Source organism: Hipposideros armiger, unplaced genomic scaffold, assembly GCF_001890085.2.
Source record: "Hipposideros armiger isolate ML-2016 unplaced genomic scaffold, ASM189008v1 scaffold_154, whole genome shotgun sequence".
Classification (NCBI taxonomy): domain Eukaryota; kingdom Metazoa; phylum Chordata; class Mammalia; order Chiroptera; family Hipposideridae; genus Hipposideros; species Hipposideros armiger.
The window spans coordinates 2154046-2226134 of record NW_017731504.1 but is presented as its reverse complement, the minus strand read 5'-3'; the positions used below and the strand labels follow the sequence as shown (position 1 = coordinate 2226134).

Sequence of the window (72089 nt, the reverse complement as noted above, 5' to 3'; positions counted from 1 at the left end):
ATTGTATGTATGTACCACTTCCTCTTTATCCATCCTTCCATCAGCAGACACCCAAGCTGCCTCCACATCTTAGCGATTGTAAACAATTCTGCAATGAACATGTGTATGCCCATGTCCCCTCAATGTAGTGTTTGTGGTTTCTTTGAATAAATACCCAGAAGTAAATTACTGGGTTCTTTATTGTCTCTTGCTATAGCCTTTGTTTTAATGCCTATTTTGTCTGGTATAAGTATTGCTACTCCAGATTTTTTTTTGTTTTTCTCATTTCCAATTTCATGTGTGTCTTTCAATCTGAAGTGAGTGTTTTGTAAGGGTTTTGTTTTCTTATCCATTCAGCTCTTCTATGCCTTTTGATTGGATAATTTAATCGATTTACATTGAAAGTAGTTGTTGATATGTAGTTACTGCCATTTTATTATTCATAGTTTTTATCTTATTTTTGCTTTTTTCATCTTAAAGAAGTACCTCTAAGATTTCTTGTAATACTTGTTTTGTGGTGATAAATGTCTTTTGCTTTTTCTTGTCTGGGAAGCTCTTTCTCTGTCCTTTCATTCTAAACGATAGCTTTGCTGGGTAGAGTAATCTTGGTTGTAGGTCCTTGCTTTTCATCACATTGAATATTTCATGCCAATTCCTTCTGGCCTGAAAAGTTTCTTTTGAGAAATCAGCTGATAATTTTATGGGAGCTTCCTTATAATTTACTAGTTGCCTTTCTCTTGCTGCTGCTTTTAGTATTCTTTCTTTGTCTTTAACATTTGCCATTTCAATTATTCATCCCAGCAGGCTCTGGTGCCTGTTGAGACTGCCCTTTGGGTTTGCCACTTGTAGCACTTTGCTGTGGTTGGTGGGTGATGCTCTGCTGTGGTCTGAAGCCAACTTTTAAGTATGTTGGTTATGGGGCCCCTTGGGTGAAGCTCTGGTGTGGGCCCAGGTCACCCTCTGCCTGTAGCCAGCTGGAAACTACCTGATAGAAACTACAAAGTGATCCACAATTGTTTGCTCCCTGTGCTAAATCTGGAGGCACATGAAAAAGGCCATGCCACAAACCGAGGACATCTGCCTCCAGTACTAGGCCTGGGGTAGCTCTGCAAAAAGCCAGGACACCCCAAGGCCTGTTGCCACCTGCTGGCTTCCTTAAAATTCAGCCACTGATAAAGCCTTGTGTGTTATGCAAGTTGGGTGAGGCAGGGTCTCAGGGAGTCATTAGAGTGAGAAGAGTTATGGTCACCAGGTTATTGTAGATTCTGGTTTGGTGCCAGTGCTGAGTCTGGAGTGACAGCAAAAGTCTCAGAGGCTAGTCGCCACCTGCCTGGGGCCTACAGGCCTTGATAGTTTTCCAAGAAAGAGTGCTTGTAAGAAGGTACCTCCAGAATTCGGAAAGTTGGGTAAGTCAGGATCCCAGCAGAGTTCACCACACCAGTGAGATTCAAATTTGGCCTGTTGGGGAGGGCTCAACACAGGGAAGATGGCTCCCACCTGCTGGCTGCATGGGGAGGAGAACCACACACAGGGAAAATGGTGACTGTCTTCCAGCCTTTGCCTCAAAGTCACACACCTCAGTCTGCTCCCCATTTGCCTCAGACATCCCCCCACCCCTTCCTGAATCACCATCCCTCTATCAGAGCCCAGAGTACCTGAGAGTGGGTAAGTCTGTGTGCGGTCCCTTTAAGAGGATGTGTGGGTTTTCTGCAGCCTTCTGTTTCACCCAGATGGTTGGAATCCCCACTGTTTTTCACAGCCAGATGTTGTGGGGGCTTGTCTTTCCAGCACCAGTACTCCAGGCTGGGGAGCCTGTTGTGAAACTGGGATCCCTTGCTCCTCCAGGGGGAACCTCCATGGTAGAGATATTACCTGTGATTCTTAACCACCACACAGAGGTTTGGGGCCAGCCTTTTAGCATCTCTGTTCCTGTTACTAGTCTTGAGGTGACCTTTTCTTTATATTCTTAGCTATACAACTTGTGTTCAGCTAGACTTTAGATAGTTCTTCAGGTTGATTGTTCTATAATTTAGTTGTAATTTTATTGTGTTTGTGAAAGGAAGAAGGCACAGTGTTTATCTACTGTGCCATCTTGGATCTCTTCCTATTACTACATTTTTCAATACAAGGCTTTCTCATGGAAATTTAGTGGAGGTTGAAGTCCAGATGTGAGCAAATTCTGGTCAGCTCATTAGGAAAATGGGTTGTTGGGAACAAAAAATATAAATATACTAGTTGTTTGTCATTAGAACATAGACCATAAAATAATATCTACTTCATAGTTTTGCTGAGGGTATTGCTAAGAAGGAGATGAGCATGAAATTTAGGTACAAAAGAATTTAGATTAATGCATGGTTTGGTGAGCTAGGAAAAAAAAGAGGCCGGAAAAGCAGAACCATATTCTTTCCCTCAAGTATCCAGCTCTTAACATCATATCTCCCTGAAGTCATATATCTTCTCATGCTTTCCTCTGCATCTTAGTATCCTGGGCCCAGTCAAAGGAAACAGTCCTAGACTACATATGAAGTCATGTTACTTTAATGAACTGGATATTTATTTAATTAAATGTATTCCTCCTTCAGGTGATAAGCTTTAAGAAGGGCCTACTGTCCAGTGACTTTTTTTTTAATTTTGCAGTTTAAAAAAAATTAATCAGAATTCCATGTGTTTTCCCCATAATGGTTTTATTTATTTTTATTTTTAAAAAAGATTTTATTGGGGACTTGGGGGAGGGGAACAGTGTTGGGCAATTGGGGAAGGGGAACAGACAAGTTGCTGTCCTTTTGTTCTTCAGTCTAGTTGTGGAGGATGTCGCTTCACTGGCCCTTGTTGGTATTATCATTGCGCTCTTCTTGGGTGATGCAGATAGGTCGCCGGGCCCTGGACAACCACTCATGGCGGCTGCCAGCAACTCACGGTAGCTTACAGCAGCCCACTGCACCTCCACTGCAGCCTACGCCATCGCCGGGGTCTCACAGCAACCCAGCTCCAGGTTGAGCTGTTGTTCACCATCTTAGCTGTAGAGGGCGTAGCGTCACTGGCCCTAATGTGGGATCTGAACCAGGGCCCTTCTGTTCAGACCTGGCATCCCAAGCCAACTCTTAACCAATGCGCCACTCAGCCACCCCCCATAATGGTTTTACAGTAAAATTTCAAGAAAGGGGTTTCATGACAAGTAAAGTCTAGTATGTGAAGAACCTCAAAAACGTTCATTAATTTCTGAGACTGTCCCTCTAGTTTTCCACAGGGTAGTGGCCCAACCAGAATTATAACCATCTAACATGAATCTAGATGCTCCAACATATTTTCTGTTTTCCCCTAAAATTCCTTGATACTTTGATGAAGGTACTATTTTAAAAAGAGAGAAGGATGAAAGGGAAGATGTTAAAGGGTCTAATAAATTTTACCTTATAAAAAACACTTTTAAAAAGCTTACTAAGATCTGTATATAGAGATTTGAATATATAGTAGTAAGATGGCCTGATTCTTTGGTCCAAAATATCGATAAAGAAAAGATGAAAAATGGGTAGATAGATTAGTGGCAGCTGGTCCAGGATGAGAATAAGTGCTAACACGATTTCTCTTCTTTCTTTTCAAGTCAGTGGCAAGTGACCAGCTGCCCTTTCAATTTAGCCTTAGTTCTTTCTGTTATAAAGAACATTCCACCTCATGAAGTGTCTACTGACACAACACTGCTGTTTAAAGCAGCAGAGTAGGCCATGAGTGCAGAAGATAGTTTAGGTGGGGCAATATTTCCTTCATGTCTTTTGCCAAAATGTGTTGGTATAAATGTAATGGGGAACTAAATGAAAGAAATATGTTTTGTTTAAAATTAATTATATGGCTGAGAGTCAAAAGAAGAGGCCTAAAGAAAAGGTTTGTGAATTAAAGAAAGAATATGAGTGCCAGAGAGAGGCTGCTTGCTCTGTTCTCACTAACTTGCCCCTATTTATATTAGAATAACCTTTAAAAATGAAAATGAAATACAGAAAAGTCCTGACATTTAAAACCAAGCTAGGGTCTTATGCTTGCTGAAGAAGTCTAAATCATTAAAACTGTGTGGACAGGGAATCACTTTTTCAATACTCAGACTTTGTTTCTGGGAACAGCTGTAGGTATGCAGAATTGAACATTCAAATTAAACCCAGGGAATAACAAATTTTATCAGTAGGATGACTGACAACATTGAGATACATATTTAGGGATGCAGAATTGCTCAGTGGAGAGAGCACTGACCTAAGACCCAGATCTGGATTCTTGTGACCTTTGAGAAGCCACTTTACCCCTCTAAGTCTTGGTTCCTTCAGTTGTTAAGGGAGGGGACAAATCTCTTAAGTCCTTTCCACTTCTAGTATTCTATTATTTTGTGAGACCTTCACAATACAAGAAATGGCACCCCAGTACCTCAAAAAGATTATTTGCTTGGAAACAAAATTTAAGGAAAAAATTGCATTTGACACAAATTGCATGAAGCCCAGAATTTTTAAGACTTTTGTGGTGAATAGGGTTCAAGTTACTACCTATGGACTCTATGTCTCCTGTGGTTCAGTTTTGTCCTACCCCTCATATTGAGTTGCTCTTCACCATGTATAGAATGGTAGGCAAGTGATCAGCTGCCTATATGATTTTAATGCATGGCCAGGTATGCAAACCACAGGTATGCACATGGACCCCTTCCCCATGGTTGCCAAGAGAAGACGAGAATCCATCCACACATTATCTTCTAGCATTGAACTTTTAAGTTCCCTGGAGCCATGGAGTCATGCATACTTCTATTATAAGACAAAGCAAAAAGATCACAGTCTTGCATACATGCAGACTAATTTATTTCTTTTTAAAAATTTTTATTAAATTAATTGGGGTGATATTGGTTAGTAAAATTATACAGGTTTCAAGTGTACATTTCTATAATACATCATCTGTATATTGCATTGTGTGTTCACCACCCAGAGTCCATTCACCTTCAATCACCATATATTTGACACCCATTACCCTCTTCTACCACCCCCTCCCTCCTTACCTTCTGGTAACCACTGAACTGTTATCTGTGTTTATGAGTTTTTGATTCCTTATTTGTCTTATTTTTTTGTTGTTTTCAGTTTTATATGCTACATATGAGTAAAGTTATATGGTTCTTGACTTTTTCTATCTGACTTATTTCACTCAGCATGATAATCTCAAGATCCATCTACTTTGTTGCAAATGGCAGTCTTTCACCTTTTCTTATGCCTGAATATTATTCCATCACACATATGTACCACATATTTTTTATCTAATCATCTATCGAAGAATGCTTCAGTTATTTCCATGTCTTGGCCACCATGAATAAGGTTGCAATGAACATAGGGGTGCATATATTTTTACAGATAAATGTTTTCAGATCTTGGGTGTAGATAGCCAGAAGAGGGATTGCTGGGTCATATGGTAATTCTGTTCTTAGTTTTTTGAGGAACCTCCATACTGTTTTTCATAGTGGCTGTACCAATTTAAATTCCCACCAGGAATGTCTGAGGGTTCCTTTCTCTCCAACACGTGTTATTACTTGTCTTGTTGATAATAGCCATTCTGACAGGTGTGAGGTGGTATCTCATTGTGGTTTTGATTTGCATCTCCCTAATAGCTAGTGAAGCTGAGCATTTTTTTATACATCTGTTCGCTGTTTATATGTCTTCTTGGGAGAAGTGTCTGTTTAGGTCCTCTGACCATTTTTTAACTGGACTGTTTTGTTGCTGTTGAGTTGTATGAACTCTTCATATATTTTTGATATTAGCTCCTTATCAGAGGTGTTGTTTGCAAATATATTCTTCCATTTGGTGGGTTGCCTCTTTGTTTCATTGATGGTTTATTTTGCTGTGCAGAAACTTTTTAGTTTGATATAGTCCCATTCATTTGTTTTTTCTTTTACTTCCCTTGTCTTTGAGGTAAGTAAACTATAGTATGCTTACATTAGTTAGAGATTGGTTTCTGGTGCACATAATAGATAATTCAACTTAGAATGCCTTGACCATATAGATTTGTTTTTTTCTCATACTGCAGATTTTGGAGGTAGTTTGCTCAGGGCTGGTGCAGCAGACTCACAATATTATCATCATACCAGGTTCCTCTTGTCTTTCTGTTCTTCTGTCCTTAAGCCTTGCTCCCATCTACTTGGTCTCAAGGAGGTTCCTAACACCTCTCCTTCGGCACCTTAACTTTGTTCTGCAAGGAACAGGGATGAGGAGGGAATATGCATGGCAGCCAAGTCAGCAACATTTGAAGAGCTCTTCTAGAAGCCTCACATAGTGACTTCCACTTCCCTATGTTGGTCAGCACTATGTCACATATCACCCTAGCTACACGGGAACCTGAAAAATGTAACATTTTATCTGGGCATATTGTCACCAGAAATAAAATCAGGAGAAAGGAAGAAGGGTAGAATAGATAGGCAAATAGCAATCTTTTCAACAGTACTCCATAAATGAAATATTGTTAGGGAGCTGCTAGGTCCAATAGAATCAACAATAGATAGACATCCAAGTCATATTGATGAATGAAAAAGTTATCAATCAAAAAAAGAAAGAAAAAAGAAAAAGTTATCATCAAAACCTTTGGTATAATGCCGTAAACACACTCACATACATGAAACAGACACAGAGAAAATGGTAAACTGATACACAGGAAACGGTCTGGAAGGATACACACCCAAATCTTAAGAATGATTAATTGTGGGGGTGGGGGGTGGGAGTCTCTAGTGTTATTTATAATTCTAGATATGGTTGACATGAAGATGTTGGCTAGATCTGTCTACAAGGAAGGGCTTGTGGCCCTAGCTGCTTAGAGTGTTAGCAGCAGACAACCTCCAACTGTCAGCACTTGCTGGAATTGCTTCAGCGGCACAGAGCTGCCTCATTCAAGGTCACACCCATGGTGGTAAAAGTGAGTGGCTCATATTTAGTAACTGATCAGAGGTGATCTATAAAAGCCCAACCGTTTCAGACCAATAATGAGCACTGAGGCAGTTCAGCCTGCGTGGGAGCTGACCTCTCTCTCTTAGCTTTCTTCCCTTCCCGTCAGCAGGTGTTATTGTTAAAGGTCCTCTGTAATAAATATTCTGCACACTAAATGCCCTATCTCAGACTCTGCTTTCCAAAGCACCCAGCTGGCAGTGGTGTTTTTGTTATATCGTGATGTGTACATCCCTGAAAAGCCACCTGTTCTGCAAAATTGCACATAAAAAATAACCAGGCTTATGGAAAAATAGGGGAAACTATTTAAAACCAATGCAACTCTTATCAGTAGAGCACCGATAAAACCAAGAAAAATTGTAATAAAAATACTAACCAGTTAAATCTCCAACTGCAGTCAATAACAGATCACGGTAGCAATAAACGCTGACTCAATGCGTATGAGAATGAGCCGCCTTAACAGCATTTGATTCCAGTAGAGGCAAGCCTCATCAGAATTAAAAAGAAGGGGTAGCCTTCATCAATACTTTTTTTTTAACCAAGGGGAAAATATGTCCTTCACAGTTTTACCAGATAGCTTAGAGGTTTGGAGGCTGAAGCAGTTCAGCCATCTCTTGGACTAAAGGAAGGCATCCCTGCAAGTTTCAGGGTTTTGTTTTTTTTTTCTGTTAAGGCCTTCAAATATTGCTACAGTTTTCTTTATAATTGTAAGAAATACTGCCCTGATTACTTTAAAAAAGTAATAAGGTGGAAAATTTCATGTAGAAATCAATGTGGCTTCTGTGTTATAGTGACATCAATCCCTGATTCTCACTACAAATACAACACTGGAAAGAGGTGTGTCAGATTTTCAAAAAGGAGACTATTTACATATTGCCTCTATTAAAAATGTTAAAATGTGTCTAAATGAAGGAGGAATGCTGGGGAAAGGGAAAGTAAGTATAAGAATGATATTTGGTACTTAATTCCTATAATTAGAATTGCTCTTCCCTGTCCATTTATTGTTATGTGTAGGTATACTAATCTGCTATCAACTGAGATAATCTGATGCACTGTTCTTATATTCTCAGTTTGTTGGTGAAAAACTGTGTACCAGGCAGAGCGAGGACATCGTTCTATTGGGCTTCCAAACATTGCTCCAACATCCCATGCTACAGAACATGATTAGAGGCCATTTGGTCCCTTAGAAATAACCTCGATATAAAGTCAAAAGACTTGGATTCTAGTCCTAGGTCTGTCCCCTACAATGTGACCTCCAGGGTGAAGTAAAGAACAAATATGAAATTAGCAAGGTTGATGAATGCAACTTTTTGTGGCCCTCTGGCCACCAATCAGCCTGCACTGTAAACCTCACCAAATAGCTTCCAATTTTAACTTCTATGGTTTATCCCCATCCCTCTTTCCCTACCACTTAACTGTAAGAAAATAAATATTAAAAATAGTAGAAGTATGCACCATGGGCCAACCAGATGTGAACAAAGAGATGTGTATACCTGCTTTGGTAATGTGTTTTCATTGAAATGGTTCTGACAGCCGGGCTCAGAGGCAGGGGACAGCTTGCCAATGTTCTTTGACTTAAAGTGACTACAGTTAATTTTTAAAAGCATCACATTTAGGCTGTTCTAGTCTAGTGAGCAGTTCATTAGGTTTGAGATGCCTCTGAGAATTGGGCTATGACTTTGGTGGAAGCTTTGTAGAAAACAAACAACATCCTTGCTGAGTCTTGACACCTCCATGATATTTACCAGGAGAATTCTAGAATTTTTAAGTTGATTTGGCTCAGTGTTTTTTTTTGTCACTGACATCTATATATGTATATTTAAAATTTATATTGCTCTCGGATAAGTAATTTTATCTCTCCTAAGGGAAAGATTTTTTTTTTTTTTAAGCTGAGCCATCCTGCTACCTGTTGGCAGCTCAGCAGCTGCTCAGCTCGGGCTGGACTCGAACTGCTGTTGCTCAGAGCTCAATCTCTTGAGCGAGCTCTTAACCAACTGAACCACTTGGCCGGCCCCTAAGGGAAAGAGATTTTTATTTTAGATTATAAACAAAGTCCTGAATTAGCACTACCTGTCTCATATTGATAAGTGTCACAAAAAGTGAATCTACATGAAAAGCCACTATTTCTTGTTACAAATTCTGGGGAGTATGTGTGTGTATATCATATCTATATCTACATCTATATCTGCAATCTGTATCTATCTATCATCTAAATCTCTATAGATATATGACTCTTTAGTCCACGTAGTCAGTAATGTAGTGAATGTAATGTTATTTTTCTATAACTGAACTTAAACCCTATTTTATGATTACCATTGTTCTGGGCAATGAATATGTAATCTCAATTTAGGAATTCTTTTCCATTCTCTTTCCCCTGTGTAGGGAACTTATTGAGTACCAGTGTATAGAAGGATGGGATATGGTATGTGCTGCCATATATCCAGTTGACGTCTATAGTAATCAGTGCTAATCATCAAAATACATTTACAATATCTAAAAATCAAAATAGTACAGGCATGGATGGTCAAAATGGATGTTTGTAGTAACCAATTCATACAGTGGACAGCACATACTGATGATCTTGTCCTTTTGGTCTTCAACTGTTGGTTCACCCACACTACAGCTACATTTTTTTGTCCCCACAAGAAAACCTCTTCAAGTGTTTGCGCCATATCCAAGTGTTTCCCAGAAGCAATAGCTACATTATACTGTTCCTGTTTCACTTGGAGCCATGGAAACTGTGTCTTCTCTACTGCTCCTTTAGGACATGGGGGAAATTATAGACTTTTCCTCTTCCTGGATTCTACTCAAGAATTGGGGTGGGGTTGGTATCGGAGGGCTGCTCTGCTCTCCCGGCCTCCCTGCAGATGTCTTGTTCTGTTCACCAATGTATTGACCCAGAGGCAGGACCCCACACCATCACGTACATTGGAAAGTTGTCCTTTTGGAACCAGTGTTTGTGTAGCTCTCCTGCCAGCTAAGTATCTGCTCAAGATTCCTGATTTTTGATTAGCAGTGGGCAACCAGCTCTTGATCAAATGCCTTCTCTCCTGATGAAAGAATTTCAAGCCCAGTGTTACATGATTGAGGGAGGTGATATGTTGGTCATTGGAATTCAGGTCATTAATATGAGGCTCTATAAGGCTCTACACTGACTCTGTCCACATCTTCAGCCTCAGCTCACACTGCATTTCCCTTGTACTTTCTTCACATGGGACACTTTGTTCTTTCAATTTCTCATCGCCATGCTTCCTATTGACATAGGGCCTCAGCTCTGCTGTGCCCATTCTAAGAAAAGACTTCTTCTCCTATTCACCCAGTATCCCCCTCCTTCAGATTTTAGCTCAAATATGTATTTGGGAAATGCCCCCAAGTTCCCCAATAAGATCCTTTATTTCTCTTTTTTTCGGTGTCACTGATTTACACTTCTTTGTATGAGTATTTTACCTATTCTATTCTTATGGTTTATTATCAGTCCTCCACAGAGCAGTAGAGCTGGCAAATAGTAAGCACTGTTTAATAGTGTTTGAATGAATGAACAAAAAGGTCCTCTCTGTATGTTAAGCTGTATACCTGAGCCCACTTACTCAGCATGTCTTGCCCCACTCTCTCCTACCTCTTATCTCTACATGTTTGCTTTTCTTCTTTAATTGCACTGCTTGCTTCCAGCAAGCACTAGAATAAAATAGATGGATGAATGTGCGTAGGGTTTTTTGTTTTTTTTTCCTGAAGGCCGTGGTGATGATTTTTCAATGGAGTCACAGAATCTGCAGGGAAATAGTGTTTCCAGGGTTTGAGTCAATGATTGCAAAGAGGGGTGGCCAACCCGCCCCCCTCCCCCAAACAAACCAAACCAAACCAAAACAAACAAAACAAAGCAAAACCACCAGGAACAATTTTTTGTCAAATGTCACTTATGCTACTTTGTAATATTTATATTGGGTTGTCAGAAAAGTCATGATGCATTTTTGCAATGAAAAACAGAAAAAATATGTCATGATTTTTCTGACAACCCAATAGTATATTATCATTAATTCTACCAGTTAATGGCAAAAATGGTAGGGTGCTCTCAAAAAAAGTTTATAATAACAAACTCTGCTTTTGTTTATATTTTCTATCTAAAGTGTAACACATCTTCATAATAGATGTTATACAAATCCTTTAACTTACAATTTCCCTTCAGATATAGCCCACTAGACTACATAAAACATTACTGAAATATATGTTCACTTTCCATGGAAATCAGATATGTTAATTTAACCATTTAACACAGGCTTTAACAAATTCTTATTAAGTTTATATGATTGGTGATGTTTCCTCAGTATAATTTCTTTTCAACCACATTTAAAAATCCTATTAAGAGTGAATATTCAGGGAATATTTATCCTGATCATTTTCCTCTTTAGAAAGGTATTATTAGACCTTCTGTTGGTACAATTTTAAATAATAATCTTGTTATATTGGTAACAAAACAAAACAAAAGACGTTAAGCCTGAAAAATGATGGCAATTTGAATATGAACAGCTTGCTATCTAGCCAATCCAAACTGCATTTCCAACAGACATAATTACAACTAGTAAAGCTAAGGAGTAATATGTACATTGACAGAAAGATGAAAAAAACGTTTACTTGAAAGTGAACAAAAATAAATGAGGCAGATTATTTATGATGCAGACATTTTGTTTATGATAACATAATCAATATTACCAAAAGTTTACATACAAGTATGGATATGGAAAACTATCTGCAAATAATTTAATTACACAAAATGAACTGAAAAGGCATAAAATCACCACCTGAAGAGTTGGCCACTTTAATCTTTTTTCAATACTGTTCATTGGAGGAAAAGTGGTTTGGTTTATATTTTTGATGAGCAGAAAATATATCAAACATTATATAAAGAAGATATTATAGTTCAAGAAGGATACTATTGAAAGCAAAACAATGTAACTTCAAAATATTATTTCTGTTAATTGGATTTTTCCTGAAGTGATCTGTAAATGTAGTTTGTGGTCTAAGCATGAATTTTGATGGACTAAATGTTTGCATCCTTTGTTTTTTTTAATCTGTTGTCCAATTTGTTATGAGATGGGTTTTGACAGGTGATTAAGCAAGGTTAAGACCATAAGTAAGAGTGGTTTTGTTGACAGGGGACAATGGGAAGGTTGGAGGGGACACTGATAACAAAGGTAGTTGTGTAAAAAACACAATTCCTACAGAAAAATACTAAATTGCTATTGTTTGTCCCTGTTTGCTCCCAGATTTCCTGTTTTGAAAAAATGTAAAATTTGTGCATTAGCAGTGCATGTCCAACATAATGAACATATTACAGGTAGTTCAGTGACCTCTCTGTGTAAAATAATTTGTGCCTATACAAATGAAAATAAGTAGCTCTCTACACTGCCCTCTGTTCTAATTAAAGTTAGGAAATGTATTATTTTTCTACAACGAGCAAAATTGTCCATTAAAACACACATATTCTGCTTATTTTCTGTTTTGAAAATTATTGAGTATTTTCGACTGTACTCTTTTAGGCAGAAATGCATTTCAACAGAGCTAGTGTGGTGATAGCTAGTATACTTTACATACTGACTAAACAGCAATTTAAAATGCTAAGGTCATATCAAGTGAGAAAAAATGGAATGTGTGACTTGTAGCTCAAAGGAAAGAAGTTCCTAATTAAATCTAAATCATATGAACTAGGGTACAAAGTTATTTTGCACAATTGCATTATTTTCAACTGAGTGGATACCAAGGGTTTTTTTTTTTTTAATTTTGTTTCACTTTTTAACCACTCCTAACATGAATAGGAGGCAGTAGCAGCAGATACCACCCCAGGTAAAGCTAGATACCCCTTAAACTTATGAACTGAAATGAAATGGAAAATATGCATCCATATCTATCTAATCATAGCCCCCATTGAGCCTACTGCCTAGTGAAATATATAGGCAGAAAGATAAGTCTATGAGGCTCTGGGTTGCTAAGACAGTGGAACTGATTAAGTGGGCAGAGATAGTCATTCATTAATTTATTATTTAATTTATAAAATATCTACTGTGGGCCTTTTATCAGCCAGACTCTGAGATAGAGACTAAGGAGACAAACTTAACAAAACCAGACGTGGACCATGTCCACTTGGAATTTACAGGCCAGCAGGAATTATTAACCAAGTAAATTACATTATGAATATAAAAGTGCAAATCTTGACAAGCACTATAAAAGAGAGCAAGACCAGTTCACCTCAGGATTTTACAAACAATGGTAATTCAAGTACTAGTTCAGTGGACATGAAAGATATTGGTGAATTTCAGAACATATTTTGAGATCTTGGAAAGGGTACATGCATTGCCTTTCCTTATTTATGTGAAGGCCGTGTGGTTGAATTGCTGCCAAAGCACAAGGAGGTGGAATTGTGTAGATTTGCTATTATCTGGAAGAAAATAAGAGTTTTTGGAAAGAAAAAAAAATTTAATTTTCTTTTTAACTAATTATAATTAATTACTAATGTTTCGCACAGTACAACTCAAAATTTGGAATCAGATTGGATACCACCGCTTTGCTTTTCCATTTTGATTTTCACATAGCACTTGGTCTTTGGTAATTAAACTTTGTATTTTGAGATAATTGTAGATTCACATGTAATTGTAACAGAGATTCTGTGTATACCATTTACCCAGTTTTCCCAGTGGTAACATCTTGCAAAACTATAGTACAATATCATGACCAGACATTGACATTGATACATACAGCCAAACTACAGAATATTTGCACCACCGCGGATCCCTGTCTTGTCTTTGATAGCCCCACCCACTTCCCATGTGCCTGCATCCCTTCCTTAATTCCTGGCAACTACTAACCTGTTTTCCATTTCTGTCATTTTGCCATTTAAGAATATTATATAAGTAAAATCATACAATATATAACGTTTTGGAACTGGCTTTTTAAACTGTGTATAATCTTCTGAAGATTGAGGTTGTTGCATGTATCAATAGTTGGTTCCTTTTTATCCCTAAGTATTCCATTAATATGTATGTACCACGGTTTGCTTCTCTATTCACCCACTGAAGGCATCGGTTGTTCCCAGTTTTTGGTGATTGTGAATAAAGCTGCTAGCTATAAACATTCATTTACAGGTCTGAGATAAATGCCCAGGAGCGATTGCTGAGTTAGTATATATTGTAATTTCATATTTAGGTTTTGAAAGAATTTCTGGAAAAAAAAAAGAATTTCTGTACTGTTTTCCAGAGTAGCTATACCACCAGCAATGTGTGAGTGATCCAATTTTTCCACATCCTCATCAGCATTTGGTAGTGTCACTTTTTTATTTTAGCCATTCTGATAGGTATGTAATGATATCCAATGATAGTTTTAATTTGCATTTCTCTAATGGCTAATGATTGAACGTATCTTCATGTGCTTTTTGGCCATCTACATATCTTGTTTAGTGAAATGTCTTTAATCATTTTTCAATTGGATTTATTTGCGGGGTGGGGGGGGACTGTATTGGTAGGAGGAGATTGGGATAACTTTTCTAAAATAATTTCTTTTATTTTTCAATTACAGTTGCCATACAATATTATATTAGTTTCAGGTGTACAACATAGTGATTAAACATTTGTATAACCTATGAAGTGATCACCCTAATAAATCTAGTACTCATTTGACACCATACATAGTAATTACAATATTACTGATTATATTCCTTATGCTATACTTTTTACATCCCCATGACCAATCTGTATTTCTTAAATTCTTCCTTTTTGTCACCCATACCCCAATCCCCACTCCCATCTGGCAATCATCAAATGTTCTCTGTATCTATGAGTTTGCTTCTGTTTTGTTTGTTAACTTTTTAAAATTCCACATATAAGTGAAATCATATGGTATCTGTCTTTCTCTGTCTGACTTATTTCACTTAGTATAATACCCTCTAGGTCCATCTATATGGTTGCAGATGGTGAGATTTCATTCTTTTTTATTGCTGAATAATATTCCATTGTATGTATGTACCACTATTTCTTTATTCATTCATCTATTGATAGACACTGGATTTTTTTTTTGGAGAGTTCTTTATATCTGCTAGATACTAGTTTCTTTTTTTTGTCAGATATATGTTTTGGAAATACTTTCTCCCTGTCTTTAGCTTATCTTCTCATTCGTTTACAGGATCTTTCAGAAACCAAAGTTTTTAATTTTTTGAAATCTAATTTATCAATTTTTCCTTTTATGAATAGTGATTTTGATGTCATTTAATAACTTTTTGACTAACCATAGATCCCAAAGATTTTCTGTTTTTTTCTAAATGTTTTATAGCTTTATATGTTAATTTAAGTCTGTGATCTATTTTGAGTTAATACTTATATAAGATATGAGACAGGTCAAGGTTCACTTTTTTTGCCTGCAGATGTATAATTGCTCTAACATCTTTAGTTGAAAAGGCTCTCTTTGCTTTATTGCTTTTTCAACTTTGTCAAAGATCAGTCAGGAATATTTGTGTGAGTCTATTTCTTGGTTCCCTATTCTGTTCCATTGATATATTCTGTCCATCTTTCTTCCAGTACCACACAATTTTGATTAATGTAGCTATATATTGTCTTGAAATTGGGTAGACTAATCATACTCACTTTATTCATCCTTTTCAAAATTGTTTTAGCTATATCTATGAGTAGTTACATTGTTCTTCCATATACATTTTAGAATAAACTTGTCTATACCTAAAATAAAAATTTTCAGGGGTCTTGATTTCCCTCCTGAATATAGATGCAAAAATCTCAGTAAAATATTAGCAAATAGAAATCAGCAATATATTATTATAAAAGAATTATAAGCCATGGCCAAGTGTGGTTTATTCTATGTTAGTTCAATATTCAAAGAATCAATCAACATAACCCACTATGTTAACAGACTAAAGAATAAAAATCACATGGTTTTATCAATTAATTCAGAGAAGATATTTGACAAAATTCAATACCCATTTATGGTATGGATGTTTTGTTTTTATCCTGTTCAGGGTTCAGTCAGCTTCTTGAATTAATAGGTTTTTGTCTTTGCCAAATTTAAAACATTTCTAGCCATTGTTTCTTTCTTTTTTTTTTTTTTAAAGATTTTTATTGGGGAATTGGGGAAGGGGAACAGTGTTGGGAAATCAGGGAAGGGGAACAGACAAGTTGTGGTCCTTTTGTTCTTCAGTCTAGTTGTGGAGGACGTTGCTTCACTGGCTCAAGTTGACACCATCATTGCGCTCTTCTCGGGCGAGGCAGATCAGTCGCCGGCTTCTGGACCGCCGCTCACAGCTGGCTACACACGGTAGCCCATGGCAACCCACTGCAGCAGGGGCTGCAGCCTACACCATCACTGGCGACTCACGGCAGCCCAGCTCCAGGTTGAGCTGTTGTTCAGCATCTTAGCTGTGGATGGCAGTGTCACTGGCCCTCATATGTGGGATCCAAACTGGGGCACTCTGACATCCCAAGCCAGCTCTTAACCAACGCGCCACTTGGCCAGCCCTAGCCATTGTTTCTTGTAGTACTTTTTCAGCTCTGACCTGTCCCTCTCTTACTTTGGAACCGACAATAATGTTAGTGCCAATTTCTTGCTGTAATCATACAGATCTCTGATGCTCTGTTCACTTTTTTTCAGTCTATTTTCTTTCTTTTGTTTAAAAATTACTAGGTAATTTCTATCATTCAATCTTCCAGTTCACTTTCCTCTCTTCCTTCTCCTATCTTATACATTTGGTTATTGAGCCCATCCACTGAGGTTTCATACTGAGGTTTGTATTTTTCCGTTCTAAAATTTCGCTTTGTTTTTCTTTATAGCTTCCGGTTTTTTTCATGGAGCTCTCTATATTTTTATTTGTTTTAAGCACAATTATAATTTCTCATTGACACGTTTATTATGGCTCCTTTTAAAAATTGTTTCAGTTCATTCTAACATTTCTGTTATCCCAATGTTGGCATCAATTGATTGTCTTATTTCATTCCCTTGAGATCACCCTGGCTCTTGGTATGATGATGACATTTTATTGAAACCTGAACATTACAGTATATGTTATGATACTCCAGAGTCTCATATTTCAACCTTCTGTTTTAACTGGTTTTCTCTCTCAGTGCCCTGGCAATGGAAGGTGGGGGGTGGGGTGGGCACTGCCTGTTTATTACTAAGTGCAGGTACAAATCTAGGTTCTCCACTCAGCTTCCATTTATGCATGCAGGTTGGTGAGGAGTCCTGGTCACTGCTGGGTTGGGTGAGCTTTGGCTCCCCAAGGTTTCACCACTGACACTAGGGTGAGAGTGGTCTCATTACTGTTGGGGCAATGCTGAATGTCCTTACTCTCCTCTAGGCCTCCTCTGACACTGTCGAGTGGTGAGCGGAAGCTGTGCCTCATCACTGGGTGAGACGTGGAAGTCCAAGTTCCCCATGTGATCTCCAATGACATGGTGGGGTGAAGGGATGACCTCATTACCATATGGAGTAGTAGGAGGAATAACACTCCTGGCTCCCTACTTGGCCTTTTTTGACACCACTCTGGCAGGGGTTTTATGGTGCTTCCTACAGCCTCGTGAGTGTGGAAGTCTAGACTTCTCATTCAGCCTTTGTTTACATGAGTGGAGGCGGAGCCACAGTTTTCTCTATGCTGTTTGACTGAAGTTGAGCAGTTATTATCCAAAAGTTTACTGTCTTGCTAGGCTGACCCTTTTGTGGTCATTTGGCTAGGGACAGTAAGCTTTCTGTCAGAACTTGTTGGCATTTTGGGGTTGTTGGCTTCTTTATTCCAAGTGTGGAACATATGAGTTAAAAAGAAAACACAGGGAACTCACTACTTTGTTATTTCCTGGGACTCTAGGTCCCTAGTCATTTTGCTTCTTCTCTCCACCTTTCAAGTCTTCTTATGTTTGTCTTATATATAATGCCCAGGCACTTTAGCTGTACTTATGGGGGAGGAGGCAAAAGTATGTCGACATCTTCCTGGAAGCAGAAGCCAGTCAATAATTTTTTTTTGATTACTGCATTTTTATTCAACAAATGCCCTCTTCTTGAGTTCAGTAAATAAGAGTCTAACTAACTCAGAAAGGAACATGGACACACTCAAAATATACACCCAGAATCCAAACACTTTTCACGTTCATTACGGCTACCATTGTGGTCCATGCCACCACCACTTCCCTTCTGAATTATTGACGTAATCTCGTGATTACTTCCTCCCTTGGTCCACTACTATCTATATTCAATAAAATAGCCAGAGAGACTCTGTTAAAACATTAGCCTGATTTTTTTTGCTCAATATCTTTCAAAAGCCCCTCATCAACAAAGCCAAAACTCATACAATGGCTTACGAGGCTCTACGCACCTTGCACCCCCCTTACTCTTTTGATCTCATTTCCCCCCACTCTCCCCTCTTTCACTCTGATGCAGCCATAGTGGCCTCCAAGCCACTATGTTAGGCACATTTCCACTTGCTCTTCCCTTTGTCTGGAGCATTCTTGCCCCAGATATCCTCATGGATAGCTCTTTAACTTCCTGTGGGTCTTTACTCAAATGTTACCTTCTCAGGCTTTCCCTATTATGTTTAGAACTGAAACTATGCATTACTCCCTCTACCTTCCCCAGAACTCCCTTCTTGCTTTATTTTCTCCATAGTAATTTCACTTCTAATATACCAGACAATTTACTAATTGGTTTTATTTTCTGCCTTCCCATTGAAATATAAGCACCATGAGGGACATGGTGTCTTGTCTGCTATTTCATTGCTGTGTTGTCAACATCAAGAACAGTGCCTGGCATGTTCTAAGTGTTCAGTAAATATCTGTTGAATGAATAAATGACCTACATATCTAAGCTTCATTGAGACAGAATACTCTTCATGATACAGCAATAGCTCTGGTAATCTCATTGAGAGCAGCTCTGGTGACACAAGGTGAAGTCTAGTAGATAGTCCTTTTGATGCATTTATACAGGACCCTCTGTTCTAATGTTATGCCACTATATTTTTTAGATATTCTTTCTCCATCTGCTTCTTTTTGCCTTTCCCATTCTAGACCTACTACCTATTATATAGTTTTCTCAATAATCTCTAGCCTAAAAACATAGGTCTAGTGAGTGTTATCATGCCTTGGCTTGGCACAATCCTTATAACAGATCACATTATAGGCTAGCAGCCGGAGTAACCTTGGGTCAGCCATGGGTCAAGTGCTATAGTTTATGACTACCTCTGTTGGACAAATCGCTAGGGCAGTTCTCTCAGAAGCAACAAGTAGACAAGGCAGGGGCTCAGAGAGGAGTAGATTCTTCTCTAATATGTTACATAACTGTAGATTTGTAAAAATTTTTATAGATTTAGGAATAAAATCTTCAAATTCTACCTTTGTCTGTTATATCTGTAAACAAGCTACTCAGCCCACATCTTAGAAAAGTGGAAACAAAATTATGACTCAGCATTTATCAAAAGGATCCCTGACCTTTTTGACATTCTCTCCAAGAGAGAATTTAGATCTCTCTCCTCGAACAACTTAAGAATCTATACAATAAATAGCAAAATGTTGGATTTAACTCAAGCTTTATTTTTGGAGTAAAATTGAACTCCAATACAGAACAAGTGAAAAAACTTACCTCTTGGGTTTATGCGCTGTCAGAAAAGTGACAAAATCCTTTGCTTTGCAGCTTATCCTGGAGGGTCCTCACAAAATGTTTGGGAGTCCTCGGGGGTGGGAGGGATCCTGTATCCCAGATCTTAGTCTCCACTACGGTGCTTCTCTGAGCTCTCTCAGAAGTACGCAAAAGCCAAGGAGAAATGTCAGAATAAATTGCTGCCGAGCAGAACAGGTCAGAGAGAGAGCAGTTTGGAATCGGTGAAGATTTTGGATTTTGGGTAGGAAGTTTTTTTGCCCAACACAGGGCATAAGACAACAATAGGGCATAAGACAACAATAGGGCATAATTAAGCTCATTGTATAATCTCTGTCTTTTTATATAACATGATAAATATATTATAAACAAACTATTCCATGACAAGTAGCTGTTTGTTATCATGTTGTTTTGATGGGCATTTCCCCCCCATATACTTAGAGATGAAAGGAAAAAGCTATTATGAATAAATAATGATAAAATTATCACAGCTCAAAGAACCAGTGAAATGATTTAGTATATTTAATTTTGAAGGAATAGGACAAATTTCAACACAGCCTTTTCTTTTTACTTTCTTTCAGAATCAAGTCTTTTTCCTTATTGAACACAAGGTATTGATTATTAAGCAAACATGTATTTACTTTCTATTGAATACCTCCAAAAGTAGAGCCAGAGTTTGCTTTTTGTTGGTGACACATAAGCAGGTGCTATTAAGCAAAATGCACACACAGATAGCTCAGCCTTTTCTGTTCTCCTACCTTAGGAAATTTTCCTTTATAATTGAGTAAGCTTTTAATTCCCTTGATTAGAGTGCGACATTACCCAAATTGAAAGGAGTTAAATAGTAGCATGTCTGAGCTAGATGAATTATCTGCTGATGAGAATAGAATGACAAGCGATTGCCATGTTTTTTTTTTAATCTATAATTTGCTCAATTCTCCTTACTTGTGTAATTATCCTGGATATAACATGAGGCCAATAAAATTTTCAAAACAGAACTTTGTATCATTTTAGTACAGCTTACATTGATAAACAGCAACCAAATAAAATAATCAGGACACAACGATGTCAACATTTAAAAAGTCAGTTTTATTATATTGCTTTGTTAATAGTATTTAGTTCACTTACTGTTAGAGCCATCTGAGGCATGGCGAATCTGGGGCAATCATTAAACAAAAGCCCTGAAAGAGATCGTGCTCCACATTTTTGTCTTTCCCCGTTCCCTCTGGCTCTAACAACACTGCAAGGCTATCATTTCCTGAGAAATGAAACACCAAGTTGCCTACTAGATAGAATGAGAGAAGATTGGCACCTCTGCCGACCTCTGCTAATGAAGGGCTGTAGGCTTCTTAGACATAATTCAGTGATGCTGAGTAGATGGTACGGCTGAGAATGTGTGATTCATCCTTCATTGTAATCCCAGTGCCCAGAACGGTGCCTACCACACTGCAGGCACACAATTAAATTCTGGTAAAAGTTAATACATGTAGGAATGAATTATATTTCTCATTCTACCTAATAATACTCAGTCTTCTTTTCTGACATCTTTTCTCCATCAAGAAAACCTTACTTTATATCAATTCTCTAGAGTAAAATTAGAGGACTAGATAACAGGCCAGTGGTAAGAAAGTATATGGTATGATTTATTTCTGCAAGAGAAGTCCTACTCATTTGTGTTGATGTTTCTGAGTACGTTAGATGGTCTTTGCAGTCAATAACTGGTAACTACATGATCCTGCATAAAATACAATCCTCTCTCACTAGGAAGTTTCTTATTTTCACACTGCAAAGGAGGGCTGGTCTTCAATAAGAGCATGTAAAATCAATCAATTATTGAAAACGTTATTGAATCATTGTAGTGTAGAAACTGTGGATTTCCTCTACAACATTGTGGGACAGAAACAGTTATGTACCTTTATTTGTGTAAACCAAATTAATTCTGGCTTCATGTCTTCACTTGTCAAGGTTGTGTGAAATTCCATTCTGAGTGTTTTTGGAGTTCCATCCACCTCTTTAGAGGGGTCTTTCATATTCATACCCATACAATTATATGTACATCCTTATTCTTCCACCCTTGATTTTCTTACACAAAAAGTAGCATACATTATACACTACTATACACCATATTTTACAAAAACTTTTAACATATCTCCTGAGACCTTTCCACATCAATGTACAGAGCATGCTCTCATTCTTATGGTCTCATAATATTCCATTGAGTGGCTGTACCAGAGTTCATTTAACAAGATTCCTATTATTTTCAAAATTTCACTATTGCAAATAATAATAATAATAATAATAATAATAATAATAATAAATGCTGCAATATATGCTGTGTATAAAATTCATTTCATGTATACTAAAATATCTACAGAATATTCCTTTAACAATGGGAGTGCTATGTCAAAAAGCAATTGAATTTGAATATTTTGTAATATTGCCCAGTTACCCTCCATTGTGTTCTATATTACACCCTTTCTCAGCAGTGTAGCAGTGCCTGCCTTCAGTAAGAGATTGTAAACTAGTGAGTCAGCTTCTTTAACAATTATAGAACCTTTTAGTTTTTTCGGTTTTTTCTTGAGTTAGTTTTGGTAATTTCTATTTTTCTATGAATTTATGCATTTTGTCTAAATGTCTACATGTTTGTATATATTTGTTCTTATCATCTGTATTTAAATACTTCCTGTATTTGCAGATGTGACCCCTTTTTCATTCTTAATATTGTTGACTAACTGCTTCTCTTGATTCTCAATCTCTCTATCTAGACAGAGTTCCTCAACCTTGACATTTTGAGTCAGATGATTCCTTGTTGTGGGGGCTGTCCTGTGCATTGTAGTGTGTTTAGAAGCATCTCTGGCCTCTGCCTACTACATACCCCTATCACTTCCCACTTCAGTTTGTATTTCCAATCACAGTATGTCTCCAGACATTGTCAAATGTCCCCAAGGAAAGTTTGGGGAGAGGGGAGCAAAATTGCTCAGTTGAGAATCACTGACCTTCAAGTTTGGCAGTATCGGGCCTTTTTGAAGAATAAACTTTGGCTTTGTTAATTCTATTTTTAATTTTTCTATTTAATTAATCGCTGCTTTTACCTTTGTTAATTTTTCTGTATTTACACTCACCAATGTTTATTTTTCAACTTTTTATGATTGATATTTAATGTTTCGGTTTTTACATTTTTAAAAAAATATAAGCATTTTAAGGCTCCTCTACAATTCCTTCAGAGTATCACTGAACTACAATCCGTGAGTAGATGGAATTATAATTTGGTTTTAACTTTCAATTTTAACTTGAATTATTTCTTCTTTTATCCATGGGTTATTTAAAAATATGTTTTTATAATTTCTAAATTTATGAATTTTTAAACTTATTTTTTAAGTGACTTTTAACTTAATTGTAAAAAAATGTGTTTGTAATTTTGATCCGTTGATGCATATTAAGACTTACTCATATTTATGTCTTTGAGTGTGGTCAATAATTTTCATAAATGTTCCATATATTGTTGAAAAGAATGTCCAGTTGCTAAATGCAGTCTTCAATACAAGTCCATCGTCCCAGTTTTCAAATGTTTTCATATCATGTCTTACTGGAGTAAATGAATGAGGATAATTGAGGTCAGGTGAGAAATATCTGTAAAGGCTCAAGACACCCAGCCCACTATCAGATTTCTCTTGGATGCAGGAAATTAGGATCTGGGCCAACTTGAAACTCTTTCATATACAACACTTTGCCAGAGCATAGCAGCTTATGTAAGTTTTGCATTGGGTCAACACTACATTTTCCAAATCTTCCAAATCCTTATTAAATTATAAATCTACTAATTAAAGAGAAAGTTGTGTTTTATATCTCTTATTTTTATATTCTGTCTTTGTAGTTCTGTAAATTTTGGCTCTATATATGGTATTAGGTACATGCAAATTAGAATTGTTATATATTCCTAGTAAATGTTAACTTTATTTATTGTAGTTAATAAACTGTAATTATCTCTAGTATTGCTTTCTGTTTTCATATTTATTTTATTTTGCCTAACATTAATATAACTATGTCAGCTTTATTTTATATAATTTGCTTTATATATATATGCTATATATATATATATATATATATATATATATACACACACACAATTTTATATATATAATTTTAAAAAATCATTTTTTGTTACTTTGTATCCTTATGTCTTAGATATATTACTTGTAGGAAGCATATGGGTGAATTAGCTCTCCATTTTCACAATATTTGTGAACTATTCTTCCTAATAAGTTAGTGGACTCAATTTCCTTGTTAAAACAAGAAAAGTTGCAGTCATAGATTTTAATTTTTCCTTCATGCCTGTCAGAAAAGAGGAAAAGGCCAGTGATTCTTTTCTGATATGACCTACTAATCTGTCAAGTATTTATATTGGTTAAAAACACTGAGATATCAGTTACTGTATTTCCCCATGTATAAGATGTTCCCATGTATAAGATGCAACATAATTTTGGGGCCCAAAATTTGAAAAAAAATGTATTACATAAAGTTATTGAACTCAAGTTTTATTCATCATAAAATTCATACAACTCCTCTTAACTGTCAAAACTCCCAACCATTATCTTGTCCTCATCTGTGTCTGATGACGAATCACTGTCTTCATATATTGCTTTGTCCTCGGTTCCATCTATGGCATTTGAAATCTACAACCACTGTATAAGATGCACCCAGTTTTTAGACCCCAAATTTGTCAAAAAAAGGTGTGCCTTATACATGGGGAAATACGGGATATTACCAAGCCAAGTAAGATAACCAATCAAAATTTAAGATTCTTTGGTTTTGTTACAGGGCATGGCAACAATTTCTAAACTCTTCAAAGACTTACAAGAATCTTTTCTTCAAATGATAGTTCCAAGGACAAATTTATATTAATAGAACAGTACACGTTGGTAACAGTTATGAATATTCATACAAATCCCCTTGTTGCAGAGGAAACAAGATTGATATTCCTGAGAATGTTCTCAGTTTAATACCTTATCAAATCAGACTGTTTGAATATGTTTTATGATGCAGAAAGCTCTATCTCTGTAACTTCGGGAAAGAGGGGACATCTCTTCATCTCTTTTACTCCCTTTGTTAATTGTGAAGACTTGTATTTCTTTTTTTTTTTTAAGGTGAGGCTCTGCTAACTCCTTTACTTGGCATAAAAAGTAAGAAGCAGGCCTAAGACCTCATTTTTCTTTGCAGAAATGGAATAAGGGATGAATAGGATTTACAATTAACAATGAAAGAAGATGCATGTAGCATTAATCTTCCACATTCTGATTTTGCAAATGAGGAACGTGTTATTCCTCATTGAATGCAAAGAATGCAAGAATGGTGAAGTTGACAAAAAAGATGTCAAAAGACACAGGCAAGTGTATTTCTTTTTTAAGGTAATCAGAGATTTAGAAAATAATAGAGCTGGGAACATTGAGGCACTCTTGGCTTGTGGAACAAATTTCCTTACTCTCTTAAATTCTCTACAAGAGGCTGCAGACATGCCTGTTGGTTAGATCTGACCATTCCTCTTCCCCATTCCTTTCCTCTAACCTGTATCAGAGTTGAACTCCGCAGGCCACTTGATTTACATCTTTGTTAGAACCTTGTCTTCCAGGACCTGCTAGGTTGAGTGAATTTGGTCAGACTGATATCAACTTGGTAATTAAAAACACAGCAAGTGATATTGTTCTTAACATTTTGATAGTAAGATTTAGAGAGTGGGTGAATTATAAGTAACCAAGGGATTAATTAGTGGTCTTTTAAAAACAGGTTGTTTAATATTTCTTTAAAATATCTGTCAATGTCTCACCAAATATTTTCTTTTAAGTGATCTCCTTAAGGAACAATTTTATTCTTTTGATTGTGTTTCCTCAGTACTTATGAATATAACCAATAACTGTATGCAAATTTAGCTTTTTAGTCATATATAAAATATTCTAAATTTTAATGGCGAGGAAACAAGTGTATGCATTCGGGAGGAATTTCAATATTTATCTTCCTGAAAACTGGCTTTTTATTATTATTTTTTTGTCTCTAAAAATATTCTTAGTGTTATGGAGCAGATTCAGTCCATAAAAAAAAATACCAATGGCTCTCACTGCCAACTCCACCTCACCCGAAATGATACTATTTTAGCACTCCTTATTACCTCTTAAAGAAAAGTTAACTAACAAATGAAACCAAGATATTTGTGAATACATTAACTACATTAGGTCCACTTGGAAGTCAAGGCAAACTCAAAATAATACTGACTTAATCAAAATACAAATTTCTCTCTCACATTAAAATGCTTGAGATAGTTGGTTCAAGGTTGGATAATATTCTATGTGTTAGGGACTTTGGTCCCTCTTATTTTGTTTCTCTGCTGTCCTCAGCCCATGGCTTCCATCCTGTGATCTAATATGGCTGCTCGAATTTAGACATCATATCTTTATTCCAGCTAAAAGGAATGAAACCAAAGAAGGCCACACCAAACTTTTTCAGGGAGAACATTGTTACAGCAGCTATACATCCAGCATCAATTGCACTGGACAAAGTTAAACAAACAAGGAAGGCTTTATTTGAAGCTATTATAATAGAAGAAGGAGACTGAACTTCATGGAAACAAAGGACTAAAAAGGTTTTAAGAGCTGAGGTTGGCATAGTTTTAGGCCACTTGTGTTTGCTAGTTGGCCTTACCCAAAGGAAAAGCAAACTCTCTCCTATCTCCACGAAAGGAGGTCGTTTTACTACTTGGAGCAAGAAGCCCACTGAAGTTAAGCTTCTAACCTCCCAAGGAGACTGGGAAATAGTGGAACTGTCTTCCTTTGATGTTTACATTTCAAAGACATGGTTCCCAGGTTCTTGAGAGAGACATTCCTGGACCATCAAACTGCTAAGAGACTTTTAAGAAAATTTATATAAATTTCAAAGGGGAAAGAGAAATGCTTTGCAACTACATGCATTTTAAATAAATAGGAAAAGGGAGGTCAGAGGTCTATAGTCAGAAAGAAATCTGTCTAAAGTTTGTCAAGCTGAGAACATTAAGGCCCAGAGGTCTCCAGTTAAAAATTAAGATTCTATACTAAGGAAGGATTAGAGAATGGAAATTGGAGACAACTGGTAATTTGCCCCAGTTGGCTTAGATTTTTGTCTCTCTCAGTTCTTGAAGAAAGACTACAGAAACTCAGTATTGTTTAATTCAGAAATTAATTTTTCTATAGGTAGACTCTCAGGCACTACTAGTTCTTGTGTGGCAAAGATTTTATGAGTACGGGAGAACCTTCCAGTGTTCTAAATATTAATTCTGTAAAGCTGACTTGGATTTGTAAAGTAGAACGTTTGTTAACTGATGTTCATTTATGTAAGTCACTCTACCTTCTATACACATATTGACTTCTGGCCACAGCACAAAAAACACTCAGGCTGGTAGACTACTCTCTTCTATAATCTGCTGAATTTCTTCCTCCAGGGTTGTTTGCTTCCCAAGGGCCAGGGATGTTTGTCTCTAAACTTGATGGTAGTAGTGATACTTGTTATTATAATTATAAGATAATTAATTGTTATGTGCCCTAATGAAATATAGATATAGACAGAACTTTTTCTATAGTAATTAAGTTCTATGCTTTTCAAGGATCAATAAATGTGACTCTCTTGAAATCAGCTGCCAATCTAGATAATTTAGATAGGGGAGCAGTTCTGCAGTTAGATTTTATAACAAATGTTTCTGCGTTCTTATTTTACTTTAAAGAAATTAAATGGGGCTATAGACAGTGATTTATAAACAGTGAAATTTATACAAGAATGATGGCTTGGAAGTCTCATCATAGACCTACTCAAGAAAAGACCTTGGGCCTACATCAAATTGTTAATGAATAAGTGTTTATACATTTTAAGTTAAAGCGTTTATGGTACTTTAAAAAAATTGTTTCTCACTTGAACCAGCATTTTAAATTAATCTACCCACTACTGTCTCGATCAATTTAAATGAAAACAAAACAAAACCTCTACTAACTCTCAAGCTTTATGATGGGTACTGACATGGAAAGAGTTATTCATTACGTCAGAGGTGGCCAAGAACACCACTGATTTAACTCTTATTTTATTCTCTTTCCATTTTGGTTTATAATAACAAATATTTCTCTAATTTTTTAAAAAGTACCTCATTTATGAGGTACTTTCATCTCCAATGGACAAAATTAGACAAATTTGGGCATAAAATTAGGTTTTAGTTTTAACATTGGGATTTTTTTAAAAGTTAGTTTTGGGTTTTATCTTTTGTGGGGAGTGAATATGACTTTAGCATTCAAAGTCACTGAAGTGATAACCTGATTTTTCCCACTAAATTTGGGATAGAAGACTGATAAAGAAAAATTTAGATAATTTAAAGCAAGTGGAATTAATAAAATAATTCCCTGTAAAAACATTTTAACATAAGCATTTTGTGGTAGATGTAAGTTTTAATGTTCATTGAAAACAAAAGACTGTCCTTCAAGTGAACTTATGTTTGGATTCTTCCTAAACTAGAAGGGCTTCTAGTGTGTGAAAGCTATCATGAATTAATATTACTGTATTTTTCAATATTTTTAAGGAATACTTTTTTTGCAATTTGTTTTAGTTAGCTTCTTTTAAGTTTACATAATAGAAACCCAGTCACAGCACTTAAAGTAGAGAGATATTTTTTATGATTAAATAGTATGAAAGAATAATATAAAAATAGGGTCCAAGGTGCTTGGAACCAACTAGAGGAGTCAGCTACTCTACAGAGTCAATTGTGGACTTAGACTGTCTGTGTTCAAACCTTGAATTTGCAGTTTATTTGTAGGAGATTAGACAAATTAACCTTTCTTAGTCTTGCTTTTCCCATTGGGAAGATTAGGATTATAATAGTATCCATCTTTTAGGGTTTTATGTGATTAAATTAGGTATGCAGGTAAGCACTTAGTCCAGAGCCTTGCATTTAGCAAGTTCTTTATAAATATTAGTTGTCATTGTTGTGATGGTTATCTGATTACTCTGATTAATTATGAGTCTTGAACTCCATTCTCCATTAATATCTTCTTGTGCTTACTCTTTGTTTCTGCCCCTGTAATTGTGCCTTGTTTCCCAAGGCCTCAATTTTATCTTATGGCATCCTTTTGCTCTGTCCCCGTTGATTACTGTTCAATCTCCTCTATATAGGTTGATTCAGAAGATGAACTGACTGTCTTGATTCAGGTACCCACTTCTGATCCAGCAAGCCATAACTTCTTAGGTAGTAGGAGCGGCAAGTGGGTAGGCTATTTTCCCTAAGTTAAAGGAATGGCAAGCAGAATTAGCAAGTTCACCTCTGTTGAATTTGTATTCTTTCTTGCTCCCTTCTCTAAATTTTTATGTTTCTTGTTTTTAGTGTCTTAATATCACTGTCTGCTCTGTTCATCAAATGAAGGCAAAACCCCAGAGATTTAAAGTGTATGTCAAATTAATCACCCTGCATTTACTCTGCCAGAAATAAGCTCTGTAATACCAAAGGGAAAGGAGGTATTGCTCCTGTTCTTGAGATTTGAGTTAAACTTTTTGGGACCTTATTATTAAGACGTTCTCACTGAAAATCTCAAGACTTTTGAATTCATTTGTTTTTCTAGTCAATTTTTTTCTTTATTTCCTTCTGTACATTTTTTTTCCAGTTGAAATATGAAAGCTTATCATGATAATTCTTCTGGAATATAAGCCCTGAAAACTGCCACAGGTGAAGTAAATATAGAGGGAGCCAAAAAAATGGATACACATTTTAAGAAATGAAAAAACTATTAAAATTGTAATGCTCAAAATATAGTGATAACAATAGATGAATACAAATCACGTTTGACTTCTGCAATTATAAGAGGTGCTCAAAGTGGTTATCATCAGTGTCCAGACACTTCTGATTACTGTGAACTACTGCTTGAGCAACGCTGACCAAAGTGTCCACTTGTATATATTTTTTGGCACCCCCAGTATATATTCCCTTAGTAATTGCATGATGGTTTGTAATTAATAACTTATTAATTAACATTTCAAAAAGTACTGGTTAACTTACAGAATTACACTAAATTACATGAAAAGTATATTGTAGACTTACATTAAATTTTTTAAGAGGCTTGGAATCAAGATGATCAAGATGGAATAACATCTTGAATTTATCCTCTTACTTGAATATATATACCTTACATTTTAGACAACTAAAATCCAAACAAAATATCTGAGACAACAGCACCCAAGACATTGAACATCAGGTAATTAAGGACAATAGTCCTTGAAAGATGAGAAATAAATGAGGTGAATTCTACTATTGCCTTATCTTATTGCGTAGATAAAGTTTTCAGGCCCTAGAGCAGGTAAAGGGAATGTGGGTATTGCCCACTGATCTGAACTGAAGAGATTAAGATGCAGGTCAAGAGAGGCCAAGAAGGCAGAGTAGAAAAGAGAGAGCAGCATAGAGGAACTCTAGAGATCTGTAAAGAGTCCCCTTTAAGTATTTAGCTGAATACTGATCAGTGCATGTATGTGAGAAAACTACAAAGCTTAGAGAAGGACCTATCGGAAAAGATCAGAGAAATCAGTGCCTATGGCTCACACAAAACTAAGAATGGTGCCTATTTTCAACAGCAGGAGTGGAATACCTAATAATTCATGAGAGCCAGAGCAGTTTTAATATAAGTTAAACTTAGCTTACTACTGAGGTAATAAGACCCTGCACTGGTTTTGTCTAACAAAGTTTAAAAGCTAGACTCTAAAGGATCCAACTGGATCCAACTGTATAGGTTGCCAACAAAAAACCCCTACATTTTAAATATAAAGGTGTAAATAAGTCTTAAAAGAATATTAAAAGGTATACCATGTTAACATTAACCAAAAGAGAGATGGAATGACAATATTAACATTAGACAAAGTAGACTTCAGAGAAAATAATACTACCAAAGATAAAGAGGGTCACTTCATAATAATAAACGAATCAATTCATCAAGAAAACATGCTTCTAAACATTCGTGTACCTAATAATAGAGCTTCAAAATACATGAAGAAAAACTGGCCCCCAACAGAATGTCATGGAGAAATAGACATATGTACAATCATAGTGAAGGATTTCAACATTCCCCTCTTAATAACTTATAAAACAAGTAGGCAAAACCAGTGAGGATATAGACTTGAAAATCTCTTATCAACCAAATTGAACTAATTGAAGTTTATAGAATGCTCCACCCAACAACAATAAAATATGCATTATTTTTAAGTGTACACAATCATCCACTAAGATAGACTATATTCTGGGAAATAAAGGAAAGTTCAATGAATTTAAAAAGATTTAAGTTATATATTTTCTGACCACAATGGAATTAAATTAGAAATAAATAACAGAAAGAGATAAAAAAATCCTCAAACATTTGGAAACTATTATAAATAACACACTTCTAAATAGCCCATGGATCAAAGAATAAATCAAAAGGGAAATTGGAAGTATTTAAAACAAATAAAAATGAAAACACAATATATCAAAATTGGTGGGATGCAGCTAAAGCAAAACAATATTTTTAAAAAGGGAAATTTGTGAAACTAAACACCTACTTTAGACAAGATGAAAAGGTGCATGTTAAGGACTTCAGCTTCTACCTTAATAAGCTAAAAAAATGAAACACACAATGCGCAGAAAAAAACATAGATCAGAGGACAAATAAATGAAACAGAAAATATAAAAACAGTAGTAAAGTTATGTAAACAATAACTGGTTCTTTGAGGAAATCAATAAAATTTATAAATCTCTGAACAGATCAGGAAAGATACAAGCAAATGGCTAGTATCAAAGAAAGGTAAAATCACTACAGATTCTACAGATATTCAAGAGATAATATGGAAATATTTTGAAAAACCTTATGCCAATAAATGATTAGAGGAACAAATTCCTTGAAAGACACAAACTACTAAAGTTTGTGCTATAGGAAATAGATGACTTGAATAGCTTATATCTATTAAAGAATTTGAATTTGTAGTTTAAAAATCTTTCCAATTATCAGTCATCAGATATATTTGATGCATAAAACTCAAAATGTTATTGAGTGGAATTCAAATGCTATAAACTAGAAGCAAATGTTTTAAATATCTCTGGGGGCTAGGTAAATAATGTAAGTGAGTGATGTCGAATAGTTACAGAGAAAAAAAAAGCTGCCAAAAATACAAACTTTATTTTTATTGGAACATGGTATATAGATAATGCAACATAATGTAAACATACATGATAACAAAGATTTCATTTTAATTTGAAAATAAAAATTTAAAGTTAAGATGTAGTTATTAATTATGAATTTCATTTCTTGTGGTGTTTTGGCTCTTCTTTGGAATCAGAAACCTGATTCCTTTTCTTCTGCTATTAGATATTGCTATTTTTTTATGTGTTTCCTGAGACATTGTGGATAACTTCCAATATTTTACTTCGGTATTAGCATTTAATTTTATACAGATTCATAATGGAAAAATAATTATTGACAGAAGTTACTTCCAAATATGAATAAAATTCTTACACAACAACATGCTCTTCCTTCTTTCTCACATGTGAGACTTTTTCTCATTTTTCAGTTCCCAGAATTAATATTTCCTCTTCAGAGATTGTTATTTCTCGTTCTACTGATTTCTTAATAGTATTTTTCACTACTAGTAGCTACACTTTTCTTTGTTAAACCTATACTCATCTCTTCTACTAGCCTAAGTTCCACGGGGGCAGGGTCTTTTGTCTGTTTCCCTCATCATTGTCTACCAATGTCTAACTCCATGCTTAAACTACAATAGGAACTCAACAAAGAATTGAAGAGTGAATAAAATCCACTAAGCTCTGGTCAAAAGGCAAAACTGACAGCTGCCCTATAAAATTTTCTACATTGGTGATGATTTGAGGCCCAATTCAACTCCTATTCCAAATAGAGAAAGGTAACAGAAAGTTTTTTGGTTTTTTAAAAATAACTTTTTGGAGGAATACTTAGGAGCGCTTATCAGAATTTAAAGTGAACATATACTTTGACCTTTCAGTAATACATCTATAGAGATTCACAATATGCATACCTTTTAAAGAAGCAATTGCTTTCCTAGGCATTTAGCCTAAAGAAAAAGTCAGACAAGTACCAAAACACATGTGTAGATGCATTCTCATTACAATATTATTTGTAAGAGCAAAAAACAGAAGTTGGAAATAAGCTAAATGTACTTTAAAATTATTTAAATAAATCCTGACATAGTCATCAATGAGGTCCTATGCAAACATTAAAAATATAATACGTAACTGTATTTAATTATAGTTAAAATCACAATGAAAATAAATCCACAATATATTAAGTGAAAGAAAGTTTAAATAATAGGTATACTAGTAAAGTAGTCACTTTCCTTTTTTGGTTAAAAGAAAAACAGAAACAATTGATGTAGATACATGGATATGCACAGAAAAATATCTAATAGGGTATACGTGATCTTACAATTACGTTCGCGAACTCATCCTAGAAAAAGTGCTACATACCTCATTGCTGAATATCACCATGGTCACCTTCAAAATACTCCCCTTGGGAAGCTATGCACTAATGCCAATGCTTAGTCCACCCTTCAAAGCAATTTTGGAATTCTTTTTCTGAAATGGCCATCAGAGCCATTGTCGTATTACTCTTGATGTCCTGAATGCCATCAAAATGTCTTCCTTTCAATATTTCCTTTATCTTCCAGGAAAGAAAGAAGTCGTTGGGGGCCAGATCAGATGAGTAGAGAGGGTGTGCCAATACAGTTATTTGTTTACTGGCTAAAACCTCCCTCACAGATAGTGCCATGTGAGCTGGTACATTGTCGTGATGCAAGAACCATGAATTATTGGCGAAAAGTTCAGGTCATCTAACTTTTCAACGCAGCTTTTTCAGCACTTCCAAATAGTAAACTTAGTTAACTGTTAGTCCAGTTGGTACAGATTCATAATGAATAATCCCTCTGATATTAAAAAAAGGTTAGCAACATTGTTACAACAAGTTCACAAACTTAATTGTCAGGCCTCTTATATAGAAGATTGCTCATAGTGATTGCTTCTGGCTAGTGGAATTTCTAAATTGTCTTTCATACTTGTTTATTGTTATAAGGAGCTTGAATTAATTTTATAATAATTTTTAAAACTAATAAATATATTTCTATTTGGGAAAAACACTTCTTAAGGAGATAATGCCATTTCTTTTATGAATATATTTGAATGTGTCCTATCCTTTTCAATCAGAGGTTTCTTTACATTATGGGATGTTTCACACTGGTGAGAAAGGAGAATTTTTTTTTAAATTGACTTTTAGTTTTCTTTCAATGTGTTCCAGCACACACTAAAAATGCTTAACATTTTTTTTGTTTTATTTCACTGATATTAAGTATTGTTGGTCAAATTGTGATATTGTCATCAAGCTCACTTTGTAAACTTGATTTTATTTTATATTTTACTATTAGACATTTTTAAAGCGAATTCAAATAACAGATTTCATGACATTACGTCCAATATGCAAGAACATAAGCTCTGGATAAGAGGTAAACTATCATCCCACTAACAAATGATCAGATCGTCACCCTGCCAAATCATGCTGTGTCATATGGGGATCTTGGTTAACAAGCTTCTTCAGTAAGAGATGAATCATTGAATTAGAGCATAGTCCAGCTAGCTAGTTTACAGGCTCTTTCCTCCCGCGAATCAATCCAAACAGTCTAATGGGATCATCATGAATGTTTTCCTCTGTTTCCTGGCTCTCAGGTGGGAAACTGTCTACCAGAGTGGTCTTGGAAATGCTGGCATGCAGTCCAGGTAACTGCCCATCTTCATCCTGGTCTGACAAATTAGTATCCTGTTTCTTGGGCTTTCTGCGCTTCCCCTTAAAGTTGTGATCTAGTGAGGCGTAAAACATCTGTGTTTCATTGGTTGCCTAAAAAGAAAGGCCATGTTAATTTTTCATTGTTAGCTCATTCTTTCACTTTGATGACTTCTGGGAATTTCTAAGGCCCATGAAAAACAAGGAGCTTGTTTTCTTGGTGTCAGCTACCTGTTTTTGCCAAATTTGTCAGTTAGAATCCACAACAAAATACAACAGTCAACTCAAGATTTTTGAATGTGGAAAAGAGTATTTAGATGAAATTTTTGTGTGTGTAGTTTTACTTTTCTTATACTCAAAGTATATAGAAACATTTTACATGGACTCTTACTTTCCCTTACCCTATGTTTACCTCAGGGAGAGCTTGCCCTGTTACTCTTACCTAGTAACAATACTCCAATTTGTTAAACCAGGAATAAGCATGATAGGAAGGAACTTAACAAGACACCAGTTCTATTTTACATTTGTTTAATAATTGGTCAGTTAATGGTACCCACAAATGTCCCCAATTTTTCTACACTTCTGTGATTCAGAAGTATAAAAACAACATTGTCCAGTTACATGACTGGTATAAGGCAAGAACTACAGTTCCCATTTTTATCATTTCCTTCTTGCCTGCCTGTGTCCAGATCCACTTTGAGTTCATTTATAGGTTGGCCTTGGAGATATTCATTTTCTTTCTTTCTTTCTTTTTTTTAGCTGAGCCATCCTGCCACCAGTTGGCAGCTCAGCTGCAGCTCCGCTCGGGCCGGGCATTGAACCGCTGTTGTTCAGAGCTCATGCTCTTGAGTGAACTCTTAACCAACTGAGCCACTTGGCCGGCCCCCGGAGATATTAATTTTCATCCAAGAGGGTCTGGTAGTCCTCTCTGGCCTAAAGCTGGGTTAATACTAGAATGGGAAGAACAGGAGACTGGGGAAACTTGGGGAAATATTGGCTTGTAAGCAAGACCTTAAATTTGGTGGTGGAAAGGCTAGGATAGAATTCTGGCTCTGTAATATGCTAATCATGGGACCTTGGGCAGTATTTAAAAACTATTCTGAGTCTTAATTTTCCTGCTTATAAAATGAAAGTTCCTATCTCACAGATTTATGAGTAAATAGACATAATATATACGGAAGCTATAATCACTGTCCAAAAGTGTGGGATTATAATTATTAGAGCTTGTAAGCTAAAACTTTAAGGCAAGCATTGAATAAACTAAAAATTTCTGTATTAAAGATTTATCTTTAAGAGTAGGTCAAAATTATATCAATTTGTGGGGGCAGGGGTAAGAAAGCTACATTTGGATTAGCAAAATCCCTAATGCATGGTAAGAATCTCCCTGTTGCACTCATTTTCATGCTAAGAGTTAAATGCATTATATTCACTACCAGGCAGAAGAGATGGCTCTATTTACAACCTCTCTGGTATTTTTTTTTTTTTTTAGCTGAGCCATCCTGCCACCTGTTGGCAGCTCAGCGGCTGCTCAGCTTGGGCCGGCACTCGAACTGCTGTTACTCAGAGCTCAAACTCTTGAGTGAGCTCTTAACCAACTGAGCCACTCAGCCCCTCTCTGGTATTTTTATCTGACTTTTTAGTCCTAAAATAATCATTTCTGAAAAATGGCAACAGCTGCCTAGCTGGTATCCTTGCTCCAGTCTTTTCTATCTGCCAGTTAGCTTGTATACTCTCTTCAAATTCTCTTCCTAAGACACAACTTACATTTTTTACCATCCTATCTCCAAAATTTTGGCCTATAGAATAAGGTCTGAATTTTATATCCTGACATTTAAGGTTTTCTATGCTTGATTCTACTGTACCTTTTTTATTCTGAATCCGACTTCTCCCTTACATAAACTCTGTATACTAGGAAAACTGGACAATTCACTGCTTCCTGCACACAATACCTCATGCTTTTATCTGCTTTGCTCAGACATATAGAGAAGGAGATGTCACTGAGGTTCAAAAATAACCAGAAGGTTCTTGATAAAAAAAAAAGATATATATATATATATATATATATATATATATATATATATATATATATTTCTTCATTTTCCTTTGAGAAATTCTTCTCCTTTATTTTGTCCTGGATTACCCAAAGCCCAGCACAGGACTAAGCCTGTGACCTAAGCTGGGACCAATCATATCATCCATCCCCTGGCAACAGAAGTTGGCCCGAGAATGGACATGTGATGTCAGCAGAGCCAATTAAATGGCATCTTTGGGATTGACATATAGGTGCAGGAATAGAAAAGGTGTTTTTCCCTGGAGTTGGGAGGAAGAAAATTTGGGTCTTCCAGTGGCTTGTTCAGCCTTTATGGAAGAGTCTGTTGGTAACAGAAGAGAATAAAGTCAGTAATAGAGGGAAGCAGGAAGGAGAAATGGAGAGAGTCCTCCTAGTCAGTCATCTCAAAAACAATACACCCTTATAGCTCCCTGTCATATGAGCCAGTAATTTACCTCTAATGTTAAAGTGGTTTAAATTGGTTTTGCGCTTATAAATGAAAGCATTTCCAAATAATATATGTGTCTGGTCAACAACTGGTCAACTTGATCAGGTGCTGTAGAGTTCAAAAAATGTGATCCTGAGGAAGAACCACAAATTGTGCATGTAATAGTCACATGTGACTGCCAGAGTGTTGTTTCAGTTGAGTGGATGGGTGGAAAATATACTGCCATGGGTAAAAGAATGTGTATCTATGGAAAGAAATGGAAACAGCAGAGGAAGTAAGAGTCAGTTTAGGAATTAGAGAGATAAACAGGTTGAGGTAAAGTTTTGTTGTTTTTAAATATTGGGGTGGTTTGTGCATATTGGTAAGCAAATAGTAATAATTCATTTTAAAACATGAAAAATGGAGACAAATAATTGATCTTGAAAGAAATAGGAGAAACAGTCTAGAGTATAAGTAGTAGAATTGGCTTTGAAAAGGAGAGGATGCTTCTCACATAAAAGCAAAGGGGAGATTGGTGAGAGATTTTTGACATGAAGATAAGAGAAGAGGAGCAAACTCACACTTGTGTCCCTCAAATTTTTTTAGGACATGGGAATTCTTGTGGACTTTTATTATTAGATTTTCTGATTAACTCTTCCTAGTTAATAGTAGACTGAGATACTGAAATTACAAGTTCTGAACTGTATGCATTGTTTTCAAAGAACAAGAAACTCATTTTCATTTTTCCAACAAACACTGTATCTACATGCTTTATGTATAGTATTGTAGATTCCTTAACAAAGTAAGTATTAAACTGGGTGGAGCTTTTGATGATAATGATCATTCTAATAAAATAGAATTGAGCAAATACAAGGAAATTACTTCTAATTTGTGAAACTAAATTTGTGAGAAGGATTTAATAAAGACTAATTTCCTTAGAGTATCTTTAATGGTATCATTTATAAAATAACACACTTTTAAGGACATTTTAAGACTTTGCGCAATTTCCACTTTAGTAAAAACCAGATGCAGCTCATATAAAGCTGACCTGTTCAATTCATATGTGTTAAATAGCAACCTCTTTTCCAAATTCTCAGTTCTTTTAGAACTGAGGTGATATGAATCTCTCCATTTCAGTGGGTGTGGTTGTATTTTAACCTTCTTTTAGAGATTTTTATCATTATGGATTTGTAACTCATATTATACCATGCAGTTTTTCATACCTTTTATCAAAAAATACATTTTACAATTAATTGAACATCAGATGACAGATTTGCCCATAAGAGGGCGACTTCACATTTGCTTAAACTTCAGCACGTCTTGGTTTCTTAGTGAAAATGTCAAGAATTTTGATTTTGTGAGGGACTCACATAAGGAAAAATAGAAAAATTCTACCTTAATAGGAAGTTTCCAAGATGTAGCCCATCTAAGGGGGAGGAATATTTTCAGTTAGACAGGACTAAGTTTAGATCCTGTGTCTCCACCTAGTACCTCAGTGCCCCAGGACACATTTTTCGTTCTTTGCAAGACTATGTCAAATGGGAATAATAATGCTGCCTCCTTCATGGGAATCTAAGAAGATAGTGCCTATAAAGCACATCACACAAGGTCCAACACATAACAAGCACATAGGAAATGCTGGCCCTATGACTAGTCCTAGGCAGTAGCAAGAGGGCATATAATGGAAGGGACAAGATCTGGGAGGAAAAGGAAGAGATATTTTAACTGAAATTTATAGCACTACAGGAGCATGTAGGCTAAGAATTGCGAATGGCTTTTGATGAAGCCAGAGCTCCGTCTGAGGAGGTTGAACTGACTGTGGTAGGAAAAAGAGAAATTATCCAATTCTTCCAGGGTTTTTACGCATATGTGTTTTTGCTTAAGCTTTCTTCCTGCCTATGTTTACACAAACCACATGTAAATCTCTTGCTGTAAGACCAGAGCCATAGGACGTGTATTCATATTTACACTTATTTGCCTTGTAAAATAGAAGTATGTTTTTTTATATCCGGTTAATTTATCTTTTAACTGAAAGTTTCTCTCTCTCGCCCACCCCCTCCTCCATAAATTCCTGACATCTAGGTCTTGTAAGCATTATACATGTGCTAACCTTTCCGTTCACCTTTGTGAAACATGTAATTTTTTGAATTTGGAAAAAAGGCTTAATCGATTATTTAAGAAGAGAATCCACTTTTCTCTTCAAATGTATTGACTTGTACACAGTTTTGGCTCTTCGAGTGTGGTTCTGAGCACTGTTTACTTGACTTTGAGTTTCCGTGTAGAACTCAGGTCCCAGAACTTGACACTGATTGAGACTGCAAAATGTCTAACAGGCTGCTTCAGATGTGCATCAGAATGCACTGCTGTTATGCTCTTGAAACCTACAGCTGTGCTGTGACCCAGGCTGAACTTGAACACTGATGTGGAAAACAAAACTCACCTGTGCAGGTGGGCTGGCTTCTTGTGGTTCATTCACAGATCTCACTGGTTGGCCTTTCATCTGTACATAGCAGTTTTCATCTATTGGTTCTTGGGAGTTGAAAAAATCATGATTCACAGTGGAAAAACAAAACAAAAAAAACGCTGGCACAAATAAAAATGTGTGAGCCAAACAACATTTAGCTGTAAGTGTGAAATCCAAAAGGATTATTTGGCTAGTCTTTTTCATGGAGATGCAAAGAGGTAAGAAAGCACTAACTGTTCTCTGCAAATCAGATGGTAGAGAAGTCTTTTGCCCATAGCATTAACGATGACAAAAGGAGGTCATTTGGGATAAGGACTAGATCATGTGCATTTTTTTTAATACCACTGGAGGACATTGCAGTCTCAACTTAAACTACTATTTAGATGCTGTAGAGAGTCCATGAGGTAAAGGATTGCCTGTGTTCTCTTCTATTTCCGTATGATTGCATATGGTGCAAGGTGGCATAAAGCGCAGAGCACATATATTGATGATTACAATTTGACAATTTTTTTTGTGTGTGTGTGAGTAAGAAGTTTTACTTAGAGGAATTCTGAACCCTACATCTTTTTTTTTTTTTTAACTGAGCCATCCTGCCACCTGTTGGCAGCTCAGCAGCTGCTCAGCTTGGGCCAGGCATCAAACCGCTGTTGCTCAGAGCTCATACTCTTGAGCGAGCTTTTAACCAACTGAGCCACTTGGCCGGCCCGTTACATCTTATTTTTGAAAAAAGGGGTTTAGATTATGATTTTTATCCCATAAATCAGTGACAGGAGAGTTCAGCCAGGCTGTCCGGAGGGCCTGGCACTGTATAAATATTTGTCCTAATTACTTGGAGTTTTTGTGTAGTATCCAACAGCCAGCAGACCTGCACCCATTTCATTCTGTGGGGATATGCTTATGGAATCATTTATACCTTTCTTCCCCCAGATACACCTATTTAAAAGGGAGAGGAAAGACAGTTAATGACTGGTGAGATGGCCAGTAACCTGGCCAAAATGTGGATTGCATCAATTTGACCCCATAGAAAAGATATCTTTACTATAATACAAGGTACCTCATAATTATTCAGCCCTTTCTGAAAAACATTGCAAAAGAAAGGGTTCATAGAGTGATATTCATCTAAGCATGGTCCATGGGAAACATGCATTAGAATCACCTGGGAGGTTTGTTCAATAACCGATCCCTCGGCTCTACCCTGGACCTACTAAATCAGAACCGTGGGAGTGACTCCTGTGCTCACTGAGATATGGAAATTATAGACATGTTGGGCCACCAGAATACATAAGAAATTAAGTCCTCAATATTATAGGCAGGTACCTTGATTCTGCAAGGTGAAACAGGTAGGGAAATTAATTATAATAGTTCATTCTTGAAAAAACAGTTTCTGATTCCTCAGAGTGCAGAGATAGAGGACACTTTACAATGGAAAAAAGACAAAAATTAAATAAATTCTTGAACCCTATAAAATTCTCAGATTCCTAACTTTAGGAGAATTTCACATTGTTTGATATATAGAGATTCAGATAAATTTAGTCCATTCCTGGGGATCTTGTTTGAGACTCAGAGGTGAATAGGAGTTAACCTCCAATTCTACTGTCATAAATTAAGTGAAGTGTTTGCAGGGCAAGGATGGGATTAAATGCTAGCATTACCCTCATGGTTTTTCTCATCAGAGCTGTGGGATCAGATCACAGTTGTCTGTTTTGAGGAATTTGGAGTGTATTGTTTTGGGGTGGTTGGAATGTTTAAAGTAACAAAGGATGCTGGGAATTGAAGAGCACTTGTTACATAAGAATGAAAATGTATAACCCACTCAGTAATGATTTAGTTCTTCTCTTTCCCCACTTGCCATCAATGTATCCCTAGGTTCCCTACTTACAAAGAACAAGCTAAAACAAGGGAAACCAGAAAAATGTGTGTAGTGTTCCTGATATTTCACTGTAGATTTGCTTTTGTATACAGCACACAAAGCACTGTTTCCCTGAGCCATTTTCTGTTCTAGAAATAGCTTAATTTCATAGAATTCTGTGGTAATAAAGTCTTCCTGTATTCTCATTACTACCAGAGTAAAATAAAGAGAATATAGAAAACAGGATGTTAATTACTGAATGTGGCAATACAATTTACAATATGCAGCTTTGGACATTTTTACCAAATAATATGCTAAACATACTAGAATTTATGGTTATTATTGGGATATTTAAATGTGATTGTAACAAAAAAATAATAAGCCACCTCAAATTCTTTGTGGAATTTAGTGGGAGGTACTCATTTATAGGTAAATTAATTTTTGGAAAAATAAACTTACCTGGGACGACATTATTTAAGTTACCATAAATTGGTGTGTCTTCAATATAATACTCATCCTCCCTATAATAAGGAAAAATAATTTACTTTATTAGAATCCACTTTATACTTAGTTCTTAACTACAATATTTTCTTAGCTAAATTCAATATTAGGTAAACTATTGTTCTTGTTCTGGTTTGGCCAACCTGAATACATATGCTTATGTGCGAATAAGTAAGTGAATACAAGTGTGTAAGCATGCATATATGCGTGTGTGTGCTACATTTGAAAAGTTGTTTTGTGGACCTTCTTTTAGGGAACAATGATAGCAAATATTTTTTTTAGCAGTTACTGTCAGATGGTACCTGAATTGCATTTTATATATTCATCCATTTAATTCTCACAACAATCTGACCAGATAAGTACTATAGCATTCTTATTTTTAAAGGCAAGAAATCTGAGGCACAGAGAGGTCAGGTATTTACTGAAGGTCACAGAAGCAGTACATGGCAGAGCTGGGATTAGAACCTAGGTTATCGGTGCTCTTAACTATACCTTGTACTGCCTATTTATTTGCCCAGAAAATGACTGCAAACATTCCTTTAAAGCTATGTTAAGTAAGTAAATTTTAATTACTAGGGATGTTTAACAATAAAAGGCCAAAGAAATGTTGTAGACTCAGTGTGGCAGATGCCATAAAATGACTGATCACTGATTACATCCAGATGCTGTGCTGTTTTACATACATTACATCAAAGACCCAGAGAAATTCTCCCAAAATACTATTATTATTTCCCACTTTACAGGTGAGAAGTTTGAGATCCAAATAGATTAACATATTTTCCCTAACCTTATAAGTAATATCAGCAATAACTACCAGTCATGAAAGTTTTTCTTTATAGCTGTGCTCATTTAACCCTCAGATGTATTTTGTTTTTATCCCGCTGTAACTGGCAGTGTAAGGATTGTAATGCAGTTCTGGTCTTAGAGCCCTGAATTCTATTTACTCTTGATTTTTCACTGTTTCATTACAGCCTCATCTGAATAATCCTATTAGGATTACAGCAGACATCCCACCATAGTCTTCAGGTAGTACAGATGGCCCTGGTGACCAGCTTTCACAGTAATAGTCTGAGAACAGACGGCCATATCAGGCAGTGAGAGTGGCATTTCTTAAAAGAGTAGCAACTGCTTTAACTTTGAGATTACATATCACCTAGAGCTGGAGGGAGTTGCATCAAAAGAAAAACGAACTCTATGTCAAGACATAACACCTATATTATTGCCCATGCTTCTGAAGGAAGACACAGTATATGTAAATATTAAGTAGCTGTCCTTAAAAAAACAGTAGCAGATCAAATGATAGCAGTATTAAATGGTTTCAAAATTTCAGATGCTGGCATGTGTTTTGCTTATCTTATAACAAAGGAACTCATTCATAACCTCTCTTTCCATAGGTAATTCAATACAGCTTAATATTGGGATATGGAGGGGTCCACGCCCATGGTTTTTCTCTGGCTATGCAGAGAATATAATAGCAAAAAGTGAAGAATTTTTAATAAGACAATCCATCCATTTTCCTAGCCCACATAGAGAGCAGATACAACCTGCAAATGATAAATCATGTGTAAAAACTGAACATCATTTCATTCCTTATGAATGAAAATAAGATGTGATTTATAATACAGTACCCTGTGTCTACAGGCAGGTCTCAAATGATTAATTATCTCAAATAAACTATTATTCAGGAGCAGTTGCCTAACCAATAAATTAAAAAAAGCATATATATATATATATATATATATATATATATATATATAACTTATCAATGCCAAATAGCTCCAACCTATTCAAAATATCTAATAAGCCTCAAGCCCAAATGCTTGGCAGTGTTTCATGTGGAAGATTAATTACTATTAATAATAAATTAATAAATAAGCCCATATCCCAGAGGCCAGTTCATTTCTTAGTTTGGGGCCAAATCAGATCCTCCATTGCTCTGAACATATCTACAATGGTCCTCTAACCAATAAGTACATTTAATGACACTCCAAAATTTAAGGTAATATTGTCTTTTACTAGTAGGATCCAACTTTTCTACTTTCACATATACTTTCTCTAGTTTCCATTTTTAAAGTCTTTATTTATATTTTATATTATTGTTAAGATCTTTTTAGAAAAAAATGCCTTAATATTTTATTAACTAAATAGATTAAATAATTAAATTCAATTTATAAAAAAACCCACATTATTTCTGCCTGGGTTACCTTCGACATAAACTTTGAGTTTCAATTTTCTTATTTATAAATCAGGGATATTAAACTATTTAATCCCTATTGTTCTTTTCAATTTCCTAACTCTATAGTATAAATGTAAGGTTCCAATATCCAAATAAAAATAAAAGATATTTCTACAATACTAAACAAAGCTCTTTAGATATTTCTACAATACTAAACAAAGCTCTTTAGATATTTCTACAATACTAAACAAAGCTCTTTAAAAGCTCTTTTAAACAAGCTTACAGCCTATCAGAAGTTGGTTTTGGTGAGTGTTAACTTGATTTGCTTAATAGACACTTATTTGAATAGGCAGATACATGTTTGAGCTCCATGAATGTATAAATGCTATTTAAAGCCATGAGAGAGAATGAAATTACATATGAAATGAGTATCATTGATAGAGAAGAGGTTCACTAGATGAGCCCTCGGCACGGGCACTCTGATGTCTAAGATTGAGGAACGAGCAAAGGAAAAGGAGCTGCTGGTATGTCAGAAGGAAACCCAAGACAGGGTGGCCCAGAGCCCAGAGAAGCAAGTGTTTTGTCTGAAGAAGTAGCAAATATCAATGTATCAAATGCTATAGGTGGACCGCATACAATGAGACCAAGATTTGGTTGGCCACGTGGATTTTATTAGTGACTTTTTTTTTAAATTAAAGTTTATTGGGGTGACAATTGCTAGCAAAGTTACATAGGTTTCTTTGACAACAGTTGAGTTAGATTATCAAGGACAGATGATTGAATAGTATAGGTTTGAAAAAAAAGAGAAGAAGAAGAAACTACTAAATACAGACAGAATGTAGATGAAATTTTCAAGCAACAGAGAGGTAGCTGTAGGCAATTCAGTATGAAGGGGGCTTTTTTTTAAAGTATGGAACAATACTGTCTGTTTACATATTGATGGGAATGATACAAAAGGGACAGAAAAAGCAATGATGCACAGAGAAAATACTAAGTTGCGTGAGCGATGCATTCTGGAATATATGCTCACTGCATTTTTGCTTTCTTTGGTGAGGAAGGTGCCATACGTGTAGGTATCATGAACTTGGGGTGAGACGACAACATAGTTAGGCTGCTGGTCCAGGGAGAGAGTATAAATCTAGTCCATGTTTTGTATGGCTCTGGTTAGTATGGCTAGGGTTCACTAAGAACCAATAGTGTTCCCTATAAGCGGGATGGTTAGGGACTCACAGAGCAATGACATCTAACACTAAATTTTTATCTTTTTGATCTGTGCTCAAATTCCCTTCTAATGTGCCACTTCTTTGTAGAGTTTATTAAACACAGGAGCTATGTTGCCAGTGCTTTGGAGCACTTCAAAAGAAGGATCTTTTGCCAAAATGTGGAGGAAAGAAAGCTGGAAAGATGTGCCTGAATGAAGAAGTCTAAAGAGATGGGGGAAAAAAATCTTAGATCCATGGCAAAGAGCTACGGATCACAAAAAGGCAACCAAGAATAAGGTTTTTGGAACCATAAGCACTTGTCAGGGATTCCTAGAAATACTTAGGGAGGGACTAGACTTCTTGCAGTCACATAAGGTTGGAGCTTGTGCTATGGTTATTCTTACATTAAAACAAATAAACTTGGAGGTCTTTTGGTTACAAGAGCGGCAGTGATCACAGGGAGGGCCTCAGCTATGTATCTACTTGGAAGTCTGAAATGTCAGAAAGGCTATCCAGGAGTTCTGTTGCCATAAAAGTCCTCAACTCTGAGAACAGGTGAAGAGAACAGTGGAGACTGAAGGTGTGCTCCATAGCACTAGAATAGTATATTTAGCAAAGAGAGGAAATGAAAGGGAATCCCTGCCCTGTAGAGCTCCAGAGACCCAATAAATCACCTGAAGATAGGAAAACAGCTGAGATGAGACATGCTTTGTGATAAAAGCACCTTTCAGTGCCACCCAGAGGCAGACCATGCAAAAGCTGCTGGGAATCTGACCGAAGTATTTGAGAGAGGCTCTGAAACTGAGGGGTCATTATAAGCTTAAAGTAATTGTCATACTCAAATGCTTTCTTAAATTAGAGGGTGAATATACTGCACATGGTTAGGAATTTTCTTAGGCCTTAATTTTCATGCAATCAAGCAACATTTTGTTTTTATTGACTACCCTTTGTAAAGAAAGTGTCTATATTTTCAGAGGATAAAACTGAAGTTCACCAATGCTCATTTTCCCGAGACTACAAATCTAGTAATTACAAGAGTTTAATTAAAATCCAGAATTTTCTGTATCTCAAATCCATGATATTCCCCAAAATGATATTTTAATAATACAGATCAGAAGCTAAGAATTGTGTAGGACTATGTTTTAAAGGAAAAATAAAGTGACTCGGGAAAAATACCAAGAAGTGTGTATCTGACTTTCTGTTAAACATAGACGCTGCACTGTCCTTAGTGTGACCATGTTCCTGACCTACTAGTGCAGGAAGGGCAGGGAGTTGGGGAAGCAGAAAGATGAGATCAGAGAAGCACATTTCTTTTCCCTCCAGCATAGCTTCCCATCTAAGCCAGTGTTGAGTAGGGGCAGGGAGAGGGTGCAGTGGGGAACCCTAGTCTCAAACCATTTCAGCACTGTAGAGGCATCAGTAATTCTAGCCATACTTAAGAAAGGTCGTCCTTATTTCCACTTGCTATTTTAATGTTTAAGTTTTAATGGCTGAAGATAGTTTAATGTTTATCTGTTTTTCCTGAGGCCTCTATGCCTCTCCTACAAAAATTATTTTTGACTCCCAAACTACATAATCAGAAATAGATAAGCTGTGAGTATATACATAAATATGTGAATTAACATGCCAACCGCACTGTTGTGTACACCTGAAACTAATAATAAAAAATAAGATAAAATAAAATAAAATAAAACAAATTAATAAAAAACATGCCAACCACTTTTTATAGATAAAATCTGCATTTTATATTCAATTTTTGCCTAAATGGAGATTTATTATAATAGACTATTAAACCCTTGAGGGAAGGATCTTCATCTTTCCATCTTTGTATCTGTATTGTCTAGCACAGTTCTTAATTTGCTGAATGAATAATTATTGGATGAATGAATATCAAGGAACCAGCCTCTTTTCTGCATTTGCCTTACAGCTAAGAGCCTGCTTGCTTTGAGATGGGTATTATACCAATTTTCCCTTCTGATTTTTACCATCCTCATCCAAAAACTACCAACCCAGTCTTTAGCAGAATGATCAAATCACAAGACTTTCTATCATATTGCATCTTAATTTGCCTTTCAAATGACAAGCATCAAACCAATTGTCAGATTAACTTCTGCATGGTTATATAGTGTTTCCTTTGTCACACTGGTGTAACAAATGAGCAAATTACTCTTGATTTGAGCTAATGACTTGAAAATTATCTCATGTTATAGAATCCAATATTAAGAGTAGTCATAAAAATAAAGGTGTGTGTGTGTGTGTGTGTGTGTGTGTGTGTGTGTGTGTGTGTGTGTGTGTCTGCCTTCACTCAGATCCTAAATCTGCCAGAGATATTTCCACATGGAAAAGAAAAAAAAAAAAGACCGTTTAGAGGCCAACAAAAACTTATAATCTTATCCTACCCAGTGAGAAAGCTCTGAGTTTTTGAAAGGCCTTTCAGCCTTTCAGTCTGTCATTTCAGAGATGTCTTGAAGAGTCTTCTAGGAAATTTTCTATATTTACATTGTTTTTTTATCCCTAAAGAAAATTCTCCAATCTGATGATACACTTGGGTCAGTATATACTGTCTAAGAAAATGAAACTTTTTTACTATGACTCACAACTTAAATCTTCTGGGGTTTTGTTTGTTTGTTTGTCTTTGTATCATACTATACAATGTCTCTGCAACTAGCTCAGTAAGTGTTAAAGAGAATAAATTATATCTATAGCCACATATTATTTTAAAGTTCATTTATCACATTCCCTAGTGATTGACATTACCCTTAAAAACAGCATACCACGAAGCATCCTTATCTATGTAGATGTGTAAACATATCTCAAACTTTATTAGGCATTGCCAGATTTCTTTCACCCTGGATTCTTAAGGGCCACACAATTCTATATATAGACTGCATTCTTACAACCTTATCTGAATCATAATCTAGGATATATCCTCCAGAAATTGATGAGAACTCTGTAGATAAAAGGTTAGGGTCTCATTCTGTCCATCACCCAGCTCTCTCATTGGCTCAGAATGAATAAGCAACTAGGGAAGATAATAATGCTATAGCTTTTAATGTGCAGATGAGAGTAAAAGTAATTAAAACTAAGTTTTCATTTTATTTTTACCCAAATACAACATCCCTGAGCCAAACCTATAAGCAACATAGCATTTGTTACCTTCCCTTATTAGTTGGGTATCACAATACATAATTAATTTTCTACATACCTTGGAAAGTAGTCATCAGGGTATCTGCATATTTTATCTGAAAGATATTCAAAATAGGCAAATTAAAAGAAATTTTGACATACATTTGTTAAATCTTCTAGAGAATGTTGAGGGGAACTTAGCCTCCATGACAGTTAACATCTTTAATCAAGCCACTCCACCACCACTGTTTGAACTGGAGATAAAGATCTTCTCTGATTTAGGCCAATCATAATCCATATTCTTTCTTAGTAATTTGGGATGGAATCACAGCACAACCTGAAAGTGATGGAGAGCCCAGATGTGTGGCCATTTTATGGAGGGGAGACACCAAGCCAAGAACGCTGGAACCGCTGTCCCTGTCTGCCCTGGGGTCCCAGTTCACTGTGGAACAAGGCTGTACTTTCTGCCTTGGGTTCCACGAAGCACCTCTGACAAATTTCCCTTTTTGCTCTTGCTGGTTTGAATAGGCTTTTCTTTCTTAAAACCACCACCCTCCCCCAAATCCCTAGAAGACACTATCTTCATTTTATATGACAGAAAAGTTTATACTCAGGCCATTAATTATTTTTCAAGTTTGCCTGGCATTAAAGTGCATGTACAAGGATTTAGTCAAACAATAGCCTGATATATCATGGAACAAATTCAGGGTGAGAAATCGGAAGACATTGCATTGGGTAGCAGCTCTCCAATGCATTTGCCATATGGCAACATGTAAATCACTTTAAAACTCTGATTTTCAGTTCATCCATAAAGTAAAGATAATAATGCCTATATCATGTGAGTAGATGTGGAAGATAAATGAAATAATTTTTGTAAAGACATTTTAGAAAATGATCAAGTTGATTTTCAAATTATAAATTGAGTGTTAAATTGAAAGAAAGGAGAAAAAAATAAAGAATTTGAAAAGGAAAATAGAGTGACATTATTTAAATAGAATAAGAAAAACATTGGTATGGAGTAAAAATATTTCTCCAAACAGACTAATGTTTTTAAAAGATAATGTGGATTTTCCAATTGGAGGTTCTTAGAGTATAAATGCCGGTGCCTGGCAAATATACTAATATAATGTGTAAACAGAAAGCTCTATAGAAATAAAATGTAGTTGGATGTGTTATCACCAGAGAAAAGCAAAAAAAAAAAAAAAAAGGTTTTTAGACCAAAAAGCTTTATAGGAGAAAGGAAGTAGAAGCGATTACATAAAGGATATAATATGATAATGTGATGCTTGAGTAGAAGAAAAGAGAACTAAAATAATGTGAAGAAGAAAATAAGTAACAGGTGAAAAACATATGGCAAGACCAACTATATTGAAGAAGCACCCTGAAAGGAGATTAAAAAATAATATTTGAAGGACACCACCACATCTCACGCTGCTCTTGCAATTTAAATGTCTAATCTTGAAGTAGATGCTCAGTACTTTGTGTGGTTTTAGTCTTACAATACTAACTACAAGAAGTTGTGATAGAATATGATCTCCTTAAAAAGGGGAGTAGTAATCAAAAGTCTAGTGATTACAGCTAAGAAGATAGGTCAGCAAACTCAGACTCCTGAAAAAAGCTTGCTCTGGCACGAGGACTTACTTGTAAGTTTATTTAAAAATAAATGAAATGATTTAAAAGCTACCTAATCATTTCAAAGATATTAAAACAAAAAGCAGTTTTTATTTTGCTATAAAGCAGTTACATTTGCAAGACTCTGTGTGAGAAGAGCTGGTAAGTTTTTATAATCCTCTCCTGTGATTCAGATACCAACATTTGTGGTCAGGTTTATGGCTGAGAGGATGTGAACAAACATTTGCTTTTATATTTTTCCCTTTATAGTGTTCATCCTTCCATGCACAATACATAACAACAAGGAACAACAGCACAGAGTCAAAACTCCATCATAAAAAATTTTTGATGCGTTTTAATGTGAAAATTGTGCCATAATTTTTCAGTGAATTGGAGGTATACTAATAGTGCTTTGATGTATGAGCAAACCATACATTTGTTTATCCTTCTTCTCAAAACAGAGAAGAAAGGCTGGATAAAGAATATTTTTTGGCTTTCAAGAAGGAAAAAAGCTAATGCAATTCTATAAGAAAAAAGAAATAAATATAATCCTCTTAAAGAACAGATTTGGATAAAGAATCACATAAAAATGAAAGATTTATTTTGGGAGGAAGAACTCCATTTCAAAGCTTCTATCTCGCACTGCTACAGAAAACTTCAAGAAGAGGCTTATCTTGTCTATCTGATTGAATGTGTAGATACTGTACTGTTGCTAGGATAGAGACTGTCTTTTGTAAGCTATTGAATACATCAGCAAAACTTACTGACTGTTTGCAAGTTTCATAGCAACAAAGAACAGCACAAAGATGCAAAAATAAAAAGTTACATGAGGCCATTACAGGGTCATTACATTCCCAGACCAAATGGCAAAAACGCTGGCTAATGTTTGATGGAATATCTTCTAGTCTGTCTGTCTAGGAGAAACAAAGCGGCAGAAATTTGCAAGAGGACTGGAAAGGAGTCAATTTGCAGAGCTAATCCCAAATCCACCCAGAATTTTTGGGTGAGAAAGAAAGATTATGCTATTTGCTCAAATGTAACAGAATGGAAGGCAGTTATTAGTAATACTTGGGAAAAGGTGTCAGGAGAAGTTGTGGCAGTTGGGCAGGGACTGCAGAAATAAAAAAGGGAGGTGGGATGAGAATGAGGGCATTCTTTTGGCATCAATAAACATTGCTCCAAGGCTAATCTTCATTTTGCACGCTAATAAAGTGCAAGACTCAGAGTTTATGCTCCACCTAAAGAGGACACATGACTGCTGAAATAAAATAATTTTCAGTAGGCTAATGTTTAGAATCAATTCTATGAAAGCCTACAGAAAACTCTCTAAAATGAACCTTATGTGATTTAAATGAACATGACAGTTATTGCTAACACTCAGGTAATTGTACAGACGTGTTAAATAATATAGAGATGGGGGCAAGAATTGTGATGGGAGCTAAAGAGGACTAGAGAGTATAGGCATGGTGGCAGTGGTCAAGAAGCCAGGGGAACTAATGTTCACTGAAATAACAGACATTAAAATTAAATGGGATAACATGTAGCCATTGTTAAGTCCTTAAAAATTTGTTTGTGGAATGAAGAAAGGAAGCACCAGGGCCACCAAGAATGGTGATGTGGGCTCGATCCAGCCCAGGAACAACATACTCAGACCCTAGCACTGTGATGAGGGTACAGTAGTTCCCCCTTTATCCAGGGCTTTGCTTTCCGTGGTTTTGGTTGCCCACAGTCAACTGTGGTTCAATAGTATTAAATAGAATATTACAAAACCAAACAATTTATAAGTTTTAAATTGCACACTGTTCTAAGTAACATGATATAATTGCAAGCTGTCCTGCGATGTCCCACTGGATCATTAATCGTCCCTCTGTCCAGTGTATGCATAGTGGACACGCTTTCCTCCACTCGTTCGTCACTTAGTAGCCATCTCTGTTATCAGATCCACTCTTGTGGTATCACAGTGCTTGTGTTCAAGTGACCCTTATTTTATCGTACCTGTTTTATTATTAGTTATTGTTGTTAATCTCTTACTGTGCCTAATACATAAATTAAACTTTATCATAGGTACATATAGGAAAAAAACATAGCATACATATATATATATATATATATATGATTGGGTACTATCCACAGTTTCAGGCATCCACTAAGGTCTTGGAACACATCCCCCGTGGATAAGGGGGGGCTACAGTTTCTATATAATTCTCACAAGAACCCTACAGTCTAGATGATATTTTGTAGCTAAAGAAACTGAAACTCAGAGAACTTATACTACTTTTATAAGATCTCCCAGGTAAATGTTGAAAGCAGAGTTGTGATTCAACATCATGTTGACTTAAAAAACCATGATGTTAAAAAACATTGAGGGAACTGAAACTGATTTTAAAAAACACATCAATGAATTTAATTTACTATTTCCTGTTTTTTTATTATTATTATTTTTTTGTTAAATGTTATTTCCCATTATACTGCTTTTAGGAAAAGACAAAAAGAAATCTGTCTTCAAAAAAAAATTTAAAAGCCTGCTTTTTTTTTTTTTTTTTTTTAGTTAAATTTCAGTCTTTTAGCAGTGATCTAACCATTATAAACAAACTCCCGAAAGGAGCTAGTATGGTGGCAAAATGATACGGATGTGACTGTATAAATTTCAATGTACAAATTATCAAAAATGAGAATTGAAAAACCCACTGGTTCCCTGGCCCCACACATGCCTCAGAGGATTCGCACTGGAATCAGTGGAAGAGTGACGTACTAGTTCAGATGCTTATTTTTGTCCTGGTTGCCACCTTAAATTATTTCATCTCTATAGCTCTCAATTCACCTTTTTCATTTCAGGTGAAAATATTATCTGCATTCATAAAATATTTTAATAAAAAATTAAAATATATGCATTTTAAGCTATTATATAAAGAAAAGTGGTAGTCTTAGCTCATTTTTTTTTAATCAAAGGAAGCTTTTTTAGAATATGTCTGATGATAGGTCATTTGTACATCTGACACAAACTTTATTTGAAAAATATTCTATTTGAGAGTAATTACTGAAATTATTGCTAAAAAAAAGTGTTGCCTGCCTGGAATTTCATCTTAAGCATAGAAATTATATAATAGAGAGCCTAAAAGAGTATTGGGATTCTGGATGAGGATATTTGGTCAACAATGCAAAAGCAGCATGTACTGGTAGAAATTGTTTTGGACAGAGAATTAGAAAAACTGAGCACTTACCCTTGATTTTGCTATTAAATTGATGTGTGACCTCAGCTATATCATTTCATTTTCTAGTGCTTCTCATTTTTCTCATACAGCATGACAATAATGCCTTCTTCTTCATATTTTACATTATCATTATAAACATTTAAGAAGATACTCCTAAGAGAATTAAGGACTCTCCCCAGAATCTGACCATTGTTATAAATTAGCTTCATGCATTTTTTCTTGGTCACATGTGTCTAACTTAATTTTGCTAACTTCATTTTATTTATTTTCATCTGTTAAAAGAAAATGTATTTATTTTTTATTTTCTGTTCATTGATCACCACTTAAATGTCTGGCCTCCAACAATTTGCTCGTTCTAGAATATTAAGACCCCCCTTCCCCAAGTAATTGAACTTTCATTTTTCCATCCATCCATCCATCCATCCATCCACCCATCCATGTATTCACAATACATATATTGAATGTTTACATTGTGCAAAGATTGTGCCAGTTGCTGGGCATTACACATCATGCACGTGTGTGTGAAATTCATTAGGTTAAAACTGCTGCCCAGCTTGTGGAAGGAAAAGTTATTAACAGTGGCAGGTCCCCTTGACCTGCCATTCTAGACCAGAGGAGTGTCTGAAAATAAGCTCATGGTTCAGTCTATTGCTTTTCCAGTTCCCTTCTTATCCCTACCCTGCCTACCCAAATTTAGACACCCTGATAGAAGCAGAGAAGTTTTAGTAAGCTTCAGTGGAATCTTAAAGAGCTGGTTTTCAATTTTTCTCATCACAAATCACAGAGAACCATTATGCCTGCTCCAGAATAGACTAATTTCATAGGTTGTTCAATTGGAGGAGGAACCATACATTTACTAGGATATTCCCTTTCACTCTATACCTTAAGGCAGAGATGAAGCTAAGATTGGGAGTCTGTTTACATTTCTAATACAATTACATTCTTAAATTAAGAGAATATTCAGGGTGAAAAAAATGTATCAAATAAATTTTCTACAGATAAAAATATCCTGTTGGATAACATGTTATAAAATTGTCTTTTTCTGTAGGTTTTCCAGTTACTCAGTTTCCATTAAAGAAGGTGCCATATGACTATTTCTCAAAATGTCTTACCTTGTCGTTTTTTTTCCACATAGTGGGAAATATTGAAGATCATCGATATAACCAGAGCTAACACCAAGGAGGCTAGAATTGCCCAGACATACACATGGCATTCAAAGTTTCCTGTAAACAAAAACAAACATGGCCTTAATATAGTAGCTGCTTACCTATTCATTTTAAACTGGGTATTCCCACAATTTAAACCATTGCATTTATTAACAGTGAAGGACAAATCCTCTGCCAAGAGATTAATTAACATTGGAAGCCAAAGGCTTCTTACAGATTTCAAAATGGGTATTGGTGAAATTCCCGCATTCAGCATGGGCAAAAGGAAGCGGTTTCTCACATGCTTAGTGTTAATGACATGGAAGACATTTTTAACCTAGCTACCAAAATTTGACAACTGGTGGCTGATTATACAAACTTTAATTCAAAATCAAGAATATTCAAATTACCCAGAGTCATACTTCGCTATGCTTTTCCCTTTTCTTTAACCCTCAGACTATAATCACACTTGCTTTCATTATTTACAGAAAACCACTTATTCCCTTCTCTAATCCCAATAGTATAGGATACTGTGTATTAGGATAAAACAATAATTCTGGAATCATAGTAACCCAGTTTTGTCAAACTTGCCATAAGGAGCTTATTTCGTACTATTTAGAGCTCCATGAATGGATAGTAGAGAATTGATTATGCCTCTTTCTCCTCTGAGAAAGTCTTTTTTCATTCCTGAGCCATAAAGGGAGTTCTGTGGGATATTTTTGTCTATGAGTTGCTCATAATTTTTATAGCACACTTTATACCTATATGAGAAACTACTATAATAATTAACTTGATTTTATATATGTATAATATATATTATACATAAAGTATATAATTTATTTTACATAAAAGTATTTATTTTATATATAATATATGAATATATGTATACATTATATATATTAACCTAACTTTATAATCAGTCTATTTATTATATAATTAGCCTTTATATAATAATATACATATTATATATTATATATACATGCATATATATAATTAAGTTAGTTATCTTAGTAGTCATATACCTGTGTGAATGCTGACCCCAGAAAAATAACTTATGATTCTATAATACTGTATATTTATATATTCAACCAGTATCGAATAGACATCTCTTCTGTGCCAGGAACTGTGCCCTCTATACGGAATCAAAGATAAAGAGAACAGCATCTTTGCCCTCAAGGGGCTCTTCGTTTAGTTCAGGACATGGATGTATAAACACATACTTAGAAATGCAAGAAGTGCAATATGTAAACAGCTACAGAGATCGTGTTCCTTCACTGTCCCAATTTCTCTCTGTCTGACTGCTCAGAATCAAAGATCATTTTAGGCCCTTTCAAAGAAATCCAAATACCTCAGCTTAAACACAGTAAACAGAACAGGCAAACCTTAATAAGAGGGAAATTAGTTTTGTTTCCCTAATCTGTCTTTAAATCATCCAATAAAGAATACCTACACTCAAATGTTCTTTGTGCTGCTCTATTTTATTTATTTTCAGTATTTAAAATTTGACATTTGAATTGTTAATTATTTCCTTTAAATACTTGTTGACATCGCAGCTGTTATCCAACTGCCCTCAATGGTCCTGTGTATTAGTGGGTTTGATTTATTTATTGGCATCATTTAATTTTAAATGAGCATAGTTAGGCATATAGATAATTAAATATATAAAATGTACATATACGTATTTATGATATAGGTCTACATATACATATATGCATATAATTTGCATATCACTTTTTCATACATTGCTTTTGTTTGAGCAAGTCTTTGGCTCTTGTAACACCAGCAAATATCTACTAATGTTTCCTACCTTCTCTTTAATTTTTGTACCATGTTGTTTAGATGTTCAAAATACCATAAGCTCCTCAGAGAATAGGACCATTTCTGCCTTCTACTCTGGATTTCCAGACATATAGTTCATAACTTCTAAAAATTTTTCAATTAATTAATAAATGGGTAAAGTTCATTGATAATGGTAGGAAAATGTGAGGTTTTCCTTTCTTTGACATATACTTTATGTGTCTTAAAGTATAAGAGAAGAGTCTTGAACAGTCTTTTATTTTCTGCAATAAACCTACTGATTAATTGGGTTAAAAAACACTAGGGTTTGGAGGGGGCTAATTTATTATCATGAACATAATTATTTATGAGAATTCTACAACATAATATTTATTAACTATTTTAAGTATACTAATAATCCCAGGTATTGCATGATGTTGCATATATTCCTAGAATTATTTATTTGAAATTTATGCTTAATTATTTACTTTAAATAAAAACAAGTACTGCTGAGTGTAAAATTTAAAAATTCCAGCAATACTAAAACATAATGTAACATGTAAGGTTCTCTATTAAAACATAAATGGGACACTCATATTACACTAATTCACCCTTTTTAAAAAAATTACCAGTGTGTTGGGGGAATTTACCATGTTAGTATGTTAATTTTAGTGTTTGCATAGAATTCCACAGTATTTTCTGTAATATAATTCATCTACTCATTTCTCTAAGATGGACATCTTGATTTTTTTCAAATGTTTTTCTCTTACAAACAAAATGCAATAAACTCCATTGGTCAGATATTTCATGTGTAAGTGGGTTATTTGTAGAAGAGTTTCCTGGGAATAGAACTGCTGAGTCAAAGGGAATTTTTAAGGCAAGCTTTCAGAGAAAAATTGATCCCCAACCATTGATAATAACCCTTTTCAGGTGCAGGATTTAACTATAATTGTGGAAAATGGGACCAGCAAGCTGCCTCACTTGCCAGATGGGCCTCCATTACCCTCTTTATTGTCATAATACAGCAATTTTACAGAAATTTTCATTTATTTATGTTATTAAATTAATGATTAAACTAATGATTTATATTATTAAAGACTTTTTCTTTTCTTCTTCTTGTGTATGTCACTTAGGTACAGTTCTAAGTTCTTCCATATTTTAAAGCAATTTGAGGGCATACACTATATTTTCTATTGTGGTATATCACAACAATTATTTCAAGTTTATTCAGTCAGCCAAATATAGACTCTTATCACTCACCCTCTACAATCACTGTATTTGGTGACATTTAAATAAATAAACTTTAATTGCTACCAAGAATCCAGACTTATTATACACATCATCCACATTCAGTGTTAAAAAACAGTAAACTCAGATAAGCAAAAATATAAGAATCAACCACAATCCTATTATCAAGAGATAATCACTGTGAATACCTTGGATAATATACTTCCAAATTTATTATTCTTTGTGTGCAAATTGTTACAGATGGAGAATAGGAATCAATTATAGTGAATATACTGTTATCTACTTTCCCCCCAATAATTCCATGGTGTGTTTCTTTTTCTATAAACAAAATATGCTTCCATTTCTTTTAGATGCCCTATATTCCATTGTATATGTTTTCCATATTTTATTAAAACAATCCTTTATTATAAGACATTTAAGTTGCTCTAATTTTTAGTTATATAAATAATGTGATGAATATCTTTATCTAAAATTGTATACACACCTTAACATTTTTTTAGGTAAATATTCTTAAAAATGAAATTCTGTATCAAAGGATATACAAATTTTAAAAGATTTGATGGCCAAGGTTTTAAAACACTCTACTAAGCAGACCCTTCTCAGGTCAGTCTGGCCTATTTCTTATTAGTTCAGTTGGCCCTAATGTTGTATTTGTAGTTAACTCATGTATTTTTGTTTAATTTATGTATTTTTGGTTAATCCACACTATGTCAACTGCTACTCATGATCTAGCTACTATCCTTCCACATACTGTCTCCATATATTCCCCTCCTCTGTGATTTCTGGAGAGAGTTGTCTCTTTGTCTTCTTTCTGGAGCCCGTAACACAGGTCTTTCAGGAGAAGGTGCCTGCTCTGATCTCTTTGCTAAATATAGAGGGCATCACACTTTTCTTACTTAACTGAACTATTCCCACAAAATGCTACTTTAGGTTTTCTGCCTCTTTTAGGACTTATCTGCTATACCGCCCCCCTCCCCAATAACATACCATGTTCCAATCATTCTGAAGCACTTGTAATTTTCAATAGATATTATGCTTACCATTTCATGTCTTCATGTCTCTGCATATTTACCCCTTTGCCTGAAATTGCTTACTCCTTACCCATCTGATGAATTCCTACTCATTGTTCAAGACTACTTTCTCTTTAAAACATTAACTCAATGCTTCCTGTCCTCCCATCAAGTGACATCTAATATATCTCTTTACATTTCAACAAATATTGATGTAATCATTTATATATATCTCTCCTCAGTAGACTGTCAACTTCCCAAAGGACAGAAAGAATGTCATATTTATCTTCGTATTCATTCCTTACATAGGGATTAAGTGAATTAATACATGTAATGAGATTGTAAAATAGTGTTTCTCACTAATAAAATGATCAGAAATGTTAGCTATTGTTTTTCTTATTCTTATTCTTATTATCTTACTACTAGTAAGACTTCTACTATTGTCCTTGCAACCTACTCAGCATACAATAGGTACTCACTAAACATGTGTCAACTGACTAAATAAAGGAAAAGTGGAGTGAAGAAGGGTAATGTAATGACCATGGCCAAACAGAAAAGTTCTGATCAAGTATGAGGTCTACAAGCATCCACAACTCATTGAAGATTCTATTACATTTCTCTCTAGTACTATGAGAAAAGACCTGCCTTCCAGTGGCTGGGAAATAGATCCTGTGAGAAAAGAGTAACTCATTAGGCCACTGTGGCTTTGGTGAAAGTACTCATTAGCAACATCCTAATTCTCTCTGCCCTGAATCTACATTTGCCAAAAAACGTGCAGAGAATTAGTTTGTTTCCCATGAGACTTGATATAAGGAAGTTGGTGTTATTAGCTAGCTATCTGATTAGATTTATGGGAGGGTGGGGGTGGGGGGGTCACAACTATAAATGAAAATTTTATTTTCTTGCTTAAAAATCAGTCTTCAGAAAGTTTGATTAATGTTAGTAAAAGCTCTGGGAACAGAATTTAGGAAATACCACTAGTTGAGGTGAGCTGTATGAGCCAACCAGAACCCTAGGAAACATGCTTGTATAAAATTGACTCATGTTAATAGCATGAGTCAGGGTGGGTAGAAGCAGTCTCCTCACAGACCATATAATAATTTTAAGAAGCATACAATGAGGTGTGCTTTCATTCTCTTCTTTAACTTTTACCTTAAAGACCTACTGTGATTATCTTTACTTATAAATGCACACCCTCCAACTATGAGAACAGAAAAATGGATGTTTTTCTATATGCTGATATAATGGTTCTACCTTTATCAAAAAATAGTAGACTCATGAAATAGTTGCTCTGTCTAATTATTATTAATATTATTAAAGAAAGAATGGTTGAAGAGTAATTACTTAAAATTCAAACTATTGTTTTTCACAGAAGTCCATTTTTTCAGCCTAGCAATTATATACCATAGTATAGTATAGTATAGTATAGTATAGTATAGAATTATAGTGTAGAATAACTTACCTAAGAACACATTTCACAGCTAATTTATTACTATAGAGTTGACCAGAAAGTTGCATTGCTTAAAATTAAGCATTTAATGGATATATTAATAGTTTACTGTATTTCCCCATGTATAAGACGCTCCCATGTATAAGACACACCTAATTTTGGGGCCTGAAATTTGAAAAAAATGTATTACATAAAGTTATTGAACTCAAGTTTTATTCACCATAAAATCCATACAACTCCTCATCACTGTCAAAACTCCCAACCATTAGCTTGTCCTCATCTGTGTCTGATGACGAATCACTGTCTTCATATACTGCCTCTCATGGTCTCCTTCTGCTGTGGCGTTTTCAGTAGGGTTTCTTCTTCCCATAACCAGTCTCAGATTGTTTTCTCAGTTGGAGGAGGACCAAACTTACGTTCAGGAGCACGATTTCCATTCACTTTTGCAAACTGGATCACTTTTAACTTGAATTCAGCACTGTACGAAAATCTTTTCTGAGCCATTTCTGGGCAGAACATGGCAAAACGTAACCTACCGTAATATACCGGTAACAAGTGCGAAACAATGAGCGCAAAGACAACAACACGAAAAAGCTGGAAATGCAAGTAAAAAATCTACAACAATGAGCGCAAAAACAAGTGTGAAAAAAGTGGGAAATGTAAGTAAAAAATCTACAACCACTGTATAAGACGTAGCCAGTTTTTAGACCCGAAATTTTTCAAAAAAGGGTGTGTTTTATATATGGGGAAATATAACATCTTTGGTCAAATTGGGTGACTGGTAACCTTGCTTTAGGAATAGTCCAGTCTAGAATTATTGCATTAAGTTTCTATGACATATGCCTTGGGACTTTGATCATTCACTCATACACATGATGAAAGAATGCAAAACTGATTTTGGAAGGAAATTTTGACCCGGTCTATAAGTTCTCCCTGGATCTACCATTGAATAAAGGTAGAATGGGTTTCAATGACTTTCTATACTGGGAGATGTCCTAGTTATGACCCCAAGATTTCTTTTTTTTTTCTTTTAATTATTTTTTATTATGAAATACACATTTTTTAGAATTAGTTTCAGCTGTACAATGCAGTGCAATAGTTATACATTTTACCCCTCGAAGTGACAACCCCCAATCCGCCACCCCATTTCCCCCAGTATCATACATATCTATTATAATTTGTTCCCAAGATTTCTTAACAAAGTATTAAACTTGTTTCCATCTCAGCTGATCACCTACCCTAAAATGGCAATAGGGACCTGACCTTCAAGTTGTAGTCAGAAAATAGAAGTTAAAATGCTCTGTTGCTCTTTTTGTTCTCTTCCATTTGCTGCCTTTGCCATTAGGGCAAAACAAATCCCATTTTAAGAAAAAGAACCAACTGGAGGAAACTTGCCACTGAATTCATTAATTATAGGGATGCTATGGATTAGAAGATATTGTTTAATACATGATTTGGTATCTCAGGTATGAAAAGCTAGGGATCTCCTCAAGAACTGATACATTTTTACTCTTATAGTCCATGTACTTGTCATTGGTTATCAGTCTGTGTTTGTGTATCATTTGAAACACAATCTACCTTAAATCTGTAGGGTTACGTGATACTCCTCTTTGGGAATTAATTGTATCCCTTGGTCTTTATTTTCCCTTTGTCTTAATTTATTCAGTTATCTTTTATACTGTTCTGGGTATTTCTAATGCCTGCCTTTCTGAGGAAAAAGCAAGGGCTTAAATAAATACACAGAAAATAATACAAATCTCTATAATTTATCATGTTTGAGAAAGCTAATAAAATCATACTTCTTCTTACTTAGTGTTTTTCATTTCTTTCCATTTCTCACAGCATCTAGTATTTAGTATATACTTAATAAATAGTTGTGGTTTGGGTAAATAAAATATAGTACAGTATAGAAAGCATATTCAAGGCAGTAAGCAGAAAGCCTTAATTTTATTTTTAAAATACACTGATTTTTAGCTATAAATTATCCTATCATTTGCACAAAATTATATTTTAGTTAGAAGTTTCCCTTTCATCTTTTTAATTAAAGGAAACACTGAAAAAGTTGTATTAGTCCATTAATTGCTACAAGAAGATAAATTTCTCTCAGCTACAAACTAAATCTGTATCACAAGCCTATATTTCATGTAAAAGCTTTAAAGGGAGACCTAATACTTTTCATGAAATGTATCAGCTATGCTAAGGCAAGAACTGGGACCACATGGTACATTCCTCTAGGGCTGGGTGTTGTCATTTACTGTAACAGTAAATTTGCTTTATGTAACCAGTTTGAGGCCTCTGAAAACACAGGCTAAATTCTTATGTGTGAAGTTGGGTTAGCACGATCTCTAGTTTTCCCTCTGATGTTAGGAATCTATATTCATATCTAACCCCTTTGTTTCCCAAGATTTTTTTCTTTTGTAATGTGCTCTGAGTTTTACAGAAGATGTTCATTTAGAAGCCTTGTTTTTCATGAGGTTTCTGATATCTTTCATAACTTTGATTGCCAACAATAAATGCCCTCATTTTGAAAAACCAAATAAAACAGATGAGAATATACTGAGTAGCTAAATAGTGAAGATTTTGAACTTGAATGGCAGGTATGTATAAATGTTCTCTCTCTCTCTCTCTCTCTCTCTCTCTCTCTCTCTCTCTCTCTCTNCTCTCTCTCTCTCTCTCTCAGACACACACACACACACACACTACATACTTCATATTTCCTTTACCCAGTTATTTTCCATATGCAATATGAATATCTTCAGATCCATGTGAGTATCTATTCAGTAAAGACAGTGCCTCTTATAATATTGAATGCACAAATACTCAAAAATTCTTGTCCAACAAATGCAATCTTTAGTAGCATTATTAATTAATTGTAGTTACTTTCATCTGTACAGCTTTTATCAATTGAAAAAGAACTCCCAGACAATTTGAATTTAGTTATTTATATTGTTAAAAAGCCAAAGGCCTCAAAAAGTTATTAGTAAGGCAATGACAGCTAGGAAAACCATGGTTTAAATTTCTATCTAGCTTTCAACTGCCAGGGGCTAATAGTAGTAGGTTTAATTATAAGACCTCTGACTCCCTTAAAGCCAACAATACTTGGCAGGCACTGCATTTAAAATTCACAATTACATGTCCTCTGGAAGGAAACCCAGTTAAGCGAATTTAATGCATTTCTGCTGGCAGGTTGGATTCTTACAGAAGCTGTTACTTAAACAATTAACAATACAAAAGCGATAAATATAATGTCTTAATTGTTTCTCCTGTAGGGAGTCTGTAATTGAGACACATGTATGAGTTTATAGTATAAAGGACATGGCTTCTCTTGATGCTGTCTCCTCCTTGGCTTGTAAACTCTGTCAGAGCAGTGACTATCTCTTCTTTGCATTCCACCAATGTGTACATTTATTTTAGGCACCTCAGAAAGTTTAAAAAAAAGTTCTGATATAACAATCCCTATGGATTGTACTTGTGAGTTTTTCTTACTGGGGTGAAGGTTTGGTGCCGAACTAGGCACATTCTTGACGTTTTGAATGTGGCACATTGTCGCTATCCACACAGCAACCACCTGCCCCCCCCCCCATCCATCCTCATTACCCCATCATTAGAAGGCACTACAGTCATAGACAGGTACACTGGAGTGGATTCTCAAACCCAGTTTGAGGCTTTCTAATAAATAATTGTTTGTAATGCAAAATTTGAAACCTGTCAACCTTAAATGAGTGTGTGTTATAAACAGGGTTATTTGAGAAGTGGATGGTGTATGTCAGGGAGGAGCTGTGATGGGGAGAGGGACAAAAGCATTGGAATGTCTATTTCAAACAGTGTGGAGAAAGAGAATGAATATATCACTCATTAATTGTGTGGCTGTCTGCAAATCACTGAACGTCACTCCCTAAGCCCCTTGTAAAACTAAAGTTCAGATGCGCATCTGTGTGACATCAAGGTCCCCCCTTTCTACTACATCATGATTGCCCTTAACCAATAGTTAATAAATTTAATTGAGGAAAGCATACATTTGGGAGTGAGGCAGAGGGTAGATTTTAAGACAATATGTTTTCATTCCTCCATGTCACTTTTAAAATTTATCTTTAATTGTAATTGGTGAACTTCAGAAATCCTATTGGGGTTGAAATGATACCAAAATTCCTGCTGTAGATGAATCTCTCTTTATCTGTATTTAGCTACTCCATTATATATATATATATATATATATATATATATATATATATATATACACACACACATATATAAAATATATATATTACATATTATATATATATTATATATATATATATATATATATATAATATATATATATTACTGTTTCTTATTAGGGAAGCATCTTGGTAAAACCTGAACATGACAGGGGTATGTGGCAACTTTTATTCAACAAAATGCTTCAATTTTTATGTTTTTCTAATGTCTTAAGAAAGCCTGTTAATTTTCTCTCTCTTTTAATTCAGGAATGCTGAGAAAATGAAATAAAATTTAAAAAAATGCCTGGAAAAATGATCAATAATATTTATTAAGTAGCAGTTTGTGGACATTTATTCCCCAGCTCTGATCTTTAAGTGACAATCTTTCCTGGATTAACTTTCCTTAAAATCACTGCCAAACATTATCTAAATTAAATGATGAATCATTATCTCTGACCTATCATTAATATAAAGAACATCTGAGTTTAAAAGATGATTCATAAATTAGTCCTACCTACCTACTTTCTAAAAGAAAGGTTTTCATTATTCTCAAAAAGGTGGCTGAGGCTCAAGGGAAGAGAAAACTGAGTAAAGACAATGAAAATTCTTGTTCAGAAAAATAGGAATGTAACTATATTGTGAATCATTGTTTAGACTAAATTAATGGTAGCCCAAAGGAGTCGCTTTCACCACTTGACTCAGCTAATACTGATTTTATGAGAATGCAGAAACATGGTAAGAATTATGATAACAGCACATTTATAAGGCATACAGGCAGGAGGAAAGAGAAGATTTGGGGTTTTCTTTTCATACATTGCTTTAAGTAGCTAGCAATAATTTCACTTTTTTGTTGTGTTTACACATTTTCTTTTTACTTCACCTATCTAAATGGAAAATATACCATCGTCTGATTGTCTTATTTCACATTAAGGTTTTTTGTTGTTGTTATTGTTGTTTCTTTTAAGGTCTATGAGGCTTTCATGGCAAATACTTTACATTGCTATCTCTTCTGCGAATTGTAGAAGGCCTTAATTGACAATGGAAGAGCTGCTGAATTATACCTGGAGGAAAAATCTAAACCAAAAAATGTTATGGAAGAAATTTTACCATATCCCTTTAAAACTTAGAATGAATTAATACTGGAAATAGTTGAATGTCATATTCACTGCCTTTAGCCTTCCTGAGTTCCCCACTGCCATCAGCTCATGGTAATTGTTTATAGTATTGCTATGTCCCTTTCTTGCAGGACACTAGCAAAACTGGAACAATTGTTTTCATTCTTTGCTAATCTATAAACCCTGGAAGAGATAAGGAGAGGTATGAAAACCATATGTCACCTTATGTTCCCTGTGTGATTAATCCAATCAATTGATTTTATAATCTAGCAAACAGTGAGAAGCAAATTCACAGAAATTATAATATGAAATATCTTTACACTATAAATAATTCATACAAATTTATATTAAAATTACTATAAGTGCAATAAGTAAGCAAAAGATATGATCAGACAATTCAAAATGGTAGAATTACAAACAGTTTAAAAACCCAAGCAAAAATGTTCAATCTCATTATAATCAAAGTAATGCATATTAAACAATGAGTTAACATGTACTTTTTATTAGTAGAGATTTGTTTTAAAAATGAGACCAGCCTGTTAAGGAGAAACACTGTTTAGGATGGGAGTAAATTGGCATCACTCTTGGAAAAGCAATTTGGTAATAATGAGACTTAAATTGTTCATAACTTCTTACTCAGTAATCCCAATTTTAGAAATCTTCTTTAAAGAAAATAACCCTTAATATAGAAACATCTATAGAGATGTTCACATTTTTGTCATTTAAAATATAAAAACACTGGATACAACATAAATTTTCAACAATAAACAAATAACAAAGTAAACTATAATTAACCCAATAGATGTCATTTTGTGCATTCATTTACAATAATTAGGCAGAAGTTATTATTAAAAGGGAAATGGTTATATTATAATGTTTGTGAAAAATCTGGATTATGATTTTATGTACATTATTATTATTTCAGTTATGAAAAGCAAGCCATGTAGAATGTATAGAAATAAAAGTTGAAAGGAAATACAATGTAATATCTTGTATAATATTTTTCTTTTCATATATAGTTCACAGTTCTCACCCTTAATAAATATTCATGTTTTCTCTTACCATGAAAAGATGCTTATTAAAGAAATAAAAAATACATAGAATAAAAGAAGAATGAACCATCAATGTGGAACAGACATGGCTTCCTTCAACCTTCACAATCCATTCCACAGTGATGGCATTTTCATTGGCTTTTGCAAAATTGTCATCTCTCTGAATGTTGACAATTAGATTGGTTTTGGGGAAGATAACATAGTTCCTAAACTCTAAAGAATTAGAATGTGGTTACTCCTAACCTGCTTTTTAACTAAACTAAACTGAAGCGAAATATGCGTGGTCAACGAAAGTTTCTTCAAATATAACAAGTACTTAAAATGGCATAGTTATCAAAAAACACTTACTGAACAGCTACAACTAGCTTTATATTATAAAACACTTCCAAATTTTTTTCTTTTAAGAGAAAATAATTTATACTCATTAATATATTTCAAAATGTTTTAATTATACCAAAGTTTATCTCAATTAAAAAAATAACGTGTAAACTAATTTTCATTCTAAAGCTTAAGTGTCTTTGTTGGAGGCTTGGAAATTATTAAGTGAAATTTTAGGCATAAGAATGGAACAAAAGAATTTAAAATGCCACTTACCTGACATACTTCTTTTCTCAGAGAAATCCTTATGTAGCCATAAGGCTAATGCATGGATTAAAAACGTTCTTACAAACTTTTGTTTCTAAGTGATGTTGTTCTGTTATATTAGAAGCAGTGTGAAAGTAAAACTTGTCTTTATCTTTGCCTCAGTTTTTTTCTCTCTTCTGTTTCTTAAATCTTTTGTGTGTACTTTGTTCAGTTACAAACAGGAAATGTGGTGATGGAGGCTTCAAGAGTTTTGATGTGAAACCAGTAGGCTCTTATATTTTTGTTACCATGAGAAGAAAAAAATCCCATGATCTTCTGTACTCTGCTATTTGAATTTTTATCAATACCTGAATCTAATTTTAAAATAAATAATGAAATCAAGGTATGAATTAGAGTAGGCAGGTTCTCTAGTCTTTCTGGAGAGAATCCAGGGTTCTCCTCACAAGTGAGTTCATATGGAAACAGAACAAAATATACTAAACAGGGGAGGAAACAGTGAGACGCCCCAGGTGTGCTCAGCTGTTGGTTGTATTTTCTTTGAGGTGTGACAGAAGAAAGGGAATTAACACTTTTTCAACCCTACTATGTATCAGGTACCTTCTCTACATTATCCCACTGGGAGATTGGGTACCTGCCTTCTTTCCTGCCAACCTCACTTCAGCCAATGTGAGTCCCTCTGATCAATCTAGGCCCACTTGGCAACAAGCTCAGGCCCCCAATCCCCACCCCAGTCTCAATAATCAGGAGTGTTTAAATGTTACTGTGCATAAGTATGTTATGCAGCACTAATTTAACATGCATATTCCTGAGCCCTTGTGAACCACAGTATTTGGAGTGGCGTCCAGGAATCTGCATTTTCACAAGCACCCCTGGTTATTTTAACACAGGTATTCTGGACAATACTGTGAGAATATGAATATATATATATATATATATATATATATGCATGTCAATTTTAGTGTTTTATTTTTAACATTAGTCAGATAAAGATTGTCTCAGTAATAACTATGTATATGGTTTGCATGTGTTTCTGTGTATGTATATTTGTTGCATATTGTGTGCCTATGCATATCTGCTTTTGTAACCCACCGATTTTCTTTAATTATAGAAGAATGACAAAACTGAATCCAGATTATTACAAAAGGAGATGTAATTAAACTTTAAGAACTTAAAATTTAAGAGGAATTTTAAAATGAGACTTCTGATACACAGACTCAGAGCAAAGATATTAGATGGCTTGCAGGATAATTTACTTTAGCTAATTTCTCTAAGATTCTTGAGGGCAGAGAGCGTATTGATCTTATCCATCATTAAAATTCCAGCCTCTGGAGTAATGCCTGGCACACTGTAGGTCTCAATAAATAGTCTCCCAATGATTGAATAAATAAAAGAATGTTTATCTTCTGTTTTATCCTTGCTTCATTACAGAAAACAGCTCCCCAGTAACCAAAATGCAGGGCTTCTTTACTCTGTAGACAGAGTTAACTAAACACAAACAGATTTTTCTACTTCAATCACTTTCCCCAAAAATATTTCTTGTGAGTCATTGAATCAGACTCTGTAAAACTGAAAGAGACCATGGAGATTTCCTAGTCTAATCTTCTAAAAAAACATTTTCAAAATACGTTCTATAGAACATTAGGCCTTTAAGAAACTCTTGGAAAACAAATTTCCTTCAACAAAAATATTTGGAAAAACTATTATTTTAACTTTCGTGAATGCAAGTATATTAAAGGCTTAGGTAAGCCCTACAAAAAAGAAACCTGAATAACCATTTTAACAGAGGTTTTTCTCAACCTATGTGGTCAGAGAACTTTTTGTTCAGCTGCCAGCCATTAGCAGGTTGACAGGTTATATGAAACAGGCCTAGATGCCCACAGACCAAGAACTCATGGGAACAGGAGTCTCAGGTTCCTGTAGGGACCAAAGGACAAGAAAGAATCAGAAGGATCCATCCAAGAATTAAGTCTAACACAGGAACGGGGGTTGCTGAAAAGCTGAATCCTAGACTTCAGGTAGTTTTGAACACTTGAGACATCATCAGTTCAAGAGGAGAGGCCCAACTATGGGGCAGCCTTGAGGAGTTGAGCTTTGGTCCTGCAATAGCATAACTGGCAAGGAGGAGAAGAGTCCCAGGCTCAAAGCAGGACCTTGGAACACAGGCAAAGTAGATGCCCATTTATATAAACTGAAACATGCAGAGGACATGGGAGAGAGGAGGGGTCTCAGGTCTGGAAATTTAGGTGCAAGCATCCCTTTGTTAGAACAATAACAGTGCATAGGACGAACGAAAGAAGAAATGAGGATACCCCCATCCTAGCTGTTCCATAAAGCACAAATCCAGAAACAATAAGGATATTAAGCAGCTGGCTTTGGATGCAGAGAAGATCAGACTCGGTAAGAATGATTCAGCTAAAACTGCAGGAATTCTGTGGTTAGCCCAGGAGTAGGTATACCTCTCAGTACAGCCCAACAGGGAGAGAGACTCAAACTAAACCTACCAGTTGGGACAGTGCCTGAAGCTGACTAAGTGCTTCCCTTTTACTTCCCTTATAAAGTCTGTGACCTTGTACATACAAGTCTGCAGAGACCTGGGGAAGGCAAGAACAGAGGAGACAGGCAGAGATCAAGAAAGGATATATCTTTGCTCTGCAGGTCAATAAGGCAGCCTGTGGTCCACACTGAGGGAATTACCTAATGGCTTTAAAGAATCAATGAACATGATACATGATTGGTATCTCCAAAATAGTAAAACTTAGACTGATAAATCCGAACCACTTCACAATTTCCAATTATTTTAATATTTCGAAAAGTGATCTATATTACAATTTTCCTTGTTCCATACATTTATAGAATCAAGTGATAAATCAAGATTGTCCAAGGTCACACAGAAAGTCCGTTTTGTTCATTAGATAGTTTCACAGATGTTTAAATTTTTTCAGGAAAAAAAATGATAGCTTTTTCATTAAATATAGATAGCTGAGCACATGGAGACATAATCAGAATATAAAAAAGCCTATGGATATATGTTTGTTATGAAATACATTAGTGAGTGCATTTAGATTTGAATAATGGCTTCATGAACCATGTGCAAATGATAAATAAACATGAGGCTTCTGTAGTACTTTTTAATGATATGGGTTATCAAAATGAAGTTTAGAAGATAGCTAAACTAAGCAGAACTGTCCTGACAAGTTTGACACAGTTAAAAATGCTGTGGGAAATTTTGGGGGAAGGTATGTGGTTTTGATGGGAACCTGTCAAGAAATGAGAATTATAAGGCCAACAAAATTGAAGTCCTGTTGCCAAAAGAAAATGAGAAATGTATCAAAATGGCAGCTGCCATTCAGAGCTTCCACAGTCAGAAAAATGGGTCATAGAGTATAAAAAGAGATCCAGTTTTCAAATCCCTTTTTTATGGTCATCTATTATTTTTTATAATTAGTCTATATCACTCTACGGTATTTATATCTCTGTGTATAGATAGATAGATAGATAGATGATAGATAGATAGATAGATAGATAGATAGATAGATAGATAGATATACACACAGTGAAATGTATATATTATACACACACACACACACACACACACACACACTTATATATTGTCTATTTTTTTTAAATCCAAGGGGCCCCAAACTGTAGAGTAGTTATTAGCAAGTGATTACCTGGGACTTTGACTTTACATTTTATATATTTATCTATTCTTTAAATCATTTACAATAACATGCATGACTTTTATAGTTGAAATAAAAGATGCTTTCTTATTTTAAAGGCTTTTTAGAATACTTTTTTTTTTTTAAGATTTTATTGGAGAATTCGGGAAGGGGAATAGTGTTGGGGAATTGCAGAAGGGGACCAGCCAAGTTGTCGTTCTTCAGTCTTTATTGTGGAGGGCGCCAGTCATCATCTGGCTCCCCTTCGGGAACTCGTGGCTTCTAAGCGCAAGGTGCTGTGTTCAGTCTTAGTTGCAGGTGGGCGTAGCCACCATCCCATGTGGGAGTCAAACCAGCAGCCTTGTTGTTAAGAGCGCATGCTCTATCCACTGAACCATCCAGGTGGCAGCTCAGTTCAAGGTGCCGAGTTCAGTCTTATTTGCAGGTGGGCTTTTGTTTTATAGAAACAGGATCTGTCTGTGTGATTTTTCTTTATTCTGGTGAATCATTCTTTAGTAAGACTGAAACTAGTATAAAATAAACAACTTTGTAAAAGATAGAAGGGCCCCTGTGTTTCCAATTATACTGTGTTAAAATGTGAAATTATTATGCTGTTATGATTGCTGTATTAGACTATATTGATGATTCACAATTTCATTGTGTTTACAGTATAAAAGCCCCCAGAAAACATAATTATTCAGATGGAAAAGAAAAAACAAGTTAAAAACAGTAGAACAATGCATGAATTTGGCATCAAATACACAGATATTTTTATTATACTTATAACCTTACAGAATCAGAATTCCTAAAAAATTGATGTTAAAATAATAGAGTAGATCATAAAACTTCAGACACATGAAAGAGAAATGGCTAATAGCACATACAGTCTATTTCCCTCCATGTGAAAGGCTTAAGTATCCAAATTTCTTAGAAAAAATTTGGCCCCTTACACAGATTTCTGTGTGATGTCCTAGAAAGAGTGCTATTATTAGCAAAGTCAAAGACTTCTGAGAAATTGTGTTCTTATTTGAAACACAACTGGCGTAAACAAGGTAAAACGAATATGTTTACTGAAGAACTTGTCATAGCTTTAGTGAGCCTATATGCAATTTCTCTTCTCTTGAGAAGGATGGGTTATGTAGTATTTCCAAAAATTATTGTACAAGAGAAACATACTCTTATTTTTTTTAAAAAAAGCATTTTGCAGGACGTCTGTTTAGGAAACACTGAATCAAACAAATTTTACTTTCTGTTGAACTGGCTCTTTCCTCCCACCACATTCAGGGCCTGACTTACTTGAGGGACACCACAGATAATATCAACTTTCCACCTGTATATGAATTTCCATCTCTAGAGATGTTTTGCTTGAGATTATAAAGTACTGAGCCCTTAAATTCAAATGTCCCAGGATAGGTAACACAGTTAGCATCCTCAGAATAGCTTACACAGTGATACTAATTCTAGTGAATTTTTCATCAAATAAGACATATAGTAGATTAAGAAATTTGGGGCCAGGACAGTTCTAGGAAAAGGCAAACTCTAATTGAAGAACTTTAGGCACTAGGAACAGACTGGGAACAAGGACACCAAGAAGTGATGCAATCATCAGGGTCCCAGCTAGAAACAGATGCAACATTCAAAAGGGGTAGCTGAGTGAGTTTAATTAAGGGACTATTTACAGAGTTGTCGGCAGAATGAAAGGGAAGAACAGGGATAATGAAGCACTTTCAGGTTAACAACAAAGGGAGCCCATGTCAACTCCCAGGCTTGAAAGTAGTAGAAGAGTATCAGTTACTAGAGCCCAGTGAGATAAGATATATAAGTATAAGAAGGGGCTCTCTCACAGAAACTATGGACTTCAGTTTAAGAAACAAA

General features: G+C 35.3%; 1 protein-coding gene across 1 annotated transcript; it reads right to left on the bottom strand.

Moving 5' to 3' along the window:
- Positions 1–33500: 33500 nt before the first annotated feature.
- Positions 33501–66778, bottom strand: TRAT1 (T cell receptor associated transmembrane adaptor 1). Its single transcript, XM_019651172.1, has 6 exons — positions 66565–66778; positions 54088–54198; positions 48232–48268; positions 41607–41668; positions 39275–39363; positions 33501–34471 (listed from the first exon to the last, which is right to left on the bottom strand). Exons 1-6 carry the CDS (start codon positions 66569–66571, stop codon positions 34214–34216), a joined length of 564 nt encoding a protein of 187 aa, XP_019506717.1. The 5' UTR covers positions 66572–66778; the 3' UTR covers positions 33501–34213.
- Positions 66779–72089: the final 5311 nt, after the last annotated feature.

What these genes read in the sequence shown, in the direction of transcription:
- TRAT1 (XM_019651172.1), bottom strand. An exon ending in CTTAAATAATGTCGTCCCAG is followed by an intron (nt 39,364 to 41,606) that starts GTAAGTTTATTT and finishes TCAACTCCCAAG; the next exon opens with AACCAATAGATGAAAACTGC. An exon ending in AAGCCAGCCCACCTGCACAG is followed by an intron (nt 34,472 to 39,274) that starts GTGAGTTTTGTT and finishes CTTTCTTTTTAG; the next exon opens with GCAACCAATGAAACACAGAT.